This window comes from Ixodes scapularis, unplaced genomic scaffold (assembly GCF_016920785.2).
Source record: "Ixodes scapularis isolate PalLabHiFi unplaced genomic scaffold, ASM1692078v2 PGA_scaffold10__122_contigs__length_95168666, whole genome shotgun sequence".
Taxonomy (NCBI): Eukaryota; Metazoa; Arthropoda; class Arachnida; order Ixodida; family Ixodidae; genus Ixodes; species Ixodes scapularis.
This window is the reverse complement of record NW_024609836.1, coordinates 88,240,049-88,312,137: the sequence shown is the minus strand read 5'-3', so window position 1 is coordinate 88,312,137 and position 72,089 is coordinate 88,240,049. Positions and strand designations below refer to the sequence as shown.

Genomic DNA, 72,089 nt, shown 5'->3' with positions numbered 1-72,089 from the left:
ACTCCTCCCTCTGAGCGGCGTCGGCATCAGTGACGTCATCGTGATGACGTCATCGTCACGTTGACGTCACTGATGACGTGATCTTGACGATGGCGATGAGAATGACGTCGTCGTGATGACGTCATCACTAACATCATTGTGATGGTGACGATGACGTCCTCGTTATGACGTCATCACAATAACGTCACTGATAACGTCATCAGTGATGTCACCAGTCACGTCACGCGTCCCATAATACACCGCGCGGTTACGCCGACGCCGACGGCGACGCCGCTCAAGCCGGTAACAGGCGCCTAAGAGCTGCGCTATAACAATGAAAGACAGGGGACTTACTAAGCTCTGATCCAAGCGTACTACCATATTTCGATAGATATAGGGATTTAACATGTCATCCTGTGCTTGGATCTGGAGCATCCACAGCCACTGAATTTGACGTCGCGCCTCAAAATGCTACTGTCTGATGCGCACTTTTGACCGAAAAATTAGACGTTCAATGACTGACGCAGCCTCTTTGATTCTGGAAGATTTCCCACGTGTCTTGCTTTCCTTAAATCTTTTAGGACGTTATTGGAGGGTTTTCAGCTGTCTGCAGGAGCGTAGTGACCGAGACCTTTCAATCTTACGGCAGACGAACATCTCTCTGCATATCATGATGTCGAAAATGTTTGGCTTTCCTGATGGACGGCGTGAAGAGCCCACATGGTGGCTAGTATTACATACATTTTTTTATCGGTATACTTTCTATATTCATATTTGTGAGAAGTAATAAGTTTTTTTGCCTTTAACCAGATTGTGGAAAAACAAAGTGCAGTAGACTAAGACTAGTGGTGGTTGATTTGGCGTAATAAGACTGAATGATTGGTCTCTCCGACCACTAATAGAGTCCACATAAAAAAAAAAATCACTCAAGCACAATGTATATTCGTAAAATCAAGGACGTTAATTGCGAACAAAATGTTTTTAAGATACTAAGAAACAAAGTATAACGCTTAAAAAACGTCGGCTTACCCCACGATTCTCCCATAGAGAACGCTACTGCAGCGAGGAAGCAAATGGCTATGAGAGTTGCCTTCATCTGGGACGGTAGAGGTCGACTATGCAGATACAAATTTTGGTACGGGTTTATATAGTGCTCTGCCTCCATAGGATTGTTTGTGCTTATTATTTACTTTGTATTATTGACGCAAATGCGATGACGCAAATGCGATGACGCATACGGGCACTGTTTTCTAAACGTGTCTAATAAAACGAGAAGAAAAATAATCTATTCTTCACCTCGAGTTATGCCCTTGGCAATTGTTCCTGCAAGGGCCAATGTGAGGGTTGTTTTCTCTGAACTTGGAGTACTTTGACCCTTCGCTTGGTCTCTGCTGGTTGCTTTTCTACGCGAAAACAATCAGTGCGCCGTTTTATTCTCAAATAGTGAAAGGGTACACGAGATAACGAAGGCAATTGCTTATAATTAAGTTTTTATTATTTCATTCTGAACAATTCGGAATTAAAACCTGAACACCGCGATACTATTTACTTGACAACCACACAAAGCATTCAGGCGCGAAATGTTTTCTTTTTAATAGAAAAACCAGACTTGTGGCTTTCGCGTGTACAGTAAAACATATAGGTTCGGGTTCGTAGTCTAGACGTACACTGCGTAGACTTTCACGCTTTAAATAAATAACTTAATTTCTTATATATCGCCGGGTGCATGGCCGAGAGGAAACGCTTCTCCGTACTTCTAGAATATTTTCATTTTCTCCTATCCAAAATTATTGGACGTTCTATTGGAATGCTCGAGATACCAAGCGTAAAAGGTAAGGAAGCCGACCTTGCGGTGTCAGTCTTCCGAGTTTTCGATATTCGAACATTCTGGGCGGAATGTCCGAGGTAGCGAGTCTAATAGTTAAGAAAAAGCGTGGCGTTGCCAACTCTCTCCTGAGGACCACGACACTCTCGCATCCTCGCACTAGCCCAAACCAGCCCGCTGTCACGTCGACACCTCGGCGTTATCATCTGCCGTTTTCAACCCTCGCTGCTGCGTTTTCGAAGGTCGTTCTTTCTTTTCTTTCCGGCACTAGTTTGCCGATTAAAACTATATTTTCAGTTTTGCGCTTGTCGATTATTTTCCATCCGCGACATTTCTGGTGGAGGTGCGGGGTAACTTTTTATGCCCGTCCGCGTACGCTTCCGAGGAGCCGCCGGACCAGACCGATTTCAAGCCCCGGAGAACTTTCTTTTATGGAGCAAGACGAACCCCGAGCAAGGCCAGCCGCCGGAATTCGGTCCATTGTTAGAACAGCCACGAAAGAAGTCGACGAACCCGGAGATATTTCCCCAGGGCTAGCCGACCAAGACCCCTGCTGCCGCATCTTCCATCGTGTTCATACCCGCCGCATCTCGTATGCCGACGCCCTTCCACGCTGAAGCTTACGGAGACGTCAACGACAGGGTACAGTAGTGCGAACGGGTGGCATGTTACAACCGATGGACACCAGAGCAGAGCGTCCAGAACCTTGATTTCTCACTGGAAGGAAGGGTCCATCGTCTCTATTTTGAAAACTGCGAAACGTCAATAACCCTTGGGACACGTTTGAAGAGCAGTTACCCTATGCCTTCGCAAGCCAGCAGCGTCAGGAACGCCACGAAGACCTACTCCAGGCCAGAATTCAAGGACCGAATAAAAGCATCGTCAGCTTCGTCGAAGACTCCCTCCGACCAATCAACGGCGCGGATGACAAAGTGCCGGAAGGGAAGAGGCTCAAGACCCGGCCTGATGCGAGGAATCAAGGAAAGCATCTTCAGGGGCCTCGTGCGAAGCCCACCTGCGCCCGTCGTGACATCCGTGACGGAGGCGGCAAACATCGAGCGCTCCCTCCAATCGCGAGCCAACAGCCACTGCCCAACGTCGCTGCTCCAGCCTTGGCAAGCCTCGACGCATGCACAGTCCTCCTTGCGGAAATATTTTAACCTTTTAGAGTAGAACCGTTAGGTACTGAAATAAATGTTAAAGACCGGGCTATATCATTTTCCATCGGTCAACTCTTGCTTCTTGTCTAACCGCCCCCCCCCCCCTCCCTTCCCCACCAAACTAAGTCGACCCCCCCCCTCCCCCTTCTCGGATGGGAATTTAAATTGAATAGACCCCCTCCCCCCCTCCAAATAAAACCGATTACCGGCCTGCAAGGTGGTAGGAGGCTCGGTACTCAAGGACGAGGGTTTAAAATACGGTAAGTTGCACCCTAGGAGGCACACCTGTACTCTGAACTTGGAGAACCACTCCGTCGAATGGGAGAATGGTATCCTTACAAATTTTCCGCCCTCCCTCCCCCCCCCCCCCCCCCCCAAAAAAAAAAAAAAAGAAAAATGGAGTTCTGAAGTTGCACTTGGATCTCACTCAACTATAGGAAGGCCGTCTGCTATCTTGGCCGATCCAGGAGGCAGTACAGTCGATGCGCGGGTGTAAAAAAGCAAAATATAAAGATAAAAGGTGTGCGCGTCAGAGGAGGAGGTAGAAGTTGGCCGTACCTTTTTTTTTATTCAGGGGCGTTAATTGTCAATTGCTCTGTCCTTGTTCGAAATATCTGAGAGCTTAGACACACAGACACAGGCATACACGCACATGAACACGTGCGCACATGTACACGTACGTGCATGGTTACGCTCACTCACGCACGCACGGACGCACCTACTCAGGTGCGAACGCACGATGACGCAAGAAACCATAGTTCTAAGCTCTGGAAGAGTGTGGATGTAATCCTTCGTGACAAGAGTAGCCGCAACTACGCCCGTCCTTTCACGATATTACGCTACATACATTTATATATATATATACACACATACACACAACGGGGCATGGTGGCGGGAGGCCGAAGGCGTTGGTATATATATATTTATATATATAATCTATTTTTTCTGACAAGCACTGGTATGGTATTGATTGTTTCATAGCAAGTTTAATAATGGCGTACTGAAAGAAATATGTTCTTCGCCACGATCCACTTGAAAACGGGGTTTGAGCTCGGCACAAGCACGCAGTGTCGACGACGCGATTCATTTGTGCGCGCAAAGCTTTTGTACGATATTCTAAAATTCGCTAATGAGTTGATTACTCATGTATAACGTAAAACCGCTTGATAGATGGGCTCAGAATGTAGGCTGTAGTGAGCTCACAGTGAGAATCGATTCGTTCAATATTAGGAGGCACAAAAAGAAATGCCAACTTTGTACAACACTTTGACAGCAGATATGCCAATAGACTTCTTCCAAAACTCGGAGTGTCCCCCCGCGGTTAAATGCCACACAGTGCACTCTGGGAACTAGTTGGCCACTCAGCTTCGGTTTCGATTGAGGAGATTCAATTCATGCTATCACGCCGTGACCGAATGCGCTGCTTGCGTTTTTGATTGTCCGACTTCCCACGAATGTACAATACTCTAAGCTTTCTCGAGCGATATAGGAGAAAGACCGGGGCACTTATCTTGGTTCCCGACATGCCGGATATTGTGCGTGCGTATGCAAACGTAGTAAGACGTGACTTATTTCCCTCGCACCACGATTCTATCTTTGAGCTCACTTTCAATAATCCTGTCTAGTACCAGTGAACCACAATTGAAATTTTGTCACTTGAAGCGATACACGTAGTTTGTTTGCGAAGCGCCCGCTTCGTGTTACTTCATTGATCAAAAAACAAGCCGCATCCTCACAGTTGAGTTCAACGCTAGCGCATAAACTTTTAAGGAAACGTAATACATTCGCACTCACTACTGCACATAAGTTACAATAAAGTCCTGTTCGTGTCATCATATATCTCTTACTAAACGTTTATACCGATTGGAGAATAAAGTTTTCACAAACGCCGAGATCAGCTAGCTACGACGGAGTCCCTAACAACCGTCCCCTACTCCTCGCCAAGCGTTTTTGGATCAGCCTTCACCGACGCCCAAGATCTGTGTCTGAACGAAGGTTCTGAAATGATCTCGGCATACTCAGTCAGGAACAAAGCAAACATTAAACAAATCTTATGGTCATTAGCAACTGCCAATGCGCTTGCAATTCTTTAGTTAATTTGGAGCACCGCATAGGGGTTCACGGCGTATACGTGTTGTCCGACGCACTGTGCGACATTCTTCGTGCAAGCGCTCGACTGTTGCTTTCTTCGAAACGGTTTGTATGAGTGAATGTGCCTATATGATTGGCAGGATAACTTCATCCGATTTTGAATTAGTCGAGTCCAAGCGACTTCACTCCGCGCAGTGCCGCGGGTCAGTATGGTATAAAGGGATAAGAAGTGTTCGATTTTAGCTTTTCAACGGCGTCTCCTAGTTTTACCTCGCGTACTGGGACGTATTAAAAAAAACAGTAATTGAAAAAAAAGGTAATTTCGTCAATGGACGCATAAAACAGGTAAAAAACTTGCTGACGAGCAAAACTAATTGTAAAGTTGCGAGCTCGGTGTACGCAAACTTATTGGTTGTTACAGCATGTTGACATGTACACAAGCTCGATCCCCGAGCTTCGCAGCGTCGAGATTTCCAGCACTGGCTCGACCACATTCCTCGAAAGGGTAACAGGAAGGCTCCAGTACAAAGATAAACAAGCATATGTGCCAAGACAAGCTTTGCGTATGGTTCGGGCTTGAGCTGAGGCTTCGAGGTCTGGCCATTGAGGTTAGTTTAGAAACCGAAAAGCGATGCGCTCGGGAACAGGAATCATGAGATAACGGCTGTTTGTAATAAACACTCTGTGTATGATCTCTTCTCGACGTATCGATCGAAATTGAAACCATGCCACTCTCCTTCCTGGCCAACTAGTCCCAGAGTGCAAAGCGCGCAGTGTTGCTCGCAGGGATTTATGGAAGTAATCGATTGTAAAAATAAGATGATACTTCGCAATGCGTAAAACGTGAAAATATTACGTCCTTAAACAAACAATTCTTATCTGTTTTCTTCTTTTTTTTTTTTTACTTAGGAACGCATAATCAGGAAGGAGCAAAAATATTGCAATGCTTTCCTTTATCTTTAAGCTAGATGTCGAAGATTTTGTTATGAATTTTGGTATGATTTCTGCAGTAGTCTGCTGAAGTAGGAAATCTTTAATTTGTTCTATTTTATATTATCCACGAACAAATAATTATTTCCACACAAATTGCTGCACATGTTCGCCGGAGCAATGAATGTTGCATAAGATAATCGCTGTCTCGGTGACAATGTGAATCTCTGTTTTTCACCTTTCCGCTGAAGATAATACTTTTTTCTTTGCTTACCTCCACGTGCAGTGTGAAGAATTATTTTTGCCGTGAACCTTGCAACGATTGTTTGTGCTTTAGCCGACAGACGTTGCTCATTTAATGTATATTTTTTCATGATATTTTTGTTATCATTTAAATCAGCATAAGACGAAATTATGAATACAAAGAAAAGGTGTTTTCAGCGACTGTCAGTTTCTTTATACGTAAAACGAACGTGTTCTTCTAAAAGAACAATGTTTGTTTTCGCTTCAATGCGAACTGCAGGTGCGGGACCTTTTGCATTACGTAGATTCGCTATAGCCTCAGTTTTACTTTACAGTATGGTTCTGTTAAAATATACTTTCAAGAGCGATTTTAAACTTTCTCCCAGTAACTAGAACTAAAGTCGTGACGACGTTGGGCCGTTTATCTCAGGAAATGGTCTTAATTTTTAATGTTGTTTATGTTCAATTAATTTATGTATTTTCGTTATTGACAGCCCAGGTTGTATATTGAAGTGTTCTGTTTTTATTTTATTGAGCTTATTAACCCATGGGCTGTACCAGCTATAATGCCAAAGTTTTCGGCACTGCAGGTTTTTTGTTTTTTTTGTAAATAATTAAAAAAAACAGGGAAATATAGCGCCATTGACTTCCCTGCCAGATATTCGGACAGAAACAAGAACTCACATAAAAAAGACAAAACCACGCAAGGTCATTGACTGATCGTTTTCAGTTGACATGACAATCGCCACTTGGGTCCATTCAAACCTTCGAAGCTTAATTCGAAAGGGTCGTTCTGAACCAGGCCAAGATCGATAGACAGTATTATTGTACGGAAAATGTTGCTCGCCAAGACAAGCGCCCCTTTGGCAATATGTGTGCAATAGACTTATCAATCGCGCTCATCTCCATCACAATTCTCACCAATGATATTGCTCCTCTCACGTATTTCAAAGCAAAATAACGTTTATCAATGCCTCGAAGCACCGACGCCGCATGTGGTGGCGTTACGAAGATGTACGCTTGTTTCGCCGGTGTGTGAACAGAAAAATCTCGGTATACAAGAAACGTCTCTATAAAGCTCCCCGACACCAGTGAATTGAAATCGGCTGACAAAGAATACATAAGTCCCCAAGGAGACACTGCACATTCCATGAACCGACATGGTGACCATACGGGGGTGCTTGGCGCTTCTTTAAAGGACCCACTGACTTTAGCTACGACAGCTCAACGCAACGAACGCACACACACGAATATTTGTGCACACACATACATCTCACTTGTGCACACAGACAAGCTCAAAGACGCACGCAGGCGCACGTACATACATACGCGCGAAAACGCAGGTACATGTGAACGGTCGCTCGCACGCAAGCACGAAAACATGCACACTAGTGATGGAAAGCAATCGATAGTACTATCGACAGTATCGATATAACGGAAGCCACCTCTAACTATCGGTAGTTAAAAAAACTATCGATAGTCCTATACTAATCGACTATCGTAAAACTATCGATACTAATATATATACTGTACTATCCATACTACTACTATGGATACTATACTATCCATTAGTACAATGGATACTATATTATCGATACTATTATCGATAGTCGACTGTCGTAAAACTATCGATCGTCTATCATTGTGAAGCTGGATAGAATACTACCATTATTCGACTATTGTCAAACAGTTTATAGCCGAATATTTAGAAACTATCAATAGCCAGTTATTGTACCGCAATCGATGGGGTCTTAAAAGGTGAAGCACGAAGAACGTTCCGGAAATATCGTGTAGCTCAGAGAAAAACGCAATCGCAGTTAGGGACTTCCAAATAATTGTCGAGAAACAATCTAAAACCGATTGGACAACAATCACAAAACGCTATAAATAGTCCTTAGATACTATTGACAATGAACTATTAAAATTTCGATTTATAATATTGAAAAGCTATAAATAAACAATAAAAACTTGATAAGTTGTCGCAGTTTTTTGTGCTCTAGAATGCTGTCCGACGTGTGCCTTTTGGTTTTTGTGAGCTCAATGTTATACAAACAGGTGAATATCTTTCCAGCCACCGCTATTAAACTTTGCCAAAATAGAACCGAAGAAGATTTTTCAACATATCACGGCATACAAGCCTAAGTTCTTTCGTCAAGTGGTAATTCCCGATTTTCAAGAATTCGCTACAAATGGTAATCACAATAAAACAAAAATGATGCGCAGCAGATTCTGCATTTACACTCGTCAATAATCAAGGCTATGAAAAAAAAATTAATTGAATGATAATATAAAAACACACCAGCTTGAAAGAAACTTGTGAAAAAACCTGATGCGAAGTGTATTCAGGGAGTGTTTTTCCTAGCTCTAAGACACACAAAACTAAAACCCCGAATATACTGAATAGTTTTACAAATGCTGGCATGCTAAAGTGTGTTGGCTGATATCTGAAACCCACAAATATACAAAATATGTACGCCCCCGAAAAATGGCAAACCGCCATTTCTGCTTTACCACTAAATTTTTTGAAGAAGAATGCCACTCCAAGTTTTTGTTTATTTTCAATTTCATATTGTTCCCAAAACCACACGTTCTCTGCCCATGCACATCCATCGTCATTCCCTTCTTAAGTAGTGAATTATTTTTTAACACTCCATAGTTTTCTGAAAGCTGACTTTCTATGGTATCAATAGTTAAGTAAAAGCCAGCTGTTGATTCTGCTATCGATAGTACTATTTATTTCACTATCGCTAGTACTGTCGATAGTACCATCGATATCCGACTACTGATTGTCAATTACTGATAGTTCTATCGATATTTGACTATTGTTAATCAATTATTGATTGTCTTGGGGAAACCATCGGTAGTATCGATAATCAATGTTTCGATAGTTTTGCATCACTGTCAGACGCCCAAAACCACCCACGCGCACACGTGCACACGTGCACACAAATTTCCACACACTCCAGCTCAGACACTGCAGACAATGACTGCTACCTCACACGTTGCGAGGATTGTAGAGAATATAGCCTGGAGAATGGTGTACAGCTGCAACGGAAAGAGAGTAGCACAAGTGTCCGGCCACCGGAGCGGCAAAATCGCGACAAGCGGCGCTATTGTTCCCGAGCGCGCCGATAGCAAGAGTGCTAGTCACGTTCCATGTCTCGAGGCGCGGGTGGCCGACAGAAAGCAGCCAATTCTAAAGCCATCATCAATCAGCATTACTCTTGCACGCCTCTAGAGCAAATACCAAATTCATGAGCAATGAATATAGAAAACATAATTGCAATACAAAAAAGTCGTCGCTCGCAATCAAATATATGCTAAGCATGTACGATATGCGGTCTATCAGATGGCGTTGTCTCTATTGTGTATTTCTGTTTGCGTTTCGTTGCATTTTGAGTAGCGGGCAGCTTCGATACAACAAAACGTCTACTCATACGGAAGAGATATTAGTTTACCATTGATTAACAATGTATATTTCGGCTTTTTAAAAAACACATGCAAAAAAAAAAATTAAGAGCCTGGTTAGGAAAAGAATGTCATAAAACGAATTTACGACGAAAAAGAAAAACTTTTAGAGCTATATTTACGGCGCGGCACGAATTTGTATTTGGCGCTCGCAGGCGCCGCGCAAAAATGTCCGCTGTTTATCACGTGACTGGCCGCTATTTGTCAGGTGGTGCTTCTGCTCTTACGGAAACTTCCTATAGTCTCGAAAAGTTATTTATTCATCTTCGTGTAAAGTGTAACAACAAAAAAACGAAGATTAATAAGTAACTTTTAGAGCCCAAAAGAAGCTCGTGAAAAAGCGCAAGCACAGGTGATAAACCTGTGCGCCGGTTAAGGGGTGTCCAAACAGGACACTACAAAACGCACGACTCCGACAAATCGTGAAAATTGAAGCGGGCGTGTCCGCTTCAATTTTCACGATTTGTCGGAGTCGTGCGTTTCGTAGTGTCCTGTTTTGACACGCCTTTAGACGACGGCGGCGGCGCCCGCTTCAACGCGTGGAGAAGCGCGTTGCACCGGCGGCCCACCACGGTCAGCGTGCGGCGGCAGCGTGACTGTGAGGCGGCGGCGGCGCAGCTCGACGGCGCACAGGTCTAGCACGTGACCCGCAGCGGTTCTCGCGGGCACCAACTACAAATTCGTTTGGCGCCGTAAATATAGCTCTAAAATTTTTTTTCGATGTTGTAAATTCGTTGTATAACAATATTTTTCTATCTAGGCTGTTTATTTTTTTTTAGAGTGCAGCTTTTAGGTGTTTGTTTCCGGCTCAAGCGGCGTCGCCGTCGGCGGTTACGCCGACGGCGACTATGACGTCTATGACGTCGATGATGACTATGGCGACTATGACGTCTATGACGTCGATGATGACTATGGCGACTATGACGTCGATGACGTCGATGATGACTATGGCGATATGATGTCGATGATGACTATGGCGACTATGACGTCGATGACGTCGATTATGACTATGGCGTCTATGACGTCGATGATGACTATGGCGACTATGACGTCGATGACGTCGATGATGACGACGATGACGTCATCGTCACTGATGCCGTCATCACTGACGATGACAATGCCGATTATGTCATCAGTGACGTCACTGATGACATCATCAGTGATAATGACGATGTCAATGACGTCATCAGTGACGATGACGTCCTCACGATTACATCACACGTGACGTCACTGGTGCCGTCATTGATGACGTCAGTGTCAGCGTCACGTGACCTCGCAGGGGTCACGTGATCCCCATGAGGTCACGTGACCCTCGTGAGGCGACGGCGACGCCGCTCGGAGGGAGGAGAAGCAGACAGGATGAGGAGGTGTGGAGTAGGGAGGAGGGGGTATACCTTCTCCTCAGTAGAAAATACATGCAAAAGAAAAACCTTTTTTTTCCTTTGCATGTGTTTTTTATAGGATACCTCTAGATCCTATACCTTGTTCGCTTGCATAAAATACGTTGCATCGTATTGTAATCTGCCGCAGGACGATCTCCCTTCCATTGCGCCTTTGCGGTTTTAGTTTTCTTCGATTTTGAAAGGTTGAAAACGATTGCTCCAGCGAGAAGTTCATCGTCTTTTTCATAAAATAACAATGCATGTTTTCGCTTCTTGACTTGAAACTCTAGGTCATAGAACTTGCTGTGTGTTAGCTTGCGAGCATAAGACACTCAAAGCATTGTATATTGTTTGCAGGCTGCAAAAAACCTTTCTGGCTTCCATTTTGTCCCTGTTGACTTGTCTTTTATTCAATTCTGAATAGTAAACAGTTTTAATAAAACAAAAATAATTTTCGTAAACCGTTATACGATAACATGTCGATTTTTGTTTGAATCTGCACTAAAAGTTTGAGACATTGCTCATGAAGTAGAGTCACAAGAACTTTGTTTATACTAAAAACCGTTCAATTAAAAAATGCATACCGTATTTTCCGAGGTAATAGTTGCATCTTTGTTTGTGTCGCACTTCTCCCCCCCCCCCCTGCCAAATTTGTGCATATCTCCAATACTTACTCAAGGTGCTGCATTTCAATTACTTCTAGAAGTAATTTAAAATATTGAATATACATTTGATCATGAGTATTTCCTACTCCACCTTAATTACATTTTAGCATCTTGTACTCATTTTATTACATTATTTTCTGTGAATCTTCGGAAAAATTTGTCACTGGAACATATTAGTTGAAAAGTAATCGGCAGACTCCAGCACACTGCAGGATTTAATCGATTATCCTGGGTTAAATACCCAACCCTGCCCGTTTGGTTTTGAATGAGCATCGTACCGGCGTGCGGTCCTGTATCACTATTGCGTGGAGCACGTTGAAAACCCCAGGCTAGCGGTTGTACTGCTCTGGCAAAAATTGCTAATCTACAGCTGAAAGACAAGTCGCCAATTGAGGCAGACTAACTTCAGGCTTTATAAATATACATGCAAACACAATTGAACTGATCACAAACTTGAAATGAAAACGACCGAACAATGAGCAGGAATCAAGTCAGGGCCAAAGATACCAACTTAAGATGTCAATAAAACCACTCAAAGAAAGGAATCAGAGGACACCAGTAAAAGTCCATGGATATTTTTTGTTCTTTATGCTTGATCTTTTTACGGCAAGATCAGTGATAGTTCTACCTTTTCATGAGGATAGAGATTGCACTGTACGCCTTTCTGAATGGGCCCCTAAAGTTAGTAAGAAGAAAATATAAGGAAACCCGCAACTGCCTCAAAGGCAGTAGTGCTTCTCCACGTTCATTTGTGCCTTTATATCTTAAGTTTAGTTATCTTTGAAGGCAGGGTTTAGTTGACCCTACAAGAATGAGGTGCAGCAAGTGCGATGCCTACTATACTCTCATGTAAGCCCTCCTTGTTATTTAGGCCTCCTTTTGCGTATACACCAGCGTCTCAAACACGCGGCCCATGACTCGGAGGGATGCGGCTCGCAGACAACGGGCTGCGAGTCTCGGTTACCGTGTCTCGAGCGCTAGAAATGGCATGCGCCATAGTGACCTCATCTCGCCGATTCGCTTTCGCTCAAAATGTGGCTCTGCTCCTTTCAACGTATTATCACTGTTTTTACTTATCTTTGTTCATTTGCCCTTTTTCGCTTTAATTATTTGCTCCCAGCTTTTTGTAATATATAACGATTCCGCTACTAGGCTGCAAGCGCGAGCTCTTGGTTGAAGGATGCATCTCGGCTGCGGGAACTCTCGATCAACAAGTGCAACTGCCAAAGATAAAGCTACAAATTCGAAATTCTCGCGTTGAAAAAATAAATTCACAACTCAAAGACAATTATTTATTCAATGAGGTGTAATAAAATCAACAGGTAAGCAAGGACTGCAAATTTAACGTCTCTTAAACACATGTTGAGCTCGGTTCATTCCTGAGTGAATTAAGCAACGGGAACGGTAGTGTACTCGATCTCTTCTTCTATGAACGATGCAAGAACGTTGGCGGGCCGGTATCATTTAAATTCCTGTTATCCCATTAGGTAAGAACCCAAAGTAGTCATATAAAAAAAATCAAATCGAATGATGCCATTGCCAAAACTGTGAGTCACACACAAAAAAAAAAAAGCATAGAGCACGAGTTATCTCCTCCTTAAAATCTGAAGCAACCCGGTCCCCCCCCCCCCCCCCCCCCCTCTTAGCCCTTGATCCTTCCAGTGTAGGCTACCTGGCCCCCACACTCAAATGAGTTTACTCCAGAAACAGTGACCCGTAGCGTTTAGTAGAACGATGCGTCCAAGGTGCGTATTATAAGACCACCAGAAATTTTTATTTTCCGGGATATTACAATGTATAAGTAGAAACTCTTTTTTCTTTTTTTTTGTTCATTCCTCTTAAAAATAGCATCCTGTAAAATGTACCAATCTGTTTTGTTTGTTTTTTTCGTTTCTGTCACTTGCAAATAAAGCACGCTAGTGTCACGGACATCGATGTAAATTATACGGAGTTATCTTGAGTGTAATTGCAATTGAGTGTAATTTAATTACATTTCGAAGTATTTGTACTCTACTCGAGGTATTGTTTCAGTGAAAATAGCTTGAGTTTTACTCTACTTTATGGAGCGGGTATTTAGTAACTTAACTAAAACACTTTTGCGGAGTATCTTGTCCAGACTGTATGTAATCTCTGCACGATCGGCTAAACTGCATTGGGGAGCCCGCACACGCGTGTTGTGATCGCCACATAGCCTCCAGCGGGAGTCAGTTTCAATAATATTGCCAACGAAGAAATGAATATACGTGCGTATGCACCTCCAACGTGCAAATTTGCCGCGAGGCATATTTGCACAGTCAAAACATAAAAAAAATATCCGATGTTCGGCTACAGAAAATCCTTTGCATGGTAGGCTATAGACGACCCCAGTGAAATCAACGGCACGCAGCGGCTAGAACAGAAATCTGCGGCGGCAAGATTGCTCTAAGATTGTGCACTAGAATGGAGAGGTATGCCTTCCGGAGGCCACGCGAGTATCACGATGTGCAAATACTCAGTTCGGGGGCGTCGCAAGGTAGAGCGGGGCAGAGCCGTTTTTGGAGGGAGTTTGGCCATACATTGGTTTGATTAGGTGAGCATCTCGGTGCCAACTACTGGCCTCGAAACATCTCCTAGCGGTGGTAGTGAGCTCTAAATATGTGACACGACTAATTTAAGCCGTTTTAGTGTCGCTAGAATGGAAAGATAAAACTCTCGGTGGTTGAAACCTTGACGCGTTGGAGCTTTTGACTGGTTGGTCCACTTAACTCGGAATCCGAGGAGGGGGAGGGGGGAGGATAATGAGGGAGAAAAAATTAAACAAAAGCAAAACGTTACCAATCGCGCTATATTGGGGAGTTTTAGTAGACCGTCCGATAGCCAAACGATGCACACTTAAAGGCGCCGGAGGAGTATCGGGTATCGTTATCGGTGTCATCGGGACGGTCTACTAAAACTCCTTATTGGTAGCCTGAGTCAAAAGCACAAACAAACAAACAAAGAAACGGGATTTTATTAATTTATATTTTGTACGTGTCGCACAGATGCTCCCGCTAAAAGGCACTTTTAAAAGCCGCGCGTTAGCGGTCGTGCCTTTGCTTCTTGTTTAATTTTTTACCGCCTCCTCACATGTCCTTCGTGACAATATTTTAGGGGTAAGTGGTTGTCGCATTTAGATTTACAGGATGAAAAATTGACCTCTAACGCATTCTTAAGAACCTCTTCAGCTCACTTTTCATGAGTTACTGGAACCTATCAAAATAATCTGTCAGTCCTTTTTGTCTATCATACGGATTCCCATGGCTTTCAATGGCTGCTAGTGACTATCACTGGCTGATACAATTATTCAGGTGCTTAAAAAAATATCCCGGATTCTACATCGCTGTATGTGACAACTGGATAGATACTATTAGTGAAACTTTTCAGGTTTTTCAGCATTAATAGTAAGTTGGGGTATTGTTTGGCCACATATTCTGGGCTTCCGTTCGGTCACTGTCGACATTACACCGCATTATTAAATATACTTGTGAACCCCAAACGACTTCGGGAAGAGAAGTGTCTGCATTCTAAAATACATTTCGATTTTTTTTTTCTTTTTTTTTTTTCTCAGGATTATCTCCCAAATTTCTTTAAACATTTATACACAACAAGCCTCAGTAATATTGTCATGAAGGACAAATGATTAGGCGGTGACTTAAGTAGAGAAACGAAAAGTTTAATGGAGGCAAACTTGTGCCCAAAAGAAAATAGAAAGACTAGCGTCGTAGGCGCCGATGGCGCCGAAACAGCTGGATCGAACGTTGGGGCAAGGTTGACTCAAACTCGACAGGCGGAGCCCCTCATGTACGCGCGTGGGCTTCTGGAACTATCGGTGTAGAAAGTTCGGCGCTTTGAAAGTCCTAACCTCGAATAACCAACAGGGTTCTTGAATTTACCAGAACGCGACATTGCAGAAACAACAAAGGGGGCATCGGCGGCCAGGCCTTGAGCCCCGACTTTTCGCGTGGGAGGCAAGCACGATAACAGTCAGGCTACAAGCTCACTTTTTTTTCTCTATTGCATAGAAGCATAGACGGTGGTCACATGGGTCACATTTGCAGTTTTGAAGCGAGAGTGCACTGAAATTATGCACTGCCTACTTGGTCAGCTGCGTGCGCGACTTGCGGGCTTTACACTCTAAGAAATTGTCGCATTTAGATTTACAGGATGGAAAATTGACCTCTAACGCATTCTTAAGAACCTTGTGGCGGTCCATCGGCCTACCAAGCCGCAGATAAAGGACAACGACGTTACTCGTCGATACGAGCCCGGCGGCACGAGAAAATAAACAGAAAGTTTTCACCTAAGCTCGGAGTCGGTCGCACCATCTCTTCCGTCCACGACATCGAACGCGATACAAATTGGTGACCCGGACGTGATGATCGGCTCCGAGCACCTGCCATCCAGGAGAACGTTCTCCGCGGCACGGGACACGGTAACGCCTTGGGATTTCGGCAATTATGCGAGAACACATCTCCCTCGGCCTCAGCGCCTGAAGCCTCCGACACTGCCTCTGCCCCGTCGCGTCTGCCGCCGGCAGCCCTCAGCAACGGGCTGCGACCACGTCGCTCACCCCGCCGGCACGGCAAGTCTACATTCTTTGGCATTTCCACCACTACCGCAGCCCCTGGTGTCGCCCCAGCAATCGTGCCCATCTGTGTGGTGTGGAACTGGGGTGCTATGTTGCGCTTTTTGCACTCCCAGGAGACTTGGAAGAGGGAAGTGACGTCAACGACACAGCAAATGCAGATTGGATGTTGACAGAAGGAAACAAAATCAACATCCAATCTGCATTTGCTGCGTTGTTGACGTCACTTCCCTCTCCCTAGTCTCGTGGGAGTGCAAAAAGCGCAACATAGCCCCCCTGGCCTGGCACGGTCGCGTGCTGCTACAACATGTGGGGCGTGCCGCACTGCGCCACGCTGGGGCATGGCAAGTCACGGCGAACCACACTGTTTTCGACAAGACACTTCGCTAACCGACCAGGGCCTCCTTATAGCTGGTCATGCATTTCTCTCCGCTCGGTGCGTCACCTCCGGAAATGACGCTGTATCGGTCCCACAGCTGACCGCCATGTCCCCTGGAGCCCGAGCTGCGACGGAGCCCACTCCACTTTGGATGCACAGCACGAACGCATCGTTGTGCCCTTTCTCTGCTGCCGCATTGCTCCAATACGCCTGACTTCAGCGTCAACTCCCTGCGTGGTTTGGGCAGGCTGTCTTCTGCACCGCTCTCTGCCACGTCGTCCGGCTCCTATCACTAGCCAACGGCAACAGCTCAACTCACTTGCTGCTGCCGCAACCACTCAATCGCTCCGTCCCCTACACGCTGCATACCTGCAGGCGACGGCTCTAGGGGGGGAGCTCTGTGGCGGTCCATCGGCCTACCAAGCCGCAGATAAAGGACAACGACGTTACTCGTCGATACGAGCCCGGCGGCACGAGAGAATAAACAGAACGTTTTCACCTAAGCTCGAAGTCGGTCGCACCATCTCTTCCGTCCACGACATCGAACGCGATACAACCTCTTCAGCTCAGTTTTTATGAATTACTGGAACCTATCAAAATAATCTGTCAGTCATTTTTGTCCATCATACGGATTCCGACGGCTTTCAATGGCTGCTATTGACTATCACTGGCTGGTACAATTATTCGGGTGCTTTGACTCGGAGTCCGAGGAGGGGGAGGGGGTAGGATAATGAGGGAGAAAAATTATCGTGCTTGCGAACAGGGGTACTCCGTTTGTCCCATATATAACTCCCCAAAACTACATTTCGTCGTTCTGTCCACTGACATCGAGCTGGTGATACCAACTTTAGGCGAGTGATGCAACTTATTAAAATAGCTGATGTACTCATTAAAGGCTACAGTAAGATAATCAAGCTTTTTTTTTACCTTTCTGAAAAACCTCAGTATTTTTTTTTTTATATTTGACACGCACATGAGCTATTTAGCACGCTATATCCAACGGCTATCAAGTCGCTTGTAAAAGTTGGTATTGCCAGCTCGACGTCAGTGGACAGAATGACTTAATGTAGTATTTTGGGGAGTTACATATAGGACAAGGGGAGTATCTCTGTATACCCCCTATTTCTTAGAGTGTGGGATTGGCTGCTTTCGGTCGGCCACCCGCGCGTTGAGACATGGAACGTGACTGGCACTCTTGCTAGCGCTGGCGCTATGGGAAAAATAGCGCCGTGTGTCGCGATTTTGCCGCTCCGGTAATCGGACACTTGCGCTACTCTCTTTCCGTTGCAGCTGTACACCATCTCCCGGTTATATCCTCTACAATCCTCGCAACGTGTGGGGTAGCAGTCATTGTTTGCAGTGTCTGAGCTTGAGTGTGTGGAAATGTGCGTGCACGTGTGCGCGTGGGTGGTTTTGGACGTCTGTCTGTTAGTGATGCAAAACTATCGAAACATTGATTATCGATACTATCGATAGCTTCCCAAAGAAAATCAATAATTGATAATCAATAGTCAAATATCGATAGAACTATCAGTAATTGACAATCAATACTCGGATATCGATGGTACTATCGATAGTAGTAGCAATAGTGAAATAAATAGTACTATCGATAGCATAATCGACAGCTGGCTTTTAGTTAACTATCGGTACCATAGAAATTCAGCTTTCAGAAAACTATCGAGTGTTAAGAAAATTAAAGTACTACCCAAGAAAGGAATGACAACGGATGTGCCCGGGTTGAGAAGGCGTGGTTTTGGGAAAACAAAAATATATGAAATTGAAAAGAAACAAAACATAGAGTGGCCTTCTTGTACAATTAATTTAGTGGTAAAGCAGAAATGGCGGTATGCCATGGCTTTTTTTATTTCTTTTTTTTTTTTGAGGGGGGGAGGGCAATATTTTGTATATTTTTGGGATTTCAGATATCAACCAACACACTTTAGTATGCCAGCATTTGTAAAACTATTCAGTATATTCGGTTTTTTTTTAGTTTTGTGTGTCTTGGAGCTAGGGAAAACACGCGCTGATTACACGTCGCATCAGGTTTTTTTCACAAGTTTGTTTCAAGCTGGTGTGTTTATATTATCATTCTATTAACTTTTTGTTCATATCTTTACCACTGACGGGTGTAAAAGCAAACTCTGCGGCGCATCATTTTTTTTTTTTTTTTGTGTGCGTGATGACTATTTATAGCCAATTCTCGAAAATCGGGAATTACTTCTTGACGAGAGAACTTAGGCTTGTATGCCGTGATATGTTCGCACATTTTTTTCGGTTCTATTTTGGCAAAGTTTAATAACGGTGGTTGGGAAAATATTTACCTGTTGGTATAAAATTTAGCTCATAAAACCAAAAGGCACACGTCGGACAGCTGCGACAACCTATCAAGTTGTTATCTTATATTCAGAGTTTTTCAATATTATACAATCGATATTTTAATAGTTCATTGTCAATAGTATCTCAGGAATATTTATAGCGTTTTGTGATTGTTTTCCAATCGGTTTTAGATTGTTTTTCGATAAATATTTGAAGTCCCTAATTGCAACTGCGTTTTTCTCTGTGCTACACGACATTCCTGGAACGTTCTTCGTGCTTCACCTTTTAAGACCCCATCGATTGCGTTACCATAACTGGCTATTGATAGTTTCTCAATATTCGGCTATAAACAGTTTTACGATAGTCGAATAGTGGTAGTATTCTATCCAGCTTCACAATGATAGACGATCGATAGTTTTACGACAGTCGACTATCGATAATAGTATCGATAATATAGTATCCATAGTACCAATGGATAGTATAGTATCCATAGTAGAAGTATGAATAGTATAGTATCTATAGTAGTATCGATAATTTTAGGATAGTCGAATATGATAGGACTATCGATAGTTTTTTAACTACCGATAGTTAGAGGTGGCTTCCCCTATATCGATAGCGTCGATAGTATTATCGATTGCTTTCCATCACTAGTGTACATGTTTTCATGTTGCGCGCGAGTGACCGTTCACATGTACCTGCGTTTTCGCGCGTATGTATGTACGTGCGCCTGCGTGCGTCTTTGGGCTTGTCTGTGTGCACAAGTGAGAATGTATGTGTGTGCACAAATGTTCGTGTGCGTGCGTCCGTTGCGTTCAGCTGTCGTGGCTAAAGTCAGTGGATCCTTTAAAGAAGCCCAAGGCTCCCCCGTATGGTGACCATGTCGGTTCATGGAACGGGCAGCTTCTCCTTGACCTCTGTATTCTTTGTCAGCCGATTTAAATTCACTGATGACGGGGAGCTTTATACAGACGTTTCTTGTATGCGAGATTTTGCTGTTCACACACCGACGAAACAAGTGCACAATCTTCGTACCGCAACAACATGCGGCGGCGGTGCTTGGAGGCATTAAAAAACGTTATTTTGTTTTGAAATACGTAAGAGGAGCAATATATCATTGTGAGATATCTGTTGGAGATGAGCACGATTGATAAGTCTATTGCGCACATAGTGCCAAAGGCGCTTATCTTGGCGAGCAACATTTTCGGTACGGTAATGCTGTCTATCGATCTTGGCCTGGTTCAGAACGACCCTTTCGAATTAAGCTTCGAAGGTTTGAATGGACCCAAGTAGCGATTGTCATGTTAACTGAAAACGATCAGTCAATCACCTTGCGTGGTTTTGTCGTTTGTATGTTAGTCCTTGTTTGTGTCCGAATATCTGGCAGGGAAGTCAATGGCACTATAGTTCCCTGGTCTTTTTTATTTATTTACAGAAAAAAACCTGCAGCGCCGAAAGCTTCGGCATTATAGCAGGTACAGCCCATGGATTAATACGCTCAATAAAATAAAAACAGAACACTTGAATATACAACCTGGGCTGTCAATAAAGAAAATACATAAATAGTGAACATAAACAACATTCAAAATCAAGACCATTTCCTAAGATAAATGGTCCCACGTCGTCACGACTTTAGTTATAGCTACTGCGAGAAAGTTTAAAATCGCTTCTTAAAAGTATCTTTTAACTGAACCATACTGTAAAGTAAAACTGAGGCTATAGCGAATCTACGTAATGCAAAAGGTCCTGCACCTACAGTTCGCATGCAAGCGAAAACAACCATTGTTCTTTTAGGAAAACACGTTCGTTTTACGTATAAAGAAACTTGACAGTGGCTGAAAACACCTTTTCTTTGTATTCATAATTTTGTCTTATGCTGATTCAAATGATAACAAAAATATCAGGAAAAATATACATTAAAACGGGCAACGTCTGTCGGCTAAAGCACAAACAATCGTCGCAAGGTACACGGCAAAAATGATTGTTCGCACTGCACGTGGAGGTAAAGAAAGAAAAATTATTATTTTCGCCGGAAAGGTCAAAAACAGAAAAATTCACATTGACACCGAGACAGCAATATTATATCTTATGCAACATTCATTCCTCCGGTGAACGTGTGCAGCAATATGTGTGAACATTATTATTTGTTTGTGGATAAAATAAAATGAAACAAATTAAAAATTTCCTACTCCAGCAGACTACTGCACAAACCATCCCAAAGTTCATAACAAAATCTTCGACATCTAGCTTCAAGATAAAGGAAAGCATTGCAATATTTTTGCTCCTTCCTGCCTACGCGTTCCTAAGAATCGTTTTGTTTAAAGACGTAATATTTTCACGTTTCACGCATTGCAAAGACTACTTCCATAAATTTTTGCGAGCAACACTGCGCGGTTTGTACTCTGCACTTTTAGAAAAAAGGGTCAGTATAGTCCTCCCTATAGGGAGGAACGTTCTTGTAACCTATGTTCCTTTAGAAAGGGAGAAACTTTCGTCCCTGAAGCAGGGGAGAAAAGTTCCTCCGTCGCTTGCATCTCAATATGGCGGCCCCGAATCGAGCAAATCGAGCCCAATAAGGCTTGATGAGGACGCTACGTCTCTTGTATGGGACGAGAGGAGCAGCAATAAAAATTATTCCCAGCATGTTGATGTTTTTCCAGCAATGTCATACCTCTGAGAATATTTTGAATGGCTCAGGGGATGAATCTCTTATTAAAAACCAAACGCTCTATCATGCCGTAATTATTTGAAAGCCATTAAATTAAGGCGCTCCAATGCGGTTCGAAGCCATGAGTTAGTTTCCCCGCACGGCATGTCGTAGCCTGTATTTCTATTGTAGTGTTTGTTTTTCTATTTGTGCTGTTCGCGCAAAGCTGCAATTGCCGTCTTGAATTAATCTCTGTAGAGCGGATATTCACTCAGCTGGAATTGATGGTTCACGGGCTGAGAAATCGCTTTTCGATCAACTTGAATGCAGTCAAAGCCGCGACTTGCGGCAGGTGAAAAGTGTACGGAGCTACGCCGAGGCAAGCCCGAAAACATAGCGCTCATCCCAGCGCGCCACTTGGAGGGCAGTTTCTCCACGAACCGTAGTATATTTAAACAGCAAAATAAAAGGTACCTTTTTTTTCGACTTTACCTACTATTGTTTTTAATGCTAAAATTCCACACTGTAAATATACGTTCTTTCCGTCACGATTTCGTACTGTTGTCCTTGCCCCAGAGACCAATCGCTCTCGGGGACGAGGCAACCGACAGTCACATTAGCCACTGTACGATAAGAGCTTATTCTGTTCAGACCCGCGTTCCTACATGACTACCCGCACGTTGATCGATTGCACGTAACCCCCCAAGTGGTATTAAACTTTTTAATGTAAAGCGAAATGTCCACCTGCGACAACCCGCCCCCTCCGATCACGGCCCGACCAGCGGCATCAATGCCCGACGGTTTACGATCTCATCTTGTTGTTAAACCACTGATACGCGAACACACGGTCACATCGGCGATAATTCCAATCTTATGTTCACAACCCAACACACTGCAATCACGATGTTGCAGCTACGTTGCTGACACGCACAAATACAGAGCCACGTTGAACGCCGGTTGCACTCCGCATCGGTAAACAGAACCGAACTCAACACGGAAGGCACCCAGGCAGCCGGCACCAAAACCTGCCTGTCTTGGACGCAGTTCCTGTGGTTTCCATAACGTCGAAAACGTCGACACAGTTCCGCGTGGTTTCGCCAGGTTTCGCTACTGCAGTTCCGTGCCGCGTGAGTCCCGCAATCCGGAGACGGACATCGTACGTGGCGCTGCTGGCACTGCTCCGGAACTTCGCTGTTTATAGAGACTTCGTTTGCTCGTTTGATAAAATTAGTGATAAAAACGTCAATGCAACCAATGCCGTTGGACCGTGTCGAGTGACAGAGCACGCGCGGCGAAACGTAGCAGTTTTTGTCCCTTTTGCGAAACCAATAAAGACCTTCGACATTGACTAATACGCGCCTTTTGACCGGTGACACCAGACATGATGCCAGTGGCAATTTTATTCTGCAGCTCTGTCGTCGAAATCCCGGTGACACACGCTTCCGAGGCAGCGCCTCCTGGGGCAATATAAAATTATGCTACCCCAACTCGAGCCAGTCTTCGACCTTTGCGACTGCAATCCTAGCCTTTTTCAAGAACTTAGAAATGATTCAAACTCGTAATTCGCAAAGTACGCGAAATATCTGACCGTGCAGCCTTGGGACTGGAATCAATGTCACATTACTTTTGCAGTCAAACAAGAAGCAAGAGTTCACCGATTGAAAATTATATAGGCCGGTTTTTAACATTTATTTCAGTACTTAACGGTTCTACTCTAAAAGGTTAAAATATTTCCGCAAGGAGGACAGTGCAGGCGTCGAGGCTTGCCAAGGCTGGGGCAGCGACGTTGGGCAGTGGCTGGTAGTGGGTGCCTCGTGATTGGAGGGAGTGCTCGATGTTTGTGGCCTCCGTCACGGATGCCACGACGGTCGCAGGTGAGTTTCGTACGAGGCCCCCGAAGGTGTTTTCCTTGATTCCTCGCATCAGGGTCTTGAACTTGTTCGCTTGCGGCACTTTGTGATCCGCTCCGTTGACTGGTCGGAGGGCGTCTTCGACGAAGCTGACGATGTTTTCATTCGGTCCTTGAATTCTGGCCTGGAGTAGGTATTTGTGGCGTTCCTGACGCTGCTGGCTTGCGAAGGCATAGGGTAGCTGCTCTTCAAACGTGTCCCAAGAGATATTGACGTTTCGCAGTTTTCAAACTAGAGACGACGGACCCTTCAATCCAGTGAGAAATCGAGGTTCTGGACGCTCTGCTCTAGTGTCCATCAGTTGTGACAATGCCACCCGTTCGCACTACTGTACCCAGTCGTCGACGTCTCCGTAAACTTCACCTCGGAAGGGCGTGGGCGCACGAGATACGACGGGTATGAACACGACGGGAGAAGCGGCAGCAAGGGTCTTGGTCGGCTAGCCCTGGGGAAATATCTCCGTGTTCGTCGACTTCTTTCTAGGCTGTTTTAACAATGGACAGAATTCCGGCGGCTGGCCTTGCTCGGGCTTCGTCTGGCTCCATAAAAGAAAGTTCTCCGGGGCTTGAAATCGATCTGGACCGGCAGCTCCTCGGAAGCGCACGCGGACGGGCATAAAAAGTTACCCCGCACCTCCACCAGAAATGTCGCGGATGGAAAATATTCGACAAGCGTAAAACTGAAAATATAGTTTTAATCGGCAAACTAGTGCCGGAAAGAAAAGAAAGAACGACCTTCAAGAACGCAGCAGCGAGCGCTGAAGGCGGCAGGTGATACCGTCGAAGTGTCGACATGAGAGCTGGCTCGTTCGGGCTAGCGCGAGGATGCGAGAGTCTGTCGTGGTCCTCAGGAGAGAGTTGGCAAGGCCACGCTTCTTCTTATCTATTAAACTCGCTATCTTGGACATTCCGTCTAGAATTTTCGAACATCAAAAACTTGGAACACTGACACGGCAAGGTCGGCTTCCTTGCTTTTTACACTAGGCATCTCGAGCATTTGAATATAACGTCAAATCATTTTGGTAAGGAGTAAATGCAAATATTCTAGAAGTACGGAGAAGCGTTCCCTCACGGCTACGCACGCGGCGATATATAAGAAATTAAGTTATTTATTTCAAGCGTCAAAGTCTACCCAGTGTACGCCTAGACTACGAACCCGAACCTGTATGTTTTACTGTACACGCAAAAACCTCAACTCTCGTGTTTCTATTAAAAAGAAAACATTTTGCGCCTGAATGCTTTGTGTGGTTGTCAAGAAAATAGTATCGTGGTGTTCAGGTTTCAATTTCGAATTGTTCAAAATTAAATAATAAAAACTTAATTATAAGCAATTGCCTTCGTTATCTCGTGTACCGTTTCACAATTTGAGAATAAAACGGCGCACTGATTATTTCGCGTAGAAAAGCAACCAGCAGAAACCAAGCGAAGTATCAAAGTACTCCACGTTAGCCGAAAACAACCCTCACAATGACCCTTCAGGAACCATTGCCAACGTCATAACTCGAAGTGAACAATGAATTATTTTTCTTCTCGTTTTACCAGACACATTCAGAAAACAGTGCCCATATGCGTCATCGCATTTGCGTCAATAATACAAAAAAATAATAAGCACAAACAACCCAATTGTTGGCGCAGCACTATATAAACGCGTACCGAAATTTGTATCGGCATAGTCGACATCTACCGTCCAAGATGAAGGCAACTCTCATAGCCATTTGCTTCCTCGCTGCAGTAGCGTTCTCTATGGGAGAATCCTGGGGTAAGCCCATGTTTTTTTATGTTTTATACTTTGGTTCTCAGTATATTAAGAACTTTTTTGCTCGCAGCTAACCTCCTTGACTTAAAGCAAACACACTGCGCTTCAGTGACATTTTTAATATGTCGCCTTTATTAGTGATTGCAGCAACAATTAATTCAGTCTTATTACGCCAAATCAAGTACGACTAGTCTTAGTCCGCTGCACTTTGTTTTTCCAAAATCTGCTTAAAGAGAATAAGTTTATTTCTTCCCACAAATATGAAATGTATACCCATAAAAAATACCCTATGTAATACTAGCCGCCATGTGGGCTCTTCGCGCCATCCCTCAGGAAATAAAAAAAATTCGTGACATCATCGCATTGCTGAGAGATGTTAATCTGCCGTCAGGTTTGAAGGTCTCGGTCACTACAGTGATGCAGACAGCTGGAGACCCTCCAATAACTTCGCAAAAGATTCTATGGCAGCAATTCAAATCTTCCAGAATAAAAGAGGCTGCGTTAGTCATCGAACGTCTAATTCTTCGGTCGAAAGTGCGCATCAGACGGAAGCACTTTGACGCGCAATGTTAAATTCACTGGCTGTGGATACTCTATAGTTCCAAGCACAGAATGACATGTGTAATTCCTAAATCTATCGACATTTGGTAGTACTTTGAATCAACGCAAGCTAGAGTAGATAAATTATTTACAAATGTATGTTTGATTTGAATATTGATCACAATATTGGTTTAAACATACCAATCATGTGTTAGGTGATTAAGGTTTAAATTAACCGCTGTATAGAACACCAAGATTTTCCGTATTGCTATATATTCCGTTATTTATATTTTGCTTCTTACGCACACAGGCGCCATGAATTGAAAAGATTTCGTGTAATTGTGGGTCACGCATTAAATATGAAATCACCTAGAAAACACAACACTAACCAAGAGCGAGTTTTATCTATATCATTACTGTGCAGGTACCAATGAATTAGGTGTTCCTACTGCTTTAAGAAGTCATCAATTTATATCAAATAATAAAAACTGGCATGTATCAAAAATCATGTTAACGCACGGTGAACGAATTTATGTTATCATGGTTTCTGGTCATTGCGGGTTATATATTTATTTAAATATTTTGGGACAAAGAATGTAAGCCGACTGGTTTAATTCTCGACGTAAGGAGTTTATTATAGCCTCGCTAGCATGACCTCATTATTACTTGTGGTTGCTCGATAACGGAGCAATTACAATTTGGTCGATCACAAAATAAGCTGTAATATAGTACGTGTTCACTTTACCAATATTTCACAATTTTCCGCGGATTACTGTCTTCTATATTTCATAAATTAAATATAAAATATATGTTGTTTTATATTCATTTTATATTGCGTGTGTGTGTTTCTGTACCCCCAGGAAGCACCACGCCCTGCACGAGTCCGCCAGGTAAGTTATGTTCAACAACAAATGCATGACGCTAAACAAAAACTTACACGTAACATAGCCGCCGCGCTGGCTCTTCATGACAAACCATCAGGCTAGGCACGAATTTCGACTTCATGTTTACGCAGGTTGACGTTGTTAGGCTTCAGTGTTCGGGGGTTTCGGTGACTATGTGACAATAGAAGAATGGGATTCCTAAACAACATACTGAAATGGTGAAAGAACAAAACACTAACAAGACCTGCGCTCTCGAAGAAACTGTTTGAAATAAAGCGCCTAAACGTTCCATTACCACTGTAAATCGGACTGAAACATTTTAGCTGCAATTCGAAGACACCAGATCAGTAGCGGATTCGAGAGGAAGAGGAAGAGGGAGGCGCCCGCGGGCGATGTTTTAATGGAGAGATGCAGGGGAACTAGAATTGAACGAGCCTTTTGCCATCCTGGCAATCCCTTAAGGGGTACACACCAAAGTCGGCCACGGATCGCCCCATTTGTAGCTCAAAGTCGTGCTTGCTTTAGGGTCTTTCTAAGCAATTTGTAATGCCTAGCTTACAGACTTATAGGAGAATCCTCAGAAACGCGCATACCAGCTCCAATATGACACATCGTGTGTCTAAAGGCAATTAGTAGTTTTTAAATGCTGATTTTGACTTCAACGTGTTGCACTTTCTGGCTGACGTGCACCGTTACTCCAAAAAAAAAGCGCATGATAATTCTATGTGCACATTTCTCAAGTATTCTGAATCCTTCAAATACCTTGGATATCTGTATAATGTAGATTCCATGGACTCTCAAATTTGGACGTAAGTTCAAATCAGATCTTTGCAGTGTTGTACGGAACGGCGTTCCTGGAACGCGTTCCTTTTAGGGGGAACGAAGGAACGCCGCCGTTCCATTTTCCATCACTGGAACTGGAACGGGAACGCGTTACATTTTTACTGGAACGGAAAGAGTAACGGCGTTCCTTTTTTCGTCCAGTGGGGTAATTTTTATTTTATTTCTAACAGGGAAAGATATGAAAGTACAAAAACATTATATTTACGAAGTGCAGGATCTCTTTAACTTTTTGGCTACCAATCTTATGGATTATTTTGTGTGGTCCTCGCGTGCTAACGGTTTCGGGTGCAGGAGAGCTGGTGGGCATTGATATATTTTTTAATGCCCGAAACTGCGGTACAAAAAGCAGAACTTTTAGTCGTAGGAAAAGACAAAGAAAGAGGGTTGTTTCAAACTCAGCTACTTTCTTTGGTTCCACGAATCCTCATACACCCAGAAATCTTATTCCGACTACAGCAATTTTTGAACTTCAATAACGAGACCTACAATTACAACAAGATCACAGATTGCCAAAACTCGGACTCACGCTTGTATCCCGAACACTATTCACTTAAAATATACACAAAGAATAACCTTTATTCCTTCTCTTGTCCCCCACCTTCAAACTGAACAACAAATCCAACCTTCACAACGAAGTATTTGTAGCTTTCAAGACTGACTTTCCAAAAGTCCTACCCTCTCCTTTACTTGCTCGTCTTGTGGACAGCAACATCGAGAAGCAACTGTTGTTAAGTTCTAACACGGGACTCTGTTAAATTGAAGCGTGTGAGGTTGTTGTAAAACGCTCGTGCTATCTTGGGTAAAAGTACATTTGGCTCGTCTGAGTTGTACACTACAGACATGGACATGGTTAATAGCTGAGATTTTTAACATGAATATATCAACAAATGAAACCCTATTTCCGCGTGTTTTCTACCCCTGGTGCCTTTCCATCACGACATACAAACTCGTATGTTGACTATTAGTGGGATAGATAAAAAAATAAAAAAACTCTGCTTGATTTAACTAAATATGGTAATTAGCAAAAAATACCAATGTAACATATATGTAACGATGCGTTCCATTTTTTTAACTAACGGGAACGAGTTCCGTTCTCACAGATGGAACTTGTAACGGGAACGCGTTCCAAAAATCAGAAGGAACGAGGAACGAGCTTTCGTTTCTTTTTTTGAGGAACGTGTATAACACTGGATCTTTGCCGCGAATGTGCGTTTTACTGTTCGAACTACCCTTGAAACGTCACAAATGAATGAAGTACTAAATCATCTCAAATATTTTGAATTTGAACGCTGGTGACATTAGTTATTTCAACCATGTACATTAAGTGATAAAAATTTATCTGTTTAAAGTTAATTATTGATTCCCTCAAACATATGTCGGTGGTGTTAATGACTGCGTAAAATACTGTACAATTCAGTATTTCAAAGTAAGTTTCTTACCTTTAATCACACATATTTCATCGGTGTAATGGTGGGCCATACATTAAATCTCAGACCACCTAAAGAAAAAACATAAACCAAGAACGGGTGCCTTATGTTTATATCACTCTGCAGATGTCACTGAATCAGAGTTCCCTACTGCTTTAGTATGTCGGCGATGTTTATTAAATAAGAAATTTTGGTTGTCGCCAAGATTGTACGTGACTGCAGGTTCAATGAATGACTGTTATGGTTTCTGGTCATTGCCATTTTTTTTTATCAAAAAGAAAACTTGGAAATAACAAAGTAAGCCGACGGCATAAAGGGGTCATTGCGACGAACAACTCCAAGTTGGGGAATCATAACAAATTTTATTTCAGAATTAAACGTGGCACCCTTATTAATACTTGTCGATATTCATTTGATTACCACATTTTTTAAAATTTTATACGTTTAAAAATGAACGTAATATTATTCTGTTTGACACTCTTATGTTTATGTTTTCATTCCCACAGGAGAGCCTTGCCCTCCCGGACAAGGTCCGCGAGGTGAGTTATGTTGAACACAAAACGTGTAACACCAGGTAAAAACGTATATCTAACATTAGCCGCCATGCCAGAGATTCGTGACAAAGCATCAGGCAAGTCAGCGTATTGTGACCCCATGTTTAAAGAGGTTGATGTCACTATACTTCCAGATTCGGAAGTTTTTTTTTTTTTTTTTTTTTTTTTTGTGCACTATTGTGAATTTAAAAGAGTGGGATTTTAAACTACATGCCGAAAGGGTAAAGGATTAGTGATGCGTCAGCATGAACTTAAAATAGACGTAGAAAGGACAGGACAATAGGTGAAACCTGACTAACAACTTCGCACATGTACTTTGCCCTTACCTTGTGCAATCGCATATTTTTACAAGCCGCTTAAATCCACATAAATTGGCAATTAGTTAAAAAAATATTGACACAAGAAAAAAGAAAATTTACCGTTCCCCCTTGTTCTCACGAGTTATCTGGGTGTTGCACGCCGCAAATAATGTTTTTCTTTGGTGTGGATAGTGATGAAGGATAAAGCGAACACGACCTTTGAAATTCAAACAGTGTTGTAATCGAGCGTATAATGTTTCGATCAACACTTTAAATTGTGTTGAGCCAATTTGAGCTGTATGTAACACAAAAATGCACCGCCTGCGCGTGCCCCCAAATCAGAGAATATAATAAATGCATCACCCACGAAATAGACTTTTTTTAAAGAGCGTTTCAAATAAATAAGTATTAAGTTATTCCTTCATGATAGTGTTATTGACCACGGCGGAATCCCCGCTACCAGTGTAAAGCGATAATTGGAAAATGAATTACCTAGATTTCACTAACTTCTTAAAAGTTCGCCTTAGCTGGTGCATTCTCGTAAAAAGATGTGTTGCCCGTCTTCAAGATATGCTCAAACTAAGCACTGCTACGCACCATTCTTTGACAAACTAAAGCCGCGAGGAGATGTGATACCGAAATTAAACGCAGCAGAAAAGCGGCGCAAGTTCCACCCGGAAGCAAAGTTGGTGATTAAGTAATCACAATTCAACAACGGCTGTAATAAATTTTTACAACTGGTAGCCAACTTTAAGTTCAAATGTGCCAGTTCATATGCCCAGAGGTAATCAGTAGATTTTGGGTAATTATTTTGTGCATTATCATTTTATGCTTCACGCCTGGCTTCCACCTTGGCAGAGGAAGTCACCCTTAAAAAAGTATTTACTTACTTTAAATGCGTTTTTATTTTAGCTTTCTGAGTAAAAGAAATACTCTTTATATCTCTATCCTGTTGAGTCCATGGCCACTCAAATGCGGAAGTTCGAGTAATAGCTCCATATCTATCAGCGTTTTAGCTGTTTGTAGTTTTTCTCAATTATGGTTACCCTTGAAAACAACATTACTAAATACATTTAAATATGTATTTAAACTCTCATGACATACATTTTGGCCTTATCCATCTAGTATTGAAAGATCTCGAGGTAATGTTAACCACTCCAATAAAATACGCCATTTTTTCCTAGTTTCAACGATCGAGTAAACGTTCCCATTAACCGATATAACGTACTTTATATCCTTGCAAAAAACTTTAGATTTAACAACATTTACTTCAGTGGTATACTCGCGAGTGTACATAAAGTGTGAAATGATCTACCCGAAAGAAGCAGAACACAGATAGTGTTAAAACTCTCGTACCACTCTACTTTTATCAGTGTACTACATCAGTATGTCTTCAATGTAATATAAAATGATGAATAACTAGAATAAAACAGGCATCACCTGTGAACCGAAGCTGAATGTATTAATTTTTTCGTGGTTTCTGGTCATGTTGATAAACATGACCAGATTGTCCTGTTGATAAACCCCGAGTTAGGTGATTATCATGATATTTACGGCAAAGTCCAATAGTTAGCAACATTGTACTCCTTAACATTTTTCGTACATTAGCTAAAAACCTTGTGTGCATGTTTCTGTATCCATAGGACCCTCCTCAAGCCCTCGGCCCTACCGTAAGTAAAATTCAATTCTGGCCCAGCAATGAACGAGAGCTGAGAGTGATATTGGCCACCATGTCGGCTGTTTTTGACCGTACGTCAGGAAAGCCAACAATTTGTGAAGTGATGTTTCTGCAGAACGATTCAGAGAGGCTGAAGTAGTAATCGAATGTCTAATTTTTCACTCTACAATAGAAATCATGCTGAAATGTTTATAGTAAAAATGCAAAATTCTGGTTTGGGGATGCCCCAGATGCAAGCGAAGTACAACGTGTTCACTTCATTTTACCACAAGTGTGCAAGTACAGTTCGAGCTGGAGCTTCGTAGCTGTTCTGTCTTTCAGCCTTAAAGCACCGCAAGCCACCGTAGTTTTAAATCTAGAAAAAGCCGAACCATCGCAAATAATGTGTCGTATTAAAATGTCAAAATGATTTATTCATTCAAATATATCAGTCAAGGTTTGAAACATTTGAGGTTAATCATCACCACTCCCTATATTAATACGCATTTATATATTTCTAATATATCTAATCAATCGCTTGTTTTGTACGCATCGCTGTAGGCATCTTTAATTAAACCGCACATTTTCATTGTCGAGTGCACATTGCATATTAAACCACCAACAGCAAAAGCACAAACCTCTAGAGGGTCCACAATTCTTGAACTAGTTTACACGGCTGCTAATGGACTCAACGCGCTTAACTCTCAAATATAGTGTGAATGTACATCAAATGATAAAACAAATTATATAGAGCAAATATTGCTCGTAAATAAACACATAGTAGGGCCAGGCAGGCCCTCTGGTCACTTCCAGTTGTGTATTTACTAAAAGAAAACTGTAATGAAGAAAACCTTAACCTGCGGCTCAATAGAATCTATAACCAGAGTGAACAATAAATAAATAATTTTAATTCAACAACAGCTGTACTATATTTGACAACCGGCAGAAAACGTCAAGTTCAAATGTGCCAGTTCATATGGCCAAAGGAAATAAGTAGATAATAAGTAAATATTTTTGCGCTGTAGTTTTATCCTTTATGTCTGGCGTCCACCTTGGCAAAGTACGTTATTTTCAAGGAAGCATTTGCTTACAGTAGATGTTTTTCTTAATCATTCTGACCAGAAGAAATACTCTATATATCTGTATCCTGTTGACTCCATGGCCACTCAAATGCGGGAGTTCGAGTAATAGCTTTGTAGCGATCAGCTTTTTAGCTATTTGTAGCCTTTCACGATTAGAGCTACCCTTCAAAACAACATTACTCAATCCTTTCAAATAAGTATTTTTAACTTCGATGACATACATTTTGGCACTATGAATGTAGTATTGAAAGATAGGCGAAAGTTAACCGCTCCAAAAGATTCATTTTTTTGCTATTTTCAACGATCAAGTAAATGTTCTTATTAATCGATATAAGGTGCTTTATTCGCGCCTTACAAAAACCTTGTATTTAACTACGCTTACTTCAGTGGTATACTCGCGAGTGTAGATGAAATGTGAAATGACAAACCTAAAAATGCAGCAACACAGATCGTGTGTAAAACTCTCGTACTAGTCTGCTTGTATCATTGTACTACATCAATGTCTTCAATATAATATCAAATGATGAAAAACTAGCCTAAAACAGGCATCATTTGTGGACCGAAGCTTAATGTATTAATTTGTACAAGGTTTCTGCTCATGTTGATAAACATGACCAGAATGTCTTGTTGATACGCCGGAAGGTTGCACGTCTTTGCTCAATCCATAAACTTTTCCACTATCATCCCACTGTTCGAAGTTCATTCCTGCGCACTCCCGCACGGTCGTCTCGTCGCCTCAATAACTCCTACAATTTTCAACGTATATCGGGTTCCAGTAATGCCTTTAACAAATCATTTCTCCCACTCAAGATTGTGAACTGGAACAATGTTCCAGAATCGCTCATTACAATAACTGACCCTGTGGTTTTCAAAAGCTCCATCATGTATTTTTCAACACCAAATTAGGTATTTCTAGCTACATTGCATGAGTGTGCGTTGTTATGTATTTTATATGTTTTTTTTTTCTTTTAGAATTTCTTGTGTTGCCCTCCTTATGTAATGCCCTCGAAAGGGGACCCTTAAGGATTAATAAATGAAATAAAATAAACAACTCCAAGTTAGGTGATCATCGTGATATTTATGACAAAGCCAATAGTTAGCAACACTGCACTCATTGACATTTTTAGACATTAGTTAAAACCTTGTCTGTGTATGTTTGTGTATCCACAGCGCCTGGCCCAGGCTCTGCGCCCAGCCCACAACCCCCGCGTAAGTAAATTTCAATTAATGCCCAGCGATAAACGAAAGCTGAGTGTGATATTAGTCGCCATATCGGCTGTTTTTTACCCTACATCAGGAAAGCCAACAATTAGTGAGGTGATATTTGCGTAGAACGATTCAGAGGGGCTGAAATAGGAATCGGATATCTGATTTTGCGCTCTACACTGGAAATGAAGCTGAAACGTTTATAGTAATAATGCAAAACCCTAGTCTGCGGATGCCCCAGATTCAAACGAACTACATCATGTTGACTGCATTGAGCCCGAAAAGTGTGCAAGTGTAGTTCGAGTCGGAGATTTATAGCTGCTCTGTCTTTCACCCTTAAAGCGCCGCAAGTCAGAGTAGTTGTAAATCTAGAAAAATCTGAACCATGGCAAATATATGAAACTCAAAACTATTTATTCATTCAAACATATCAGTCAAGGATTAAAAAATGTGAGGTTATAGGGAGTTCACCACTCCCAATAGTAATACGCATTTATCTATTGCTAATATTGCTGATGAATCGCTTGCTTTGTGCGCAGCGCAGTAGGCATCTTTCATTAAGCCACACATTTTCATTGTCGGGTTCACATTGCATATTAAATCGCCTACAGGAAAAGCACAAACCTTTTCAGAGTCTACAATTTTTGAACTAGTGTACACGGTTGCTAGTGGACTCAACGCGCCTAACTCTCGAATTGATCGTGAATGTACATCAAATAATAATTTTAAAAAAAATGCATCGACCAAATATTGCTTGTAAATAAACACATAATAGGGTGAGGTAGTCCGTTCAGTTCAAGTTGTGTACTTGCTAAAAGAAAAATACATTGAAGAAAAAATTAACCTGCTGCTCAATAGACGCTATAAGATCATTTTCGCGATGAACCCAAAGTAATATGGTCTTTCAAGGTTAATTGCAAACTTAATTTGACTTACTCGCGAATATTTATCAGTATGACTAAGATTGTCATTCTACCTTTTTGTAGAAAGCTATTAACAAACATAATTAGAACAAATGCTGCTTATACTGATTTGCACTCGTATATCTGTTTACTTTCTCACAGAAGACAACAGCCCGCCCGGCAGAAGTAAGTAACGGACTCGAGCCAACGCCTAGCGCTTAAGAAAACCGCCCATTTGTTCCTAGAGTTACGGACAGAATGAGAAGCCTGACCTTCCTACCTTCAATCACACTTCGGCGTCTCCTGCGCTTGGAGCGTGCATGTGGAGCGAAAGAACGGCGAAAGGCAATGAGCACTTGCTGGAGACCGGGCCTTCGGAAGACATGGCCTGCTTGGCAGTGGCTAACTATAACTATAGCTGTTAACTATAGCCACTACTTGGCAGTGACTATAGTTAACATGTGGGATGTGTATGACCGTGATTCAGGCCAAAAAAAAAAGGTATATTGTTACGTTTATACGAATTGAATGTATTTTAAATATGGTTCGAGAGTTTTGAACTGCGACTCCGTGGGGAATCTATTTGGACAATATATGGTTCCCTGCCATGCTGGGGATTTTTACGAACATCACCAAGTTATATATCAAAACAAAATAGTAGCTCGCCCTTCCAGTTTTGATGAGACTGCGATGGCGTTCGGATACCTAATTGTTCGGTTTTCACTGAAATCAGCTTCAAATCTTCTAAATTGTAATATAATAACTCCGGCCTAGGGGCGGCTCAAGACACAGTCGCGGTAGTGCATGCCGTGTTCAGTAAGCAATCGATATGTAGGAGTACGTTTGAGGAATTGTTTCTTACTGTTATCGTTGTGTATTAAAGTGCGCATATAAGTACAGAACATACTTGCAAAAAAGCAATCCAGACTTTAATATGTAATCGTTATATGTTAAATTCCGTATTTTCGGGTAAATGTAAGATCGGAAAAACACTAGCCGGTAAAAGTTGTGCCAATTTAGGTTTATCCGAAAAATACCTAATTTTGAGGTACCGAAGGCAAAAAAAAGAAGAAAGTGCTTTACAACTGAATTTTGTAATGGCACATGGTAAGTGATTCTGGAAAGAGGCCACATTAGCTTCCTTTCATATCTTCAATTACTGAAAAAAAGCGGGCTTGCCTCTTCTCTCGTCAGGATTCATTCAGGTCCTCGTTGTCACGACAAGTGACATTATCTAGTCTTACAGTTTCGAACCTACCTATCAGTGCTTCTTGAAGGAGGGAGCGTTTCAATAGCAGAAAAAGCTAGGAATTAACCCATAGCTTTCAATGGAGGGGGATGGCAAATCACGACTGCGTCCAGGAGTTTAGTTTTTTCAATGTATCGAAAGTTATTAGGCAACGCATCACTGCGATATTTGTCGTGTGACAGTTAGAATTCCCGATGACAAGGGCAGTAGTGCAAAATGCAGCTGCAGAGATATCATTCGAGACAAGTGCGTCCTGATAAACTTAGCGTACATTTGTTTCTGCATTATTTCTTTTGTATTTGTGTTCCGAGAAACTGAAAACAAAGTAAAATGGCAGAAAGACAGAAGGAATAAACCCTGAAGAAAAAGGGACTACGGACACTTTTTCCATTTTGAAAGAAGTGTCGGTCGCCCTTTGGTCTTAAGTGTGTTACTCTATCTGCCGTCTTTGCCCAAAAATCAACACGCTCCCAAGTTTATAAAATAAAATAAACTTCAAATTAAAAAATATAAGCCTAACAGAAAAAGCTTCGATAAACTCAAATTTTCAGCGAAAAATAAACTGAAAAACACCCTAAGAATATCACTCGAAAGAAACTCCGAAAACACGGAATTCTAGTTATGTTATGACGCGAACGTTTTTAGATCGTCAAGTATTCTAATGCAGTGTTTAGACACATAAGGCCCAACCATTTCCGCAAATACGATCCTTTCCAGTGCCGTTATTTTCGCTAATTCGTTGTTTTTCATCTCCAAGTACTTCTTCTTCTTCCATCAGTCTAAACCTGGTATGCGCCTTAAAGGGACGATGCATCAGTTTTAACATTGAGAGAATATGCAGTTTTAAATGGTTACATCTTTTATCTCACCAAAAGGAATAGACAAACCGCCTCATGCATTTGAACTATCGCGATTCTGTCGTGTAATAGCAAAGAAAAAGAACTGGAATATTTTGCACCTTCAAACCGCGGTGTGGCGGCCATGGGAACAAAAGCATGAGGCACAGTGGGTATAATGTATTTGGTTGGCAAGATGTCTCATCATGGTGGTTAATCTAATGCTATATTCGATAAATATTGTTGTTTCAACATGAGTAATTGTGCCAAGGACATCATGTTGACAAAGTTGTACTAAAGTTGTACCTCGTACAACTTTAGTATAAGACATCATATTGACAAAGTTGTACTAAAGTTGTCCCTTGTGATTCGATCTACACGGCTCATGCGTTGAAAAGCAGAACTACGCTTTGTTTAACACTTACTTGAAGCAAGACGAATGCTACGGACGCGGGGCCGAAGCCATGGGAGGCGCCAATGCAGCGCACGCGCACTGGATTCAACTGTTAAGAGCTCGTGCCTTGCCCGTGCTCTGTGCGGTTAGTGGGGATGCTTTATCTCCACCCGCATTGGGGACAAATGAAATCACCACGTGCCTCTAGGGAACCATGCATAAAGAAAATCACGCTTCCACACAGTTCAATCTGAGTCTCGAGGTGAATATTCAGCTTTAGTGGCGCCATCTGCCCGAGGAGAGAAAAAAAGAAAAAGCTACGCCTCCCTTGAGCCTCACCTCGTTGTGCTACTTCGTCAGCCAAACTTCTTTATGAAAAGGGAAGATCTTTGATCCCCACCGTCCGGTCCTCTCTCTCCCCCTCTTCATATTGCTCGGACCAACTTTCAAGGTCGCCGTGCGAATCGCCAACACAGGCCGCGCGCCCTAGAGGCTCTGAAAGAGAACCCAACCGGATGCTCCCTATTCTCATTGCGCGTCACTGCTCACGTGACTCGAAAGACAATGTAATAGTTGAGAGTGGTTTGGAGGCGCCCGAAAGGTTAATTAATTTCTAAAGAAATAACACGCGTACGCAAAATCTGTTTTCGGTTTTTAATCCAGACGTTAAAGGCAAGAACTACCACAATTATTTGCCCAAGGTCGAAACATTTATCAACAAGAGTAAATTACTTTGCGTAATGCATTTATATTTATCGCATCAATACAAACGTTTTCTTTTTTTCTTTTTAATTCTGCGCGGTTAATGGCGTGTGCTGATTTATCCGAGGCCCGTAATTAGTTCCTAGGACGCGACTCTCGAAGATTCGGCGCTGCGTACACTCTATATAATATATTTTATGCTTAATTGATCAAGCGGGGTTAATGAATAATTGTAAATTTTAAGTGATGCCGCATACATTTTCGCAAGCCTCCAACAGAAATATTTTATTTTTCATTGCCGTATGCTTCAACTTTTCTTTTGTGCGTAATACGACGCATTACCTGCGAATCAAATATACCTTTTCCTAAAGTACTGAAGCCCCAAGGAGCATGCTGCGAGTGTAGTTACAGTGGCTGCACGTGCTGGCGTCTGCAGTGGTAGTAACTAAGGCAAAGGCCCGAAACAAATTTTGTCTTGCACGCGCGTTCGCCAATGCCTTGCTTTTGGTTATTTACTTCGCATCGTTTATGCGGAGAAGGCGAAAGTGTGCGGTACACAGACCTACATTCCCACGATTCTCATTGATGCATGGGTTCTAATTTTGCAAAAGGTATTTTGCTTTGTTCTGCAACACAAACAATTTATTCAGATTGGTACGTGTCGTAGCTCCCCAAACGAGGCGATAGTAGAATAAACGGGAATATAATAATTCGTTATAAATTACAAGTTTGGCACTAGATGGCAGAATATTGCGATGCTTGTATAGAACACCTGTGATATTCGCGAGCTTAAAAGCAAGCTTTTAAATATAAAAGTCCGATGACATACGTTCGTGAAAAATCACGAATAAAAGTCTTAACAGAAGTTACGAATTCAACTTTAGAGAAGTTCAATATTTCTGCCGCGTTGGCATTGCACACTCTGTCTTTTGGACTATAAACCGCTGCTTTTCTTTTAACTTCATTAATTAAAAACATAAAGGCAGTTCACCTGTCAAAGGCTTGTAAAAAATGTTAGCAGCCGAAACTAGCCTATCAATATTATTATTTGAGAAAAGACTCGTGTCGTCAGTGTACATGATAAATAAGGTGTTATTTGCAGTGGTGACTACATAATTAAAAAACAGTTTAAAAGGGAATGGTCATAATTTTAGCCTGGTTATCTGAGAGCTGGTGATTGATCGAGTATGAAGCTGGACTATATTTTTAAACCTAAATCAATGTTTTTCTTTCAGAGTAAGGTCTCGGCGGATTCCTCCAGAGACATGCAATGGGGGATGGAATATTTCCGATACGCTCGAAATTTTCTGAATAAAACTGTGCATTATGAGACCGATCTTTCAGTGCATTTTTCTTTCTTTTGACGTTACTTTGTGTGCGAAATTTTCCATGTGGATATTTTTAAAATGTTTTAATACTATTGGTATTTTAGAGTATCACTATCACCAAAATCATTAATTTTCTCGTTAATTTACCCGTAAGACACGCCTGCTGGGTAGCCAGCTATATTTATAAACTCGGATTAGTTTCGCTTTTTTGAGATTACGGTTTCCCAATTACGATCACTGTCTTCGCTTTTGCCAAAAACCGGACGAATATGTTTAAAAAATCGATAATAAACATGATTATAACCTGTTCTTGAACATTTTTACACTATATTACTTCAGCATAAAGCTCTTTTTTATAGATTGACACCATGGAAATAAAATGCGAGCCTGGAAAAGAACTTTAGCTGAAAAGAAACAAGTGCAACATACAGACTAACTCTTGCGTATCAGTTAGCATCCCCATGGAGTACGCTACTTCGGCGAAGACGCAAAGGGCCGCAACAGTTGCCTTATGTTGCACATCGCACGTCAAAGATATCGCTACCAATCTTGAGAAGAGTATAACCAGGCTATATATTTTGCACCCTTAAATGTGTAAGAACGTTTTAGTGTGACTGCATTCCTCGTTAGTCGAACTACGTGTACCTATTCGGTAAGTTTATTTCGAGTACTATATCCTTCTTTCGGACACTATGGGGTATTGTTGCATAAAACTCCCTCAACATTTGAGGGTTTCAAAGAGGGTGTATGGGGTGTAGGGTAAGGCGGGGCAAAACGAGAAGCGGGTTAAATAGGCGACAGTTTGTGTTGAGCGCCATCCACCTTGTAGACGAGCAATTAGAGTACGTTCAAACTTCACCAAAAGGTGCCGTGAGCTATAAACTTCACATGTGTAATAATTAAACGCTATTTCCTTGAGTTTTCTAAAAAAAATTAATGTCACAACTCAGACTGCGTTTTTCGGTCTAAACATATATGTTTCGGCATCGTCATTCGCTGAGTTGCCCCCGTAAGTTGCGGTGATTGGCTCTCCAAGTGTTGTGCGGGAAAGCAGACGCACGGACTTTTTTTAGAGTGTACTTTTATCATTATTGTGTTACTGGAAAAATCAGCATAAAGCTGCTAACGTAATCAAACGAAGAGACAACAGCAAAAGTATGCAAAAGCATTCTCAAAGCACCAGGGCTTTCCCCAGAAATTAAAATTAAACGCGGTCTAAATTTCTTCTTTTTTTTTTTTTTGAAAAGGGGGGAAGGGGGGGGGGGGGGGGTCAGTGCCGTAACTAGATATGACGGCGCCCATGGCAAATTAAATTTAGCTCCCTCATGATGATAGTGATAATGACATCATCATCATCATCATATTATTATTATGGGTAGACTCGGCTCGGCGCCCCCTCCCAAGTGGCGCCCGGGGAAGTTGTACCCCCTGCCCCCCCTAGTTACGCCAATAGGGGGGGGGGGGGGGTTAGGGGGGCACTAAGAATAGAGGAGTTGTTGCGAATTAAGGGGGTGCCTTTAGAAAAATAAGAGAGTTGCACCCCCCCCCCCTCCCTCCTCACGGGGTGTGTATAGGGAAATGACTGCAAAGCACTTATTCCTCTAAGCCCAAGAATGGTCGCACAAAAGCGCTTCCTGGCAACCTCTTGTCACTGCAGACATCGATCGCGCGATGAAGCGTAAAAGACTGCGAGCCCAGCAAACAAAATTAAAACCGCCCACTTTCTTCGCAAACGGACCGTGAATCAGTGCTGTTCACGTTCCTCAAAAAAAAAGAAAAAAAGATGGAACGGTAGCAAGTTCCTCGTTCCTTCTGATTTTTAGAACGCGTTCCCATTACAAGTTCCATATGTGAAAAAGAAACTCGTTCCCGTTACAGTTAAAAAATCGAACGTATCGTTACATATACGTTACATTTGTATTTTGCTGATTATCATATCTATTTTAATCGAGGAAGCTTTTTTTATCCCTCAAGTAGGAACATACAAATTTGAATGCCGTGATGGAGGAGTACCAGGAGGAGAAAACAAGCTGGAGCAAGGTTTCATTTGTTGGTATATTCATCCTTAAGAATACCACGTTTCAACCCTATTCATGTTTGTGGTGGATGATCCTGACGAGCCAAATACACTGTTACCTTACAGTGCATGACCTTTATGGACCCTTCCTTTATGAACAACTTGAATCCTAGCCTCTATTTTGGGATAAGAAGATCAGACTTTCCCCTCGTCGCTTTATCACACTAAAAAAAAAAAAAGGCCCGTGCGTCTACTTTCCCGCACAACACTCGGAGAGCCAATCACTGCAACTTACGGAAGCAGCTCAGCGAATGACAATGCGGAAACATATGTTTAGACCAAAAAACGCAGTCTGAGTTGTGACATTAAGCAATGCAAGCGTGACGTTTTGCATTGCTTAATGTCACAACTCAGACTGCGTTTTTCTTGGTCTCAACGTATGTTTCGGCAGCGTCATTCGCTGAGCTGCCTCCGTAAGTTGCGGTGATTGGCTCTCCGCGTGTTGTGCAGGAAAGCAGATGTACGGGATTTTTTTAGAGTGAATTTGCAACATGAATACGCACACTTTATTTTAGTATGTCCTTTTTATTCCAACATGACGGTATACGCCAACACGTACATCTCGAGTTAGAGCAGTTTTGGGTAGCTACCCAATGCCGGTCTAATCTTCCTCTGCCGAGCGTCACGTCAGCATCGAGTTGCCATTGTCTACTAACAGGAGGAGGAGGGGAGAGGAGGAAAATACCCTCCAGTCCGTACCCTGCCCTCCTCCTCCTCAAGAGCTGCGCTCTAATTTCGCATTACAGATATTTAAAAATATCTTTAGTTTTTATTTTATTTTTCATGCTTAAACATGTTATTAGCCCTGTCCCTTTGTAGATCACAGCGATCAACTCTGGCAAATGTTTTTTTTCTTTCGGTATAGCAGACGCTCGGGATTTTCTTTTGGAGTGGTTCACACAGAAAAAGAGTGCACCCATTGCTCTCGCTTGGGGAAACGATATTCACAGATGTCACTCCTCCTCGCCAGCTAAGCGTGCAAAAGTCTTAAAACGTACTTTCTATACGTTTGTGCGGATAGATTCAATGACTTTCGTATTGACTGCTTATAATCACTTACTTTTAGAGCGCAGCTCTTAGGCGCCCGTTCCCGGCTTGAGCGGCGCCGCCGTCGCCGTCGCCGTCGGCGTAACCGCGCGGTGCATAATGGGTAAATTTCCCCGCTAAATCTAGCGGAAAAATTTCCCCGCTAAATCTAGTGGAAAAATTTCCCCGCTAAATCTAGCGGAAAAATTTCCCCGCTAAATCTAGCGGAAAAATTTCCCCGCTAAATCTAGCGGAAAAATTTCACAGCGCCGTGTGTGTCTACCGCCTTCTACTCTGTCCTTGTCCTTGCGCTCCTCGTTTTCCGCTAATATGAATGACCAACCAGCCCAATCGTCAACACTACTGAACTCCCCCGCTAGATTTAGCGGAAAAATTTCCCCGCTAAATCTATCGGAAAAATTTCCCCGCTAAATCTAGCGGAAAAATTTCCCCGCTAAATCTAGCGGAAAAATTTCCCCGCTAAATCTAGCGGAAAAATTTCCCCGCTAAATCTAGCGGAAAAATTTCACAGCGCCGTGTGTGTCTACCGCCTTCTACTCTGTCCTTGTCCTTGCGCTCCTCGTTTTCCGCTAATATGAATGACCAACCAGCCCAATCGTCAACACTACTGAACTCCCCCGCTAGATTTAGCGGAAAAATTTCCCCGCTAAATCTATCGGAAAAATTTCCCCGCTAAATCTAGCGGAAAAATTTCCCCGCTAAATCTACCCGAAAAATTTCCCCGCTAAATCTAGCGGAAAAATTTCCCCGCTAAATCTAGCGGAAAAATTTCACAGCGCCGTGTGTGTCTACCGCCTTCTACTCTGTCCTTGTCCTTGCGCTCCTCGTTTTCCGCTAATATGAATGACCAACCAGCCCAATCGTCAACACTACTGAACTCCCCCGCTAGATTTAGCGGAAAAATTTCCCCGCTAAATCTATCGGAAAAATTTCCCCGCTAAATCTAGTGGAAAAATTTCCCCGCTAAATCTAGCGGAAAAATTTCCCCGCTAAATCTAGCGGAAAAATTTCCCCGCTAAATCTAGCGGAAAAATTTCACAGCGCCGTGTGTGTCTACCGCCTTCTACTCTGTCCTTGTCCTTGCGCTCCTCGTTTTCCGCTAATATGAATGACCAACCAGCCCAATCGTCAACACTACTGAACTCCCCCGCTAGATTTAGCGGAAAAATTTCCCCGCTAAATCTATCGGAAAAATTTCCCCGCTAAATCTAGTGGAAAAATTTCCCCGCTAAATCTAGCGGAAAAATTTCCCCGCTAAATCTAGCGGAAAAATTTCCCCGCTAAATCTAGCGGAAAAATTTCACAGCGCCGTGTGTGTCTACCGCCTTCTACTCTGTCCTTGTCCTTGCGCTCCTCGTTTTCCGCTAATATGAATGACCAACCAGCCCAATCGTCAACACTACTGAACTCCCCCGCTAGATTTAGCGGAAAAATTTCCCCGCTAAATCTATCGGAAAAATTTCCCCGCTAAATCTAGCGGAAAAATTTCCCCGCTAAATCTAGCGGAAAAATTTCCCCGCTAAATCTAGCGGAAAAATTTCCCCGCTAAATCTAGCGGAAAAATTTCACAGCGCCGTGTGTGTCTACCGCCTTCTACTCTGTCCTTGTCCTTGCGCTCCTCGTTTTCCGCTAATATGAATGACCAACCAGCCCAATCGTCAACACTACTGAACTCCCCCGCTAGATTTAGCGGAAAAATTTCCCCGCTAAATCTACCCGAAAAATTTCCCCACTAAATCTAGCGGAAAAACCTCCCCGCTAATACTAGCGAAAAAACTTCCCCGCTAGATCTAGCGGAAAAATTTCCCCACTAAATCTAGCGGAAAAATTTCCCCGCCAGACCTAGCGGAAAAATTTCCCCGCTAGATTTAGCGCAAAAACTTCTCCGCTAAATCTAGCGGAAAAAAATGCCCCGCTAAATCTAGCGTAAAAATTTCCCCACTAAATTTATCGGAAAATTTTCCCCGCTAAATAGCGGAAAAATTTCCCCGCTAGATCTAGCGAAAAAATTTCCCCGCTAAAAATTTCCCCGCTAAATCTAGCGGAAAATTTCCCCGCTAAATCTAGTGGAAAATTTCCCCCGTTAAATCTGGCGGAAAACGTTCCTCGCTAAATCTAGTGGGGAAATTTTGGTCACGTGACCTGGGGGCACGTGACCTGGGAAGTCACGTGACCGCTCCCCCGAGGTCACGTGACCCCCTTCCGAGGTCACGTGACCTCGGGGGGGGGGGGGGGGCACGTGACTCCCCCCTCCACATGGACCCCTCTCCCCCGAGGTCACGTGACCCCAACAAGGTCTCGTGCCCTCTGGGGGGTCTCGTGACCCTTTCCCCTCTGTCACGTGACCCCCCCCCCCCCCGAGAAACCGTGGCCCTCAGTACCCTTCCCTCCTCCTCCTCAAGAGCTGCGCTCCGATTCGGCGTTACAGGGAGTGGTAAACGGCTTTCACTTTTTTCTATGATCATCGTGGCGTAAAAATCCGACCCAAGAAAACGAATACTTAAAACGATTTACTGAATTGTATACACGTTTGAGTTATAAATGTTCATCAAATCATCAATTAACGTTGTTTTAGTTTACTAGTTTAGAGATACTGCAAAAATCATTCAGAAATACAAATCCTGCGACACATGTATACAGAAATACAGATACTAAAGAAAACATTTGTATTTTATGAAACAGGACATCCCAGATATACTTCTGCAAAAAGAGCAAGAAAGTATCCCGGATTGCAGATACAGATACATAGCCGAGATGAATATTTTTCCCGAACGGTGTTACGTGCCAGGGGGGCAGTTCGTGACGATTGCAATTGATAATGGATAGTTCATCTGTTTGTGCAGGTTTACGTACTTCCTCTTAGGTCGAAGTCTTTCTCTAATCATAGATAGCATCCCGAATGGCGGAAACATTAATCTGCCGTCTCGGGTGCTTATGAGTCATTCAGGGTGCGAACTAAGGACACGGACCTGTCTGCACTATCCGCGCGGGACCTGCTGCAACATGAGAGAAAAATGAATACCTCACACAAGCCATACAAGCTCTCTGCTGTTCGTGATTGGCAGTTTTTTACTCTTGCAGTCGTGACCTTTTCGGCGTTCACTCTTTTAATCTGAAAATAGGGGAGGGATTTACTGGAAGAGCTTATCCTGGTAGCCTTGAGAGTTACCTCATCTGGAACCGCATTTGTTTTTAGTTAGTTTTCACTTCTTTCCTCAATTTTGGTGACTGTTCGCAGTACACCAGGCAACCATGCCCTCCTGTATTCGATGCGTTCGTATTAAACATTGTGGGACCACCCGATCCAAATAGCAGTTTTCAGTTCATTGTAAACGGCCGACGAATGGAACCAGATGCCCAACCCAGGCAGAGTATTCCGATACAACGGATACATCCTAAATGTATGTTCCTACAGAGATACAGAAACATTATTTAAATGTACCTCGATACAGAGATCCAGGTACTTGAAGGTATCTCGAAGATACATTCGCTGTACGTTTGTATCGCGATACTGCTCATCCCTGATCTACTGGTGCCAAATAAATAAATTTCTCGCAAACCATTTGATATGAAAAAAGTGAACCCGGGAAGAAAGAATAATTGCGACCCAAATATATATGTATATTACTATTACAACGTCATTATCCGCTCGAAACACCAACGAGTGTGGTTCCTCGAGCCAATGCAACCAATAAGAAGAACGATCGACATTATCCTCCAATAAAAACGCAAAACTTAGCGTAAAAAAAAAAAAATGGCGTTTAGCTTTTTTTGTGATTGGACCACGATGTCACTCACGTTTCTTATTGGCTAATTTGATATTTTTTAACGATTGGCATCGCGCATATTGCACATTTTTTTCTAATTGTATACTGCCAGCTACGTCATTTGCTGGAGTCCGGTTGTTCGTCGTGATTGGCTGTTTTCGTGAGAAGAGAGAGCGAGAGAGAATTTTTTCGTGCATTCTCGATTGAAGCGTTTAAGCAGACAGTTCTGACATCATGCCGGCAGTGAATACCTTGTCCTCTGTACGATGTATACGAGCCGTGTGACTCAAGGGAGCTTCTGAGAACGTACAGTTTGCGCCAACAAAGAACATCTGGCAGATGCCATTTCCGAGGGGTCGTACTTCGCAGTCTTTCTGAACCCTCACCCGAACACGCGTGTCGCAGACTTGCAGGGATCGCACGCTGGGTTGTCGATTCGTAAACATCGATGATGAGTTGGAAGCCGTGGCCCTTCTTTGGCGGTATTCTCTGCTAGCTTGGGAGCCAACACCGCTGGGGAAATACCCAGCGGGACAGCGCCGACGGCTGAGCTGGCCTTCATTTTCCTTTCCTGCGTTATTAAAAGACGATTTTCAACAACAACAACTGGTGAGGAAAGTTCGCTATTGCAGAACCGCGCAACCGCTTCGTCGACGGCGATGCTCGTCAGTGGGCTTCCTGGTTTTATTTTTGGGGAGGGCTGGAACAGAAGACAGAAAAGAATTGAGCTCTGTCTCTGCGTGCAGCCCGTCAGTTTCGTTTTGTTTTTTATTACTAAAACCGCAGATAAACTGCCTGTACATCAAACAGAAGGACAAGCTGCTCGCAGAAGTGTTTCTGCAGGCACGTGGTCAAGCGTGTACGCGGAGCGCTCTGTTTATACGAATGCTTTCAAGATGTCGGCAGACAGATTTTGTGTGAAAATTAAAAAAATGCGACTGTCCATACAAGGAAGAAACACGACTCAGATGCAGACTGCTTGATGCGCAGTGGGGGACCGTTACGACTGGAAAATGCAATTTCCTGAGCTTCACACGCAGTTCCAGGAAGCTCGCGCGACGGAGGTTTTGCTGCGGGCAGGGGCAGTTTTAACGTTTCCGGAGGGCGGAAAAGCGTTTCCTGTGATTTCAGAGATCAAGCTTCGGATGACCGCATCAGTAGAGATATTAATTAACGAGATGACTGACGTGGCATATCTCTCAGGAGTAACTTTATTCTGTGACTGTTTTATCGAAAGGATTTTTTAGAGAACAGACCCGCGAAACAGATGTCCTTGTAGTTTGCCGTTGGGATAGTTGGTGATTCATCGTATAGGCTAGAAAACGCTAAAGAAAACGACGGACAACTTAAAGGACGAAGCGTTCTATTGTGTTTTTTTGTTCTTTGACTTATCTGCTGTCTTTGTAGAGCTTTCATCCCATAGATGCCTGCGTGTGCACGTGTGGATGTGGGCCTGCGTGCTTGCACTTGTGTAGTCGTGTCTGGTCGAGTATCTGCTTGGTGTTGGAGTACTTTGTGTTTGTGTGTGTATGTATGTCTCTGTGCACGCGCGTGCGTGTGAGTGTGTCTGTCTGTCTGTGCTATCGCGGACAATATGAGCTGAAGAGTCGTTCCTACTTATCCGACATACCTGCCGTCTTTTCAGACATCTCTGGTCTGAACTCGGGACAGAATCCAAAGTTGATCTTCCATATACTACAGACTATTTGACACATTGAGAAAGAACAAAACTTGAGGAGACCGGAGGCGCTGAAAATGGCGGAATCGGGTGCTTTCGTTCATATTGTACGTGGGGGGGGCACGACGGATGCGCATGTCTGAACATGCGTGTGCGCGAGTTCACGTGTACTCTTCCACGCACGAGCGGTCTTGCGAAAGGCGACCGAAAATTTCTATCGAAGCAGAACTGAACCCATGGGTAATGCAACGAGAAAAAGGACACACGGAAATGTTTCCTCTCTTCATCCGTCTGCACGTAAAGGACTGCAGAATTCGCCATGTCGAAACGTGCGCGCGCCCTGATAGCTTCTGCGCCCATTATCCGCATCCAACTTTGTTTGGGCACGTAACCTGAGCCTATATTCGACACGAGCCATGCGTCAGCGATCGGCAACAACTCGTATCCAATCACGCGCTTCGTGCCAAAGAAATGGCGGCCATCAACGTCGTCTGATATACTTTCGAAAAGGGTCTGTATTGCGGATACCCAAAAATATCGGTGCCGAACATTCCGAATCAACCCCGCTCTCAAAGCAGACGCTAGCCAGCTTTAGCAGATCACGTGGTAGCCTTTCGTAACGGCCGTAAAACTTGCCTTCTCCACCCTAGTAAAACAAAACAAAAAAAAAAGTGCGATGTGCAAACGTTTCCTCTCCTACCCGTACACGCCTTCGAACGCTGCTCTAAGTCACTGCCGCGGCCACAACTCTGCGCCCTCGGCTCTCCCGCAAGCCCCGTGGCCTTGTTTTCATTCGAAAACCTTCCTGCTCGCTCACTTCCGGTACCTCACTTCCGGGGATCGCTTCCGGGACGGATGGCGGCAGCGCTAGAGAGCCTACATTTAACAGAGGGAACAACTCAATCAGTTGAACGCGCGTTTGCAATTTAATGGCGGACGCTTCCCCCGCGCAGGTTGTGTGTGTGTGTGTATCGGTCCGTTGTCGAGTGGATGGCGGGTGTGAAGAGACGAAGCTCGCAGACGACAGGTGCGTTCGCCTCTTTCTTGCAGCTCGTGTTGTGACCCCTGATCGAGCAGTTACGAACTCTATCAAATCGAGGCACACTATAGCCTTGGTGAGGTAACCGCGTGTGTTTGAGAAGAACGCGCGTGTTTTATGAGTTTTGCCGTTGGGGGCCGGGCGCCGGTGGAACTTTGGACCCGGTGTGTTCGCTCGCTCTTATCGGCACGCAGCGTGGATTGATTCCGTGCGCGGGATTCGGCCCGTATCGTGCTTATCGGCGACCTTACAAACGGAGAGGCACTACGGCCACTACGGCGACGGAGAACCAGATACTACTTCGTGCCGTAAGGGGAGGGGTCGAAATTAGGACGACTGAAAATGGTCCGTCTAACCTCGTCCTGGGCGACGGCGCCTGTTCTTCTCTTCGTTCTTTTCGTCAAGCAAGGTGAGTATTGATTGGTCATCCTAACCCATAAATGGGAGCAACGAGTTCTAAGTTACGTCGCTACATTTCAAGTGCATCCGTTAGGAATTAGCCAATTTCTTCAGAAAACAAAAATGATACTTTTCGTTACCAAAATAAAAGAAGAAACAAAAAACCCGCACCTTTGTGAGTGGTCGTCGTGGGCGGTTATCGCTATACTCGCTGACAGCTTGGGGAGCTCACGGGTGCAGCCAGTCCCCGAACATTTCTTTGTTGCTCCGCAGTTGGTGAGATTCCGTCATTTTCCGGCCAGAGCAATGAGGGGCAACTGACGAATCAAAACGAGTCAGCATAATATGTCACTACGTCCTGGGCTTCCCAAGTTGTCATTCGAACATTTCCGTGCGACGCTTTCGTTAGGCCTAAAGATTAGAATCGATTCGCTCTAGCGAGACGTCTGCGCATGTGCCGTGCCGACAGCAGCGCCACCGCAGCGGTGTGACGTCACAGAAAAAGTGCCGAGTCACTGGGCTGTAGACGCGTGCGTAGCTTTTACACTTTTTTGTAGCAAGAAGTGGTTGTTTCTGAGAAGGAAACTTCGGCGTGCTAATGGTGATTTGGCGTGCTAATGGTGACGCTTGTCTAACTGCGTACAAGTGCTGGCTGCCTCATGATATTCTAATGCGCGAGCGCCGTAGGGTTGAATAACTGGAAATATCCAGTTTCTCAAATGGGAAAAATGGAAAACTCTGCCCTCTGATGTATAGTTTTCTGGATATTGGCCCCTATATTTTGTCTCTACAGTGTGACGCGTGAGGCAGAAATTAACTCACTGACAAAGCGAAGAAAAGATATACGCACTTAAAATGGTTAGCATTTGTACGAGAAGGATAGATGAAACGAAAGTGCTCGTGCCCTCCACTTCGACGTTCCGAGAGGACGCACACTCTGAACAAAGGACTGGCGAGTTCACTTTCCTGCAGAACGCGATACAACAAATCACGGTGAATTGTAGGAACATCTCAGCTAATAACTAAACTCAAAATATGACTAGACAACAACAACACCAAAAAAGTTCAGTTCGCACAGGGATAATGAGCATGACTTTTCACCCTCTCATTAGCCCTGTGCACACACACACACACACACACACACACACACACACATATATATATATATATATATTTTTTTTTTCAGATTTTATCGTGCATTTAGTTTTGTCATTTTCTAGCATCGTATATGGCTTGCCGTGTTTGACTGTTGTTTTTTTTCTGTTTTTTTTTTTTTTGTGCGTTTCGCCAGAACTCGCGAACCTTTTTTTACAGGACTATTCAACGATATGGTTTCAAAAACAATGTCGTCAAATACCTCTTTTTTTTTTTCAAAACAATATTAGAATGGATTTCTTATCTAGTGGGACCGTCAGCTAAACTTATATGAAGTCGTTCGAGGTAAATTTACACGAATGGCGCCCTAGGTAATATATGCATGCCATTAGTGTTCCATATTTTGCAGGGATGACCACCCAGCCCAATACAAGTATGATGACGCCTATGTGAATGCTTGAACGTGTTCTTGTTTTCTTCCAAATGTTCGTTCCCTTCTGCGTTGACAGAAAGGTTTGCAGTACTATAAACAAAAAAAACAATTAAAAAAAAAACGAAAGGCTACTCTAACATGGCGTTCATCACTCTGCACTCTTAGGCGCTTGCGTTCAACTAGAGTGCGACCCTCGAAAATTCTACGAGCTCTACTCGCCCGTCATCTCCTCTCTAAAGTTCAGGGTAACGGGACAACTGAACACCCCATACATACTGCAACGGGACTGCGAGTGAGTACACAGTTTTCTTTTTGTTTCAACTTCAGGTCGCGAGGACGTTGAAGCATATATTCCCCTCGAAAATCTTCACAGACGCGTGACAAGTGATCGCATTGAATGACTCTAGCCATAGTCCCACATGTCATACGTCATACAAAAGACAGTCTGCAAGCGTGATTCACAGCAATATCCGGGGTTCAAATGCCGCGTCCCAAGTTTCTCCTGGAACTCATTGCCACGCGGCATTCGAAGTGCGTATCTCGCGGCGACTCGCGTTCGACTCTTGCAGACTGTAGTTTGTATGATGTATAAGCAGTGTGACCCCGGCTTTGAGCCAAGGTAACACTGCTTATACATTATACAAAAGACAGCCTGCACACAGATTCGAACGCGAGTCACCGCGAGATACGCAAATCGAATGCGGCACGGAAACGAGTTTAAAGAGGAAACTTGGCACGCGGCATTCGAACCACGGATATTCCCAAGCGGCACAGAGTTGGCCAGTCATCGGCCAATGGCTGGCAATGGTCCTTGGCCAAGTGGCCAGGCAGTGGCCAAAGACTGGACGGTGACTGGCCTTTATCTGGCCATTGGGCAATGGCCACTGGCCATTAGTCATCGGCCAAGCATTGGCCAATGAATGGCCATTCCCTGGCCACTGGCCAAAAGACCATCGCCAGACATTGGTTAGTGCTTGGCCAAAATCCGTGCTGCTTGGGTTGCTGCGAGTCGTGTTTGAAGACTGTCCTTTCTATGATGTGTGAGCAGTCTGACCCCGGATTAAGGTATCGTTATAGTGTATACAAGTCGAAGTAGTTTATCGCATCCGAAAATCTTTTTACTAAAAGAACGCGTTTTTTTTTTCTTTTTCTTTTTCGCAGAACCGAAAATAAGTTTTACGCAAATAAAACAAGTATACCGCTTAAGGTGTATCCACACGACGGACCGGGCCGCGGACCGATAGATCACGTGATGCGCGGCCCGCGGGCCGCCCGGGTGCAATGAGCATCCACACGGCGGACCAAAAGAGCAGACGACAGAGTGAACGGGCCGGTCTAACCCTCGACCTCACAGCTCCGCCAAACGCGTGCAACGAGCTGCTTTGAGGCTATTTGTAAGGAGCCAAGATGGAGGTTGAACGAAAGAGACTTTTGGCCGCGGTGGCTTTGGCGTTGACTATTGAAGACGAGGAGGACTTAAGTGAACCGGAAAGGGCATGCATCTATTGTCCCACAGAGCGGGAAATCGCTCCACGAGCGCAATGAAGTAAAAAGTTGCATCGTTGCACCATGCCGCCATCGTCGCACAACAAAAGGTTTGTCGTCTTCGTCTTCAACAGTTGGCGCCAAAAGAACACGACTTTCGATTTGGATTCCAATCCAAACAAAAGTCAGCTTGTTGCCAGACTTAGCACTTCAATTATACTAAAAACGCCGCGGTCCGCCGCCAAGGTCCGGGCGAGAAAACTGGCTTGGCATTTCTCACAAGCGCGGGCCGCGGACCGCCGGCGGACCTCGAAAAGCGGTGACGTAAGATCACGTGATGCGCGGCCCGCGGACCAAAACAGCAATTTGGTCCGTCGTGTGGATACACCTTTAACGTCCACTGCACGATTGTGTTCCCAGCGCCCTGAAAGACGTCACCCAGCGAGTGGAAACGTTGCTCGAAGGATGTAGCGCTGACAAGAACGAAAATCTGAAGAAAGAAATAAGGGGCTTGCAATTAACCCAGGAATCTTTGTGCGGCAGCGAACTAGAGGACGGTAAGAGAAACCAGCATTTTTTGTTTAACCACCACCAGGAGCGGAGACGCTGGCGTGTGCACAACCGAAACACCGGTTCATGCTCACGTGCAGTGTTCACGGCATGCATCTGTGAACAAACGCATTTGCTTTTTAAAACACTTCCTTCTCCTGCCTGTTTGTGCGTGTGTCACTCGTAGACCTGAACATCTGGCAAGACTGTTTCGATGCGAAGGTCTTCGCTGAATGCAAGAAGAACGTCGAGGAGCGGCTGAACAAGCTCGAACAAGACGGCGCCCTGGACGTTACAGGAGACCGCCTATGCAGGTAACCCATCTTTGAATATATGTCTGAGCAACCGCGGGTTTTGGGGTTCATTTTTCGGCACGCATAAAAGAGCTTCATGGCGAGCAAGTTCTTGGCGCTTCGTGACGCGAGGAGGGACACGCCGATCAACGGACGAAAAAAGAGGACGGACTGAGAACACGCGATGAGGCAGACAAGCACTTCGTTAATTATTGGCTCAGGTAGCGGAAAGGTGGGGGATAAAAAAATCACCTGGGCGTATTTGGAGGGTAAACAAACGCACGGGATACGCAAGGAGCAGGCGAACTTCGTCGACGTTTGCAACCAAGTACGACCGAATGAGACAAGACCCGTTTTTAAAGCTCTTGCTACCTTTCATGAGACGTCAGAAGAGGCGTAAAAACCGCTCTTTTCTCAGTCGGTTGTAGCCAGACGCATATGTGTGAACGGGGCTTTAAGCTGAGACTAGAAGCTCCGCCTTCGGCGCGAGCTCGCTGACTTCCGTATGTGCTCTGGTTGCGCGTGCCTGCGCTTTCACACTTGTGTTAGCAAGGGCAGAAAGCTTGCGCTGAAGGCGGAGCTTCTAGTTTCAGCTTAAAGGCCGACCTACAGAATCGTCTTCAGCCAGGCAGAGAACCGGTTCCCGGTTTCCTTCTTTCCACCCACTCTCGCCCTCTTCTCTCTTCCTCTCCCCGAACGAAAGGGCCTCAGAGCTGCTCCCCGCAGAAAGGAGGATGGTCTACCTCCTTCTCACATGGAAAGGAGGAATTGAGGAAGGGTTTCCTCCTGTCTGGTTGTTCGTCGGCCTTTAAAGGTCCGTTCACACTCTTTCAACCGAGAACAACTGAGAGAGACCAGACCGGTTTTTAAGCCTCTTGCGCCGTCTTAGGTCCAGCTCCGCTGCACTGCATCCGGTCCTAAGAGGTCGCAAGAGGCTTAAAACCGGTCTGTCCTCTCTCGGTCGTGCTCGGTTGCAAGGGTGTGAACGGGGAGCATGGGGAGTAGGTGTACACTGGACGCTATAGTTGAGTGCGCCGGTCACCGCGCATGCGACGTGGCACACACAGGCTGCCATGCCCCGCAGTTTTGATGGTGTGGAATGCGCGTTGCCAAACTAGAGAGGAAACTCCACGCCAGGACCGCGGTCAGCAACCACAGACCCAGAGAGCGACGCCGGTGAATACTTCCTGTAATCACGGACACCTCAACGCAGGGCGGGTCGCATCTGATTAACGCTCCACGGCCAATGCGATTGAGGCATTGGCCGACAAGAACGACAAACGACGACTCCCGAAGCAAGGAACGTGAACGTTAGAAGTGACGCCCTGACTTTCTTCTGCCCTCGATGACTGCATGGTTTTTGCACGAGACCATGACGCAAGGCTCTCTATACCGCTTCAAAAATCTCGCCGGAATCCATGCTGGAGGCATTTGTTGCTTTATTCTGTGTTTTGCGTGCTTTGGGGGCCGTGTTCGCGCTGTAGTTTGTCCGATCACTCCAGGTGTAAATTGGTTAGTTGCACCGTTTTTAATTGTTCCAGCCGTAAAAGTCGGCGAAAAAGTGGAGCTACGGCCAACAGAACTGTGTTTGTTTTTTTTTTGTTTTTTTTATACTTTGTTCAAAATTCCTGCAATTATTAGTAGAACCAGCACAAGGCGAGGCTCGAGCAATCGGTTCTACGGCGTCATAAATGGCTCCTACGGATACGTCGGCACAATCAACTTTCGACCGACCTAAAGGTTTTTGGACTGCACTTCATGCTAGGTGAGGAACCTCTTTGCGATTGACTCGGACATATAAAGCAGACGAAAGTACTTGTGCGGCGGCTTCAGTCTTCGTCTGTGTAGCCAGTCAAAAAGATGGAGGACCGGTATCGGTACTGACAGTTTTGCATAATATCCCCAGTGATGAAGCAATGGTGAGGGTGCAGGCTAGCTGGTGTAAATTGAGCATAAACTTGAGACTGGGGATACGGACAATGGACAAACACAAAACGACACGGACAAAGTGTCAATCGTAGCTACAAACTTGTCCGTATCCCCAGTCTCGAGTTTACTCCTACGCTCAATCCCCATTGATTTCCCGTGTAGGTAGCGGCACTAAATGTCTTGTCAGTCACAGCAAATGATAAGCAGACCACGCATCTTTCGCCGTCCGACGGCACTCTTACGAGGCGCCCGATGCCGTGTGACGGCACTCCGGGCGCGCATTGAAGTGCCGTTCGAGGATGTTGAACAAAAGTCACGCTTGTTTTGACCTGTGTTCCATCCACAGCCCGACCCCAGTATGCTTTAGCTTCAAACGCGAGCGAGGCATACGCCAGGGCTCTACGGCACTACTGCTGCCGCTGTAAGACGCTAAGTGCCTCCAGCATGGCGACAAGGCACCGATGGCAGGCGACAATGTTGGTTTCGATTTCGAGGCTAACCAGAAGTGACATCAGGTGCAAGAAGCCTGTGTGGAGCGCAAGTTCGCCTGCTTCTTGCACAGTTGTTGCGATGATGTCAGAACAAGCTCTTATTGGTTGATTGAAAAAAAATAGTTGACAGACCCAACACTTCCTAGATAATGAAGCCGTGGTGCTGATAGAGATGTCATCATCAGCGAAGGCCAAAGCTGGTCACAGATTGGACATGACGATTGCGTCAACGTTCGGCTCCAACTTGACTTGAAGCCGAGCACTGACGCGGCACTTGTTACCGATCTGTGCCCAGCGTTCGGGCTTCGCTGGTAACGCAAAAAATGTCAGCACTATGGCCTTGTCTTCTACGTGGTGTCGGTAGACCTCAAGACATCTAGCATTGAGGTCTCCCCACCACCCTTCCAAACAGAGCCAATCAGAGCTCGGTGTCGTTCTGGCGTCACAGCAACTTCTGCGCAAGAAGCCGACGACTGGCTCTCCGCATGTGCACGAGATCTGGAGCGACTGCTCTCGCGCAGAGTATATTGGGAGAGCCAATTGCTGCAATCTACGGGAGTGTCGAAGCAATGAGTGGCTTGTATACTACCAGCGCAGTTTGAAAGACACTGAGAGTGCATTTAAATGTCGCAGCTATAGAGTACGCGCCGTAGAAGCCAATGGTACGCGCATGTACACTGACCGACGGAGTGCTTATTGAAGGCTTTCGCAACATGAGTGTTCCTGTTCCTGCAGAAACCGGTCGCTGAGCTTCCAGTGCGCACTGCAGGCAGGTGCAGGTTGCCCCCAGAAAGCGGAAAGGGCCAGGAAGGCCGTGGAAAACTACATCAACGCTCTCATGGACACGTCGATTTGTCGGAGACCTACCGGTAAGTCAGACATCGTATCGCGCGACGTCGCAGATTTTCACACGAACTTCTGTTCCTGGAACGCTTGGCCGAGCGCCACGACACCCGTCGACGTAGCGGCGCAAGAGCGTCAAGAAAGGGAGCCACGTGGACCACGTAGGAGGAGTTGCGAAGGGATCAAAGGCGTGACCGGAAAACGCGGGAGGAGGAGGACAGTGTGGTTCGGGGGTGGGAGCAGTTCGTGAGTGAATGAAGTTGAATGAAGGCTCGTTCACATACTTGCGACCTCTTAGAACCGTGTGCCTTGGAACCTCTTAATATCTCTTGAGACGAGAGGACACACTGGCGCCATCTATGTGTTAGCAGTGGAAACTTGGCGATCGGGCATATTTTCTATTTCTCTCGCTCATTATCTTTTCTTCCTTGGCTCGAAAAACTTTTGTCAACGTTGTAAACGAGCCTTTCCATAGGTATTACGTACATTTGACCTCGGAAATCCCGCAAAACCTTCGCACTTGTGAAATGCAGTTCCAGGGTCACCACATAGACGGCGCCGGCGTGCCAGTGTTTTCTCGTCCTAAGAAATTTTAAGAGGTCTGAATAGGTCTTATCTCTCTAGGTCGTACCCAGTCGCAAGTGTGTGAACGGGCCTTAAAGGTGTGCGGTGAAGTTGGAGACTCAGTAGAAATTACGTTACAGAAACTGGAGCTTCATGCTGTAGGACGTGGCGATCCTGCCGGTTTGGGGTAAAAGTTATGGGAACAAAATTGCGTGCCGATCACACGACGTAAAGCGTTTATACAGCGGCAGCTGTGCTCACTGATCTCTATTGTAGTGTGCTGGATCGTGGACCGTGGCGTCGGCAGCTGGGGCTGCGTGTTGCCACCGGCACCATTGATTGACACCAGCCAATGCATGGGACTCTATGGGAAGAACGAGAAAAAGTGCGTCTCCCCCGTTTCTAAGCTGTCGTCGGCAATAAAACTTTTTGGCTGCTTTTCGATAAGCCCGCCAAATAGCTTGTGTACAAACATTAAAACTGACGGCCTTCGCAGTTCTTAAAAATAAATATTTTGTGGTCGAGAGTGACTCCGCTGGGCGAAAAGTGTAGTGCAGCTCAATGAGGCGAGAGTTACCTAGAGTTAGCGCGGAGTCGGTGGCGGTTTCGTTGAGTTGTGTTTAGCAGACGACAAACTCGAAGGCTTTGCTACGTGGAATTTTCACGCTGCCGGAAAGCCGCTGTCGAGATGGAACTTCTTTGCCATTCATCAACTTCTGGGCTTCCCCGAGGACGGTCCCATTGACGGCAAGGTTCTTTGTTCACTCCACTACGAGAGCAAGCTTGCCAGCTCAGCCGTAGGCGCTCCGGTACGTTTGATCTTTTTGAATCGGCATCTGGCAACCGAACACTTGAGAAATAACGATCCGATCTCCAAACACCCGATATAAGGATCGTAGCGCACCATAAAATACTCGCCTCCGAGCACAGCGTACATGCTTCAATATTCTTACCTTTGAGCGTTTCTCCCATAGACTTGCGTGTATTGCCTGGTGTCAAGCAATGGCCGCCGGTGGCGACACCGACGGGCTCCAGATCCGCGATCCAGCCTACAACAGTAGAGATCAGTGGCTGTGCTGCTTATTCGACGATATGACGATGACGATGGATTGACATTGCACCGATCGTGCGTCATACGGTGATCTGATATTGAAATTACGTTGCCATGATTTAGCGTCGATACGTTGTTGATGAATCAATAATTTTAAGGTCGTCATGTGTTTTCCCGCCAAATGTAGCGGGGAAACTTAATTGGTGTATGGGTCATGGGATGTCAATTTTTCCGCTAAATTTAGCGGGGAAACTGAATTGGTGCATAGGTCACGTGACGTTGTTATTGAAAACGGAACATTGTGATTTGTTCTGCTCTGAAGAGTACGCTTGCGAGGATGACCTGTTCCGCAATTGCTACTGGAGTGTCCCGGACCCTAGAGTTTGGCAATTGCCCATGTTCCCGAGCGGTGCAGATGAGCTCGCCGAAGGATGCAAGTAAGTGCACTTCCTACCCTGTGCAACGCATCGTGTAGAGCTCGATTCCGGCCCTGCCGAATGTAAGCGTGCATAATCTGTGGCATCGTCTTAGTGTCCCTCGCCTGAAAACTCCAGGATATGGTCTCTCGTAGCCACCGAAGGGATGAGAGCGGCAGAGTGTCTTTTTTTCGATGCTTTGTGCCTCCAGCACACACTCGTTGCCTTCCGTGGTGCTTGGGCTGCGTATGGACGTTTGAGGCTGACGAGACGCCGAAAAAGGCGGGAAGTTCGCGCTGGGAGCGGGACAAGTGAAAGCTCGCCCCGCCGTTCTAATCCTGCCAGTGCTTGCAGGAGAAGACAGATTCCGTTAATAAAGGCCGGCGTACACTTCGCGCTTTCCACTTTTGCCCGCCCCCTCCTTTCCTATACCCTCTCCACTTCTAACCTTGCTTCAACGTGACTCTCCTCGCAACTTAGAAGGGAAGAGCGCAAAGAGGATTATCTTCCTTGCATAAAGCCGAGGCTGTACGTCGGCCTGGGCGATCCAATCCGACATGCATAAAGGTCCGTTCACACTCTTGCAACCGAGTACGACCGAGAGAGACCAGAACGGTTTCTAAGCCTCTTGCGACCTCTTAGGACCAGCTCCGCTGCAGTGCATCCGGTCCTTAGACGTCGCAAAAGGCTTAAAAGCCGGTCTGGTCTTTCTCGGTCGTACTCGGTTGCAAGTGTGTGAACGGCCCTTAAAGGGCCCATGAAACGATTTTTGGGTTGGGATAAATCATTTTAGATTGGGATTTTACTAATAGAACATCGTTCAGTGGGCCAAATAAAAAAAGGTAGAAAGTCAAAAGCCTGACATTCAGTGCGAAAATTTGAAAACAGAGCGGACTATTTCGTACCTCCTCCCCTTCGTAACCTCTCTGCCTTTTCACTGTGATACATCCGCGGTCCCAAAAGCGTGTCATCGGGTCCAAACTGACGTCACACAAAACCGGACCTCATTTAGTCCCTTCACCCCTAAGCTGACATTGTGGTGGAAGCTACGCGCTTGCCGGACCAATCAGCCACCTCCGTTTCATCACCTGACTTCATTTTCTGCAGCCACATTTGCCACGCTTACGTGGCAAAAGTGTGGCTAGCCCAAGGAGCACGTAGCTTCCACAGCACTGTCAGCTTAGGGGTGAACGGGCTAGGGAAAGAAACCTTTGTCTGAGTTTTGAGCGACGGGCTAATCTTCTAGGGGGAGAATGGATGTGTCCGGGGATTACACAAACCAGGTTCCGAGCGAGAGGGGCCTCCCTTCTTTTCGTCTTCTTGAACTGTTTGGTGGAATGCGCGATTTATGAGTTGAGGAGGAAAGCGAAACAGGAAAAAGTTGGAAAAGCGTTTCATGACCCCTTTAACAGCATCTGGGAACGACAAAAACCTAAAATCCGTTTTCTTTTCCTTTCTTAATACAATTTTGAAAGTTGGTTTCGGCTCGAAAGTGTGCGGTTGTGTTTGGACGACGCAGGCTAAGCGCACCGGCGACGGATCGAGGGGAATCCATGATGATATTTGTTGCAGTGGCAGCAGGCGGGAAAAGGAAGAACGCGGAGCAGTAATCAAAAAGAAAAACAAATAACTTTTTTTTTTTCTCGGAGGGCGGGGGAGGGGGGGATTGTTGAATGAGTTCGAGGGAGAAAATACAACCAATGTTCCCAAAAAGCGATAATTCCCCGACGCGGTTTCCGCGAAGACTAAGTGCGCAAGCGAGCTGGTGATAGCTATAATCATGTCGTTTAAAAGGATACTGAACCGAAATTAACACGGCGTCGCTAGTGTTGTGAACATACTTTTTGGGGTGATGTTTTTTTGTTTTTTTTTACATTATTACGTTAATAGTAATATAATGGCAGTATGAGAACGTATGCGTCGGTTTTATTTTCGGTCGGAATACTTTAGTTTATGCTTTGGGCATACATAGCGCGTTTTAAAGCAAAGCACTGTTAGTCACTCTACGTTCGGTGATAATGGTGGCCCAGCAACTATGTGCGTCGCGTGGCGGGCATTTCCGTGCATGTGTTTTGGATCCACAAATATCGCCGCGTATCGTCAGGTGGTGAGTCATGCGGGCGCCGCGCGGCGACCAGTTTCACCGCTCATGTTTCTCCTGCTTTAAACAACATGATAACGGTTTGCGAGGAGGGTGGACCGCTTTCGGCTCATCGGTTACTGCAGAATCCGGGTCCTGAAAAGTTTAACATTTTCAAGTTTGGATTCAGTCTTCGGAACGCGCAATATGCAACTGTTAATGACGCTTCCGAGTCCCGGACGTTCCCGCATGACCGGATTCTGGGTTGGATTAGACCGACCTTCATGCGTGGCGTCTCAAGCGTACTTTCCGCTGTAAAACGAGACGGCAACATAGACCTATCACACCAGGAGTTGCGCAACGCCACTGCTGACGCGGTGCATTCTGGTTCCTATATAGCTATCCCCAGTTTTCCGGCCGCCGCGTCAATGCGCGTTGTGCGCCCGGCGTTTGAACATTTTCGGGTTACAGGAGACTTTTAATCGGCTGTTTACTCACGCTTTTCAATGGGTGGAAAACAATATGGGGCGGGTGACCCGAAAGGTAGCCCGCCAGCCCCATATTGTTTTTTGTTGTATCCCTTCACTGTGGGTAGATTTTCATTCGAATTTCAGTATTTCATTGATGCCGTCTATGTTTCACTCCAATATCCAAGAGAATGTGTTCTTCTTGAAAAATATTGCGCCCGAGTAAACAAACAAAGGAGCTACCAACTACTAATACCAGAAGTGAACGTCCCTTACAGAGCCGCTCTCGTGTTCTTTGCATGATGTTTACAGAGTCGCGAAATCCGTGCCTACTTGCACAAGGAACGTGCAGATCGAGCGATGCCCCGAAGAGAAAAAGAAATATCTGTATACCCTCAAGGATGGCTTTCGGTCAATCCCTGATTCCCTTTGCAACGAACAACTTCGAGCAGGTAAGTGTTTCTTTTTTGTTTTGTTTTTCTTTTATTCAGCAAATTGTTTGTCAGATGTTGTTCGGCCTTTTTATCTGCAAGCGGCAACCTCATTGGCTGTGGATGGATCATTAGATGCTCCAGGCTCGGCATACCCTGTGTGTCTTGAGCGGAGGGTGACTGTACCCTTGTACGACTAAAGTCGCTGGATTCTGGAAAAGCAGCGTCGTTACCTTCCCCGCCTGCTTGCGGGACACAAACATATACTAACATACAGACGACCATAACCTCGCAAGGCGATTTGCTGACCACTATCTGTTGCCATGGCGATTTCCGTTTCGGTCCTTACAAATTTTTGAAGCTTGGAAAGGGTCCTTGGTATTAGCCGATTCACACGATGGACTGATCCGGAGTCGGATTGATCACGTGACGACATGTCCGCGCTTCGTTCGTCTCCCAAGCGCATCAACACGAAAGAGACGACGAGTAGACGCAAGCGAGGACGAACCGAACCTGTTCGGCATTCTGCAGTGCCGCGGAACTCCAACGTCGCACCGTTGTCCAAGAAAGAGATCGACGTTTGCTACCGCAATAAGGAATCGCACGCCGCTGTTACGTACAGATTGAGACAAAGCATCGTGATAGACTTCGCGCGAGGCACCACTAGCTTTACTAACCCAAGGCATGACAGTGACACAGGCTTCACAAAATTATAGCGCCGAAGACACAGACAAAGACGAAGAAGTGAACGAACGCAAGGCGTACTCGCAACTGTTGCTTATACCAAAAAACAAAACAAAACAAAAAAACATTCATAATATAGGCCCACAACAACGTAATAAAGTGGTGAACTGGGCCAGTTGGTTGACGTTATACATGATGGAGAAAACAGCTCAGAAAACATGGACTACGAAGAGGAACAAACACGACAGGACGATGCTGTACAACACCGTATACGGTGTTGTACAGCATCGTCCTGTCGTTATGTTGTTATAACAACATGGGTTTCATCACCGTGTCGATGCATTGCTTGTCTAATATATTCATACTCTTTCTTCGATAGGGCAAGTGATGCTTCACTTACACAGTCTGCACCCTTATCGCGGATTTCAAACGCCACATGCAGCTCTCTACTAGTTCTATCGTGGTACCGAGCCAAAATCTTAATGTCATGTAGAACAGGCGTACATGGGCATCTGTTGCAATGCATGACAAGATGACCCAACCAGCCCACCTATACCACTTTTCTGCAGTTATTATGAACCAACTAGCCCACCTAACCACTTTGCTGCAGTGACTCAGGCATGATGCTGCAATGACACAGGCATGGTTTTGATCGCACCGCGGCGAGACGAGTTTGGGCGATCATGGGGGCGCCTGGAATGAGAGAGCGTTCATGATCACGCGATTTCACGAGCATTATGGTGCGGCTTACTTGAGCAGTGTTGCCTGGACGCCAGATGAGAATGAACACAATAGACCGATCCCACTAAGCGTTCTGCGCATGCGCGACGACGCCATCACTGTAGTTCATAGGAGGCAGACGCCTGTTCACGAGACAGCTCGAACCGCCTCGTGCTCTGTTCGCGCAGGCCCTCAGCGGGGTTGTCGGGCGTGCAGAAAGACTACATCTCCCACGATGCATGGCGGCAGCGGTGGCGTAATAAAACTGGCTCTGAGATCGGTCTATTCGTAAATTGATTATTGCAATTACTAGAGCTCTAAAAATCGTGAAACTTCGCGTATACATTAAGCGGCCTATTAATATTCCATTACAAGAATAATCGATCCGTTTAATGTTTGTGCCCTAGCCCCAAAACGAACGTTAATATTTTCTCGCGTTCTACAGTCGAGTGACCTCACAAGTTGTATTACACGCGCGTTCTCAAGTGAGGGTGATATTGCCGCGCGCGCAGCCGGCCAAGTAGGCAGCGCGCGCGTGGCCTAACGGTTATCGTACCTGGCTTCCATGCGAAAAGCCAGGGTTCGATTCCTGGGAGCGACGCATCTTTTTGTTTATTTCTGCAGAGCGGCAGGGTGTCTTTTTTCCGATGCTTTGTGCCTCCAGCACACACTCGATGCCTTCCGTGGTGCTTGGGCTGCGTATAGACGTTCCAGGCTGTCGAGACGCCGAAAAAGGCGGGAAGTTCGCGCTGGGAGCGGGAGAAGTGAAAGCCCGTTCCGCCGTTCTAATCCTGCCAGCGCTTGCAGGAGAAGACAGATACCGTTAATAAAGGCCGACGTACACTTCGCGCTTTCCACTTTTGCCTGCCTCCTCCTTTCCTATACCCTCTCCACTTCTTACCTTGCTTCAACGTGACTCTCCTCGCAACTTAGGAGGGAAGAGCGCAAAGAAGATTATCTTCCTTGCAGAAAACCGAGGCTGGTACGTCGGCCTGGGCGATCCAATCCGACATGCATAAAGGTCCGTTCACACTCTTGCAACCGAGTACGACTGAGAGAGACCAGAACCGGTTTTAAGCCTCTTGCGAGCTCTTAGGACTGGCTCCGCTGCAGTGCATCCGGTCCTAAGAGGTCGCAAGAAGCTTAAAAGCCGGTCTGGTCTTTCTCGGTCGTACTCGGTTGCAAGTGTGTGAACGACCCTTAACAGCATCTGGGAACGACAAAAACCTAAAATCCGTTTTCTTTTCCTTTCTTAATACAATTTTCGGAGTTGGTTTCGGCTCGAAAGTCTGCGGTTGTGTTTGGACGATGCAGCTAAGCGCACCGGCGACGGATCGAGGGGAATCCAGGGCGATATTTGTTGCAGTGGCAGCAGGCGGGAAAAGGAAGACCGCGGAGCAGTAATCAAAAAGGAAAACAAATAACTTTTTTTTTTCTCGGAGGGCGGGGGAGGGGGGGGGGGGGGGGGATTGTTGAATGAGCTCGAGGGAGAGAATACAACCAATGTTCCCAAAATTTACCATTCTGGTAAATTCGAGAATCCTGTTGCTTGTTCGAGGCCCGAATGTTCTACCGTGGTTCTACGCGTCGAACTTTCTACGCCGATTATTCGAGAAGCCCACGCATGTACTATCGGGGAAACATGAAATGCGAACAGAGGAGCGCGTGGCTCGCGGTACAGGCTGCGCCACCTGGAAGTGAGCCTAGGGGCGAAGGTGCGTGGCCTACTCCGATGTGTTCACGCCCTTCGCTCTGCGCTCCCCAAGCTTCGGCAGTACGCCTCTCAGTGCGCTGAAAGCTATCACCGCTATCTTTGCTCGCTCGGCGCGTGCGGCGAGCTTCGTCGCACCGCGCGCTGAGATAACAAAGGTAGTGGTGATAGCTTTCATCGTACTAAGAGGCGCGCTGCCGAAGCTTGGGGAGCGCAGAGCGAAGGGCGTGAACACATCGAGTAGGCCATGCACCTTCGCCCCTAGGCTCACTTCCAGGTGGCGCAGCCTGTACCGCGAGCCACGCGCTCCTCTGTTCGCATTTCATGTTTCCCCGATAGTACATAAGGGGCTCCGCGTGGCGACCCACAATCAGTTTCGCCCCAGCTTTCGACTCTGCTCTTTCGCCGACTTCGACGCCCGCGACGCTCTGCTGTTATCTTCTGTTTCCTTTTTATTTTTGGGCACAAGTTCGCACCCCATTAAACGTTTAGTTTCTTCAGTTATTATGGCCTCATCACTTGTCATTTGTGACAATATATTGATTGGTATTGATATTTATTGCACTTTGGGCGGGTAAATTCGTGCACGTGTGCCGGTGTTCTGGAAATGCTGGCGCCGATGCTTTAGGTAAGCCGAACATAATCGGCTCGACGGCTTTTGGTCGGAATTTCAAGGGCTCCCTAGCGATACTTGGGCCCAAGTGAGTTCGCCTACTTCAGTTGACCCAAGTGACTTCTGCCATAGCCTAATGATAGCCTATGCCTGTATATTCTACGCATGCTGGTCGGAGGAAAATTCAATAGGGGCCGCCGTCTGAGAAGTTCCGTGCCGCCACCGTTGCTTCGGAGGGGGGGGGGGGGGGGGGGGGCGGATGCAAATTTGGTGGTGTGAAATGTATGCTCAAGAAGCACTCGCTTAGCTCCTCTCCGAGCCTGGCGCAAGTGAAGCCACTGGAAGTTTGATGCTTGTCCCGGATGTCGGACGTGCTCTGGGCTTCCTAGCTCATTCATTTGATAGTTTGGTCCATGCTGTTTTGTGTCTTTGATTGGTTTTTAATACTCCCGTTCTGGATTAAATCCCGAGAATAAGGCATTTGAACGTGGGACATACGCACACTTGATAAACTTGGATCTCAAAATTTTCCCATCGAATGGCTTCCCAGGAGACTTCTCGGGTCCGCATGCACTGTTACTCCGCAACAAGCAGGATCTCTCGAACCAGCACTGGGAAGAGTTGAAAAGCCTGTCAAGTGCTCACTTCCGGAACAAGCCGCTTACTTCCGGTGGTTTCAAATGTGTCTGCTGAATGCGCCATGCAGCCCCTTATAGTAGAGATCGGTGTCCAGAAGGTACGCACTTAGCAGCAAGGCCATCACAATGGCCGCTCATGTGGCATCAGTGCAACTCGCAGCCGGGGCTACGAGGTAATGGGGCCGATCAAGCAACTTCAAAAGCGCAAGTCACTAGGCTTTTTTCTGTTCATGATTGGTTCAGCGATGATAGGACGTGCAGACATATGACGAACACCATGATGGTGCTTCTTTGACCTTGTCTCATTGGTCCTATCAGCATTTGCTGCATCTGCAACAAGTCACAAGATATCTGCCCTGAATCCGCGCTGCTTTTGTACATCTTTGATTTTCCGAAGCGCAGGTGGTAAACCATTTGCCCTCTCCCCCCTTCTTTGTTTAACAGGCGCCGAAGTGTGGAACAAGTGCCTGAACCAGAAGGCACTGGCGAACTGCAAGTTAAAGATTCCGGAACCTAATCCGAACTTGGACACCGAAGCGGACAGGGACGCTGATTTCTGCAGGTGATGAGTTCACTTCCTCATCAACTATTGCCGCCCGCAGAGCCGAGAAAGCAACGCTTGGTCACGGTCTTCTAGAAGATTCCCGTTCATTCTCTCACCAGACGTAGCTTTCCCTCTGCTTTGTTATTCCCGAAAGTGCCAGTTCATCCTCGCCCCGAGCGCGCGACGCTCGAGCCTTTTTTGCCGAACTTTCGAGATAGTGACGCACGGTAGATAAGCAGCTACCCGCGACCTTGTCGAGTCAGTCTCGCTAGCGCTCTGTAGTGCCGCCGCATCGCCGCCCGCTTTTCTGCTGCCTCGACGCTCTTCGTTACTTATTTTTGTTGGCACAAGTTCGCCAATTAATCCTTTATCATTCAGTTCAATTTTCGCCTTCTCGTCGCCTTAATTCGTGACACTATAGTCCCATATGAACGACAAACAGCAACAACCTAACTCATGCTAAAGCTTGCAAATGAATTCGGTGTATACGTTGGGCGGGCTTGCAATCAGTCGGTGCTCGTGAGGTACGTGATAGCACGTCTGTCAAAGCACGGCCGTACTGGATATGCGCTCGCTGTCTTATCGGCCTTTCCGTTGAAGCATGACAGCGCTTATGGTTGTATAATGGGGCTCTGAAATATTTCGCTGGAAGTTCCACGCTGGGCGGTCGCGAGCTGCACAGTAGGGCGGCCGTACGAGGTCAACTTTCTGTGGCTATGCAGTCGAGCCGTTCGACTCACCTTGCTCAGTCTGCCCACAGTCCTCGTGGAGAGCAAACACATCTGCCTTTCGTTTTCTGCTTTTCGGAGCAAATGCCAACTGCTTCAAAACGCGCTCTCTTCGGGCTTTTTTGGGCGCAATGGGTCCGTCGAAGACCCATTGAATATCGGGAGTACGGCTCCAAGGACTAGCTTCCTTATGTGGTATCCCGTTACATAGTGACCCAGTTTAAAGTGCCTAACACACACACAATAGTTCCCAACAGGGTTCTTCTTTGGTGTCCTCTTTTTTACGCGGTGCTTAGCGATTCATCGCTGGGTATAGCTGGTGTAAAGAGACACCAGAAAACTTCCCCGATGTCGAGTTGCCATACGGGACTAAACAGAAAACCACTGCCCTTAGAAAATGGTCAATGAATTTCAATTGAGTTTCTAATCTATTCCTATAGAATATATAAGAAACTCAATAGAAGCTCATTGATAATTTTTGTAAGAGTGAGCCTTGCGAAACAGTCCCACAGAAAAAAAGTATATATATATTTTTTTTCGTGTACGTGATTAAAAAACTTCACGCTCGCAACGCTGCATGCGCCGCACGCGCAAGACTTCCCAGTATAAAAGATTCGAAGTAAATAGCCAAAATAAAGCTTTGACGAACGCGCGTGCAAGATGCCATTTGTTTTATTTAGGTTTATGCTTCAGAACAGATACTGCTGCAGACGCCGGCACGTGTGGCACGTGGAACACCATTCCCTGAGTTCTCCTTGATGCTTCGGTGAATTCGCAATATGTCTATTAAGTAGATTAGTTATCAATAGGCACCATTTTCAAGATCAGTACTCTAGGCAGTGAATCAAAGTTCCTGAAAGATTTGCAGCTGTGCGATATCTGCGTCAGCCATGTCTACGCTCGCACCGCCCTCTCTTTGTCGTCGTTCCAAGCGCTTGCGTACTATAGTTTCCTTTCCTTCCGCTCTCCCGGGGTGGCGGTCCCGTCGCGCGTGTCTACTTTCCGCCGGCTCCTCGGGGCGGGTCTGTGTCGTGTGCTAAACAGCTTCGCTGGCCACCCACCCTGATAGAGTGGAATGGTTAATGATTTTTCAACACCCTAAGTGAAAAAAAAATTTGTCGAAAAATGTACAACAAAACAATATTAGAGTTATATTTACGGCGCGAAACGAATTTGTAGTTGGAGCCCGCGGGAGCCCGAGGAAAAAATGCCTACTATTAGTCATGTGGTAAAGCTGTGCGCCGCCACGCTTCACCGTCGCCGTATAAGTTAAGCAGAAAAAACGTTATCGACAAAACGGACACCGCGCGGGGGTTTTCATAGCAACAGCCCAGGACGCTATGACGTGGACCTATGTCAAGCCCCCACGTCACAGCAACAGCGCAAGTTAGTGTGGAAACTTCCGCACGGCGCCCGTTTTTATGACATCCTTTTTTTCATCTAGGCTGTTTAAAAGAAATTTTTGTTTGCATATGTCCTTTATGAAAAGTTGGGTCGCAACGCCCCCACGCAGAGAAATGCGCATGCTTTCTCCTATTACGAAACAGTCCGCATAAAAAACAATGAAAAAAAGCGCGCGAATGTAATACATTTCGCCGTCAAATTTAGCGGGAACTTAGCGTCACCTGATGGCACGGCGTCACGCGACGTCATGGCTTCACGTGACGTCACAGTACGACACGGGCACCGTCCGCTGACCTGTAACGGGACGTAAGCCCGCTGAATTTAAGCACGGTCAGTGTTTGTGTAGAACTGTGCAGCGTAATGGTGCGCACCGCGGCAAGTAACCATGTTTTTCCTCAACAGGATAAGAGAAGAGACGCTCAAGTGCGAACTGGCGGCGGGCTCAGACTGCCCTGCCTCTGCAAGCGCGGCCGAGAAGGCCCTGTACGATCTTCGCGCGATCGAGCTCGACTTGCTCAGATGCCCCCGGCCCAAGATCGACGGCTACGGCGGCAGCGGCTTCAGCACGACCCCCGCCATCCTCGTCACGCTGTCAGCCTTGTGCGTTGCGCTGCTTCCCGTGAAGCAGACTCTTCTCCGGTATTTGAATTAGAACGTCGGTTCGAGAGCAACCAGCGATACTCAAAGCACCCCTTATAGACCGACACTCCGTCTACAAACTAAAAGTCGACGTTTGCTCACACCACGGGCAGAGCGCGCGCGCAGAAACCAGAAAGCGAAGCACTTGGGGAGCGCGCGGGGGTGCGCTCCCCAAGTGTGCTTCCCACGCGCAAGGCCGGCGATCTGAACGCGCGAATGAAAACATCCGCGGCGTCGCATCGGCGCCGGCCTTGCGCCTGCGATCCGGTCATTGGACGGAATTAATTTTGATACTCAAAACTAGTCAGAAAGAGATGGGTGGATATAGGCGTGCGAAAAGGATTTAGCGGAAAGCGTCCAATAAAAGTGGGTCATTTTGTGCACAGACAAGGTTTCTTCTGTTTGCTTTAACTGCGCGTCATACCTGCGGGTGAAACCTTTAATTATTTACGTATGTCCTTGTCTATAGCTTGTCCGCGTCGTAAGAGATTTCTTTGTTCTGGCTGAAGCCCACTTTTTGCAGGAATCCTGTAAAATCTCTTAGGGAAAATACCTTAGAAAATTATTTGTTATGGTCGGTTTATTTTCGGGTGAAAGTAGGGAAGTTACCGTTGTAATTATTACAACAAAAAATGTGTTTTTATCTTTACTTTTATTCTAACTGCGTTACTTTTCCATAAGACTAGAAAGAAAAAAAGTCGAAAATTTCCCCACCCCCAAGTTTATTACAGGAAGTGCAAGTAACTTGTTGACCATCAGTAGAAGGTACGTGAATGCAAATCAGTGCTGCGAAATGCGCCCCCCCCCCCCCCCCCCCCCCCCATATTCCATTCCAATTCGATTACGGGGAATTAGAGTTTCGGACAATTCAATTCCTTTCAACTCCTCGGGATGGAGACTCTGGGCCCATTCCCACTCCTGAGATGACTAGGGGGATCGCTGTCCGAGATTCCAATTTCGAACGTCGTCGAAAGCGCACGCGGAATCATGAGCTTCGTTAGAGCTAAGCGAGCGTCCCTGCTTGGACGCAGTGATAGGGTTTTGGATCTTCCTGCTGATTATCGGTATATTCTGCCGACGCTACCGACGAATGAGTCTTCGAAATGTACGGCATTTCTGCACGCTGATATCGGAACGCGGCCGTACCGCATTGAAGATTTCAGGGAACCTTTGCTGCAACTTGGCGTTCTGAGCGACGTGACCGGAATGGGGGTGTTCCAGATGGGGCACGTTTGGATTGTCCGCCTCAAGTCGACTGCTGCCAAGGAGAAACTGATGATGTCTGGCAAGTTCAAGGAAAGGAGGTTGGTGTATTTTGACGGACCCTGATCGACGAGAGGTCCGACTCGAGCTTCACTGGGTGCCTTTCGACGTGCCCAACGACGCTCTGAAAAGGGCACTGGAGGAGTTCGGCGTGATGAGAAAGATAACCCGAAAAAAATGGCACAACGACGGGTTTGACGGCGTCGAGTCGTCGACCCGAGTGGCACGGCTGTCACTGAAGGAAGGCGTGACGCTGGAAAGCCTGCCTCGCCAGCTTCGGTTCACCGGAGGCCCTGTACTTGTGGTTGTTCCAGGACGTGCACCACTGTGCCTTCGGTGCAAGCTGTCTGGACACATTCGCCGTGATTGTAGGGCGCCTCGCTGTAGTGAGTGCCGTGGATATAGTCACGAACGCCAAGACTACGTTCGATCCTACGCTCGTGTTGCAGGACGACGCCAGGCTGAGGAAGACACGAACGAGCTTGTGATGGACGAACAAGAGCCGGAACAGGCGGCGGCGCCCTCAACGGAAGCGTCTGTAGCTTCGGCGACTTCAATGGTAACAGTAACCGCTAGCAAGGATTGTGAAGGGAAACCTGACGGAGAAAAGGAGCCTTTCGTGGTCACAGCGCCAGCCGAGACGCTGACCGCGAAGCTCCAGGACTAGGTGCCTAGGGCGTGTTTTATGGTTTGTTATGGCTGACCATAAATAGCCATACACGTTGATAGCTTGCCTCAGGATTTTCGTAAACGCCCATAGAACATTTGTGTTTGGGAAGGTTCATAATTATCAGAAAAAACACAGAGGTCCCACCGTTGTATGAGACTCACCGGTGGAAATCCTGAATATAATCCGCGATTGGCGATTTATACAGTGTTGTGTCAAATACTCAACGAAGGTATTTAAGATAATATACTAAATACCCATTCGGAAATGTATTTACTGTAGTACTGAAATTACCTTTAGTACGAACTATCTAAAGTAAACTACAAATACTTTGAAAATGTAATTGAATTGCATTCGAAGGTGCTTGGGAATTTTTCCGAGCTGGTAAATAAGAATAAAAAGTTAGAAAGGGGTGCTCTATTTTTTATGACTTCATCGATAATCACATTTTGCTGTGATCTTCATGACCTTTAAGATGTGCCGTAGCTGCTATAATTGAAGTTTACTCAGAATTAATTCGTGACATGCAACATAATGCGTGCCGAAATATTTTACGAACGAACGGGACTCATGTATTTTGCCGAGCTTTAGTTTGACGGCAGGCTCGGCTCATTACGCTTTCAACAATAAGTTTGTAATATGCCCCCCGCGATTCTGAGGACTTGACATGTTGTCCGGCATTGCATAGTCATAACAGCCGCTTTAAAAGTTGACCAGACAGTCAGACTTGTTGATGAGTAGAGGAGTGAACAACACACGTGCACGCGCATGAGAAACATCGAATTCGAGGACAGCAGCCTCTGTCGCTGGTTAACAACCAGGAGCGAGTACTTTTGTCCTTACAGTCAAAAGCAAGAAGGACCATCTTTACCTTCCAACTGTCAAAAAAGAAGGAAGGTCAAGAGGAAAGCAAAATGAACACAGGAGAGTATCCACAAAACCGCTTCTAAACACTCTTCCCCTGCCCCCTTCTGCACCAGAGTAAAACCGTTCTTGACGCATTGAGGTCAAGATGGTCAAGATTCCTGAAAAAGAATCCACTAGTTCATCAACGACCCCACCTGGCGGAAATTGGTTTCGATGATTTTGAG

The 72,089-nt window shown here is 45.2% G+C and overlaps 2 protein-coding genes across 2 annotated transcripts; both read left to right on the top strand.

The window, feature by feature from the left end:
* Nucleotides 1-25,269: 25,269 nt before the first annotated feature.
* Nucleotides 25,270-39,253, top strand: LOC121834867 (proline-rich protein 2-like). Its single transcript, XM_042288770.1, has 7 exons — nt 25,270-25,353; nt 26,751-26,780; nt 29,551-29,583; nt 31,541-31,567; nt 33,807-33,845; nt 34,907-34,930; nt 39,161-39,253. Exons 1-7 carry the CDS (start codon nt 25,287-25,289, stop codon nt 39,163-39,165), a joined length of 225 nt encoding a protein of 74 aa, XP_042144704.1. The 5' UTR covers nt 25,270-25,286; the 3' UTR covers nt 39,166-39,253.
* Nucleotides 39,254-48,916: 9,663 nt separating this feature from the next.
* LOC115319322 lies at nt 48,917-69,453 on the top strand. The gene is made up of 9 exons (XM_029979231.4): nt 48,917-49,270; nt 50,954-51,080; nt 52,694-52,830; nt 53,010-53,136; nt 56,271-56,404; nt 58,316-58,430; nt 61,269-61,408; nt 66,198-66,315; nt 68,832-69,453. Exons 1-9 carry the CDS (start codon nt 49,204-49,206, stop codon nt 69,079-69,081), a joined length of 1,215 nt encoding a protein of 404 aa, XP_029835091.3. The 5' UTR covers nt 48,917-49,203; the 3' UTR covers nt 69,082-69,453.
* The last annotated feature ends 2,636 nt before the right edge of the window (nt 69,454-72,089 follow it).

Bases quoted from the DNA above. Each gene is read 5' to 3' on its own strand.
- LOC115319322 (XM_029979231.4), top strand. From the start codon at position 49,204: ATGGTCCGTCTAACCTCGTCCTGGGCGACGGCGCCTGTTCTTCTCTTC. The intron at 49,271-50,953 runs GTGAGTATTGAT...CTGCACTCTTAG, and splicing joins CGTTCTTTTCGTCAAGCAAG to GCGCTTGCGTTCAACTAGAG. The intron at 53,137-56,270 runs GTAACCCATCTT...CTGTTCCTGCAG, and splicing joins ACAGGAGACCGCCTATGCAG to AAACCGGTCGCTGAGCTTCC.
- LOC121834867 (XM_042288770.1), top strand. From the start codon at position 25,287: ATGAAGGCAACTCTCATAGCCATTTGCTTCCTCGCTGCAGTAGCGTTC. The intron at 26,781-29,550 runs GTAAGTTATGTT...TCATTCCCACAG, and splicing joins GCCCTGCACGAGTCCGCCAG to GAGAGCCTTGCCCTCCCGGA. The intron at 33,846-34,906 runs GTAAGTAAATTT...ACTTTCTCACAG, and splicing joins GCCCAGCCCACAACCCCCGC to AAGACAACAGCCCGCCCGGC.